General features: G+C 33.7%; 3 protein-coding genes across 8 annotated transcripts; 1 reads left to right on the forward strand and 2 right to left on the reverse strand.

The window, feature by feature from the left end:
- The first annotated feature begins 1,997 nt into the window (after window positions 1–1,997).
- LOC123708807 (cytochrome P450 9e2-like) lies at window positions 1,998–9,296 on the forward strand. 4 transcript variants are annotated; one of them, XM_045659706.1, is made up of 12 exons: window positions 1,998–2,116; window positions 2,567–2,667; window positions 2,853–3,072; window positions 3,222–3,385; window positions 3,512–3,649; window positions 5,010–5,212; window positions 5,287–5,422; window positions 6,295–6,387; window positions 7,041–7,262; window positions 7,470–7,570; window positions 8,203–8,371; window positions 8,824–9,296. In XM_045659706.1, exons 3-12 carry the CDS (start codon window positions 2,873–2,875, stop codon window positions 8,988–8,990), a joined length of 1,593 nt encoding a protein of 530 aa, XP_045515662.1. In that variant the 5' UTR covers window positions 1,998–2,116; window positions 2,567–2,667; window positions 2,853–2,872; the 3' UTR covers window positions 8,991–9,296. The 4 variants fall into 4 exon arrangements, with proteins under 4 accessions (XP_045515662.1, XP_045515659.1, XP_045515660.1 ...); XM_045659703.1 differs by having other exon boundaries at window positions 2,870–3,072; XM_045659704.1 differs by having other exon boundaries at window positions 2,018–2,116; window positions 2,543–2,667; window positions 2,870–3,072.
- Window positions 9,297–10,240: 944 nt separating this feature from the next.
- LOC123708029 (cytochrome P450 9e2-like) lies at window positions 10,241–21,127 on the reverse strand. 3 transcript variants are annotated; one of them, XM_045658474.1, is made up of 11 exons: window positions 20,974–20,992; window positions 19,961–20,160; window positions 19,204–19,367; window positions 18,217–18,354; window positions 15,805–16,007; window positions 13,480–13,615; window positions 13,062–13,154; window positions 12,360–12,578; window positions 11,782–11,882; window positions 11,173–11,341; window positions 10,241–10,553 (listed from the first exon to the last, which is right to left on the reverse strand). In XM_045658474.1, the coding sequence occupies exons 2-11, from the start codon at window positions 20,158–20,160 to the stop codon at window positions 10,387–10,389; spliced, it is 1,590 nt and encodes a 529-aa protein (XP_045514430.1). In that variant the 5' UTR covers window positions 20,974–20,992; the 3' UTR covers window positions 10,241–10,386. The 3 variants fall into 3 exon arrangements, with proteins under 3 accessions (XP_045514430.1, XP_045514428.1, XP_045514429.1); XM_045658472.1 differs by lacking the exon at window positions 20,974–20,992 and adding an exon at window positions 20,762–20,884; XM_045658473.1 differs by lacking the exon at window positions 20,974–20,992 and adding an exon at window positions 21,016–21,127 and having other exon boundaries at window positions 10,242–10,553.
- A 4,181-nt stretch (window positions 21,128–25,308) lies between these two features.
- On the reverse strand, window positions 25,309–44,799 carry LOC123708576 (ETS-related transcription factor Elf-3-like). Its single transcript, XM_045659352.1, has 2 exons — window positions 43,861–44,799; window positions 25,309–27,653 (listed from the first exon to the last, which is right to left on the reverse strand). Exons 1-2 carry the CDS (start codon window positions 44,748–44,750, stop codon window positions 27,407–27,409), a joined length of 1,137 nt encoding a protein of 378 aa, XP_045515308.1. The 5' UTR covers window positions 44,751–44,799; the 3' UTR covers window positions 25,309–27,406.
- Between the last annotated feature and the right edge of the window lie 22,933 nt (window positions 44,800–67,732).

Below are 67,732 nucleotides of genomic sequence, written 5' to 3' on the forward strand. Positions count from 1 at the left end.
TGTCAAGAGAAGGTTCTTATGAAAGAAATAATTAAGAAAACTTCGCGAAAAATTAGAATATTTAAGAATACTTAATGACCATAATTAAATAATCATGACTTTTGTTAGGATAACAATTTTTTTTGTTCATTTCATTCAAACTTTTTCGATGTAACCTTATGGCGTTTGACATATCATTGACAGAATGCGTGCTGTAAATATCGTCAAATAGGATGTAATAAAAATTAAAATCGTTAAAAACAAATGCTTCGATCGGAGTTATTAAATTGATAAAATACATATAAAATAATTATAGTCACTAATTGTTTGTAGCATTCATCTTAAAAATGCATATTTTGCACGTGGCCAGTTATATTTCGCCTATTCCCATGTCGGAATACCAACAAAACTATTTATTTACGCGCCAGAAAAACAATCAAAGAATGTTGTATACCATAAAGCATTTTTAGTTAATTATACCAATTCAAAATGAATATTCATAGTTAAGACAGGACAACGTATGTCGGGTCCGCTAGTAGAATGTAAATATTCGTACATTTCAACAATATCTCGATATTTGAATAGGGCAAAAACTTTATATTCAGAGAAGTCAAGGCTACTATTTAGCACGGCTTTTTACACACACGCACGCATACAACAGTACATATAACCTTGTATTTGCTTAATATAAGAAAGAGCTGGGAACTCTGGCACAAGAACAAATTACGCAAAACGTAGCAACGTGTAATAATAAATGTTTATATTTACTGAATTTTGTAATGTATTTGCAGACATATACTTAGTCTCGTCATAAATACTGATACAATTGAATATTAACAAAACAATACGTTTGAATTTAGAATCTGTCATTTTTATATCATTGGGTTTTCTCAGTTTGGCGCCAATACATTGTACACTATTTTGCGATATTAAAATGGAGTGTGGTGATAAAGAGAACCGAATCGTTCATTACACAAAGTAGGTATGGAGCCAGATGCAATTTTCAAAACTCTTTATACGCTTGGTAATAGTAAAACGTTTGTGTACCAGGCTATTAATAGGTTTGTGATATAAAAAGATCTGGCCATACACGTAGTGTTCATACGAAATAGGTGGTCAAAGCAGCAAGGCAATTCGAAGAAATCCTATCCGAAAGCAAAAGATTTTATCTTGGGAGAAGAAGATAACACCTAGAACCATATCGCATATTTTAAAAGATGACTTAGGAGTTGTAAGCTATGAGAGACGTACTAGTCATTTCTTAACTGTTTTTTTAATAAAGAATAGGTTGGTAAAACCGAAACAACTACTGAAGCGGTACGCAAAGTTCAGGAGGTCAGTTACAACACTTTGTCACGTTAATTATGAAGCAATAGACTTCCACCACTTAGCCTTTAACTTGAAAATGAAAACGAAGTCTTTTACGAAGTCAATAAATAGGACCGATATCCTGGCCTTTAATAGAGTGTTGTTTTGAACTTTGACCATATTTAATAGTAAAACCCCTTCGGTTTAAGCCTTAGACCTAGATTAAAAGTTATTGATGAGACTTAGAGACCTGTTCTGAAACATTTTTTTTTCAATTATAAACTAACTTATTTTATATACCCTAGTAACTAATATTATATTCAAATTACTGTTGTATTATGTATGTAATAACATAACTTCTTAATTTCTATATATAACTTAAGTTCTGCAGGCATTGGTATAATTAAAATTAACGATAAGTATAATGTAATAACTATAAATGATTAATTGATAATTATTGTACGCTGCGCCTTTAGCCATAACTTATGTCGTAGTATGATGCTGTATAGCCTATGTATATGGGTATCCTTGATTAATGGGACTATCCATCCCCAAATTAATTTTTAGTTCCAACCAGAAGCATCTGCTGCTAATATACCAACATATTAAAAATTGCAACAAAGAAAAACAAAAATCTTGACTTTTGTTTTTCTTTCAAATAGTATCGCTAGGGTAGATAAAGATGATATCAACTCGTCGATTATTAAACCTAGTGTCGTATACTCTGACTCATTTAAGGTGTTCTATTCAGTAGAGTCGGTTCTATATTTAGAGCTTTAAGAAGTAGAAAAATAATAAACTGTGAGTAATATTATTTGCGGTCCACGTTGTAAGTATACCGATTTTGATAAGTTTATTTGTGAGTAAAAATGGTATAATGTATATTTTTATATATTATACTATTTTATGTAATATTTTTTTAAACGTGCACATTTAGGTTTCTAAAAATTTTCCTATAACTGTCCTAAAGAATTCCTTTCACTACTGGCATTTCAAGTGTTGAGCTTCAATGTTTACTCAATTTATTTGATATGTTGATATTTACGACAGTTGATATATAGATATTTCCCAGGCGGCTACTTCTCTATAATGACTTTACACTAACTACGATTAAGTCTGTTTTAAGTGGGTGGGTTGATAAACTTTCAATATGGCAGATATTCAGCGTAACAATAACTACGTTGAATTGTTCAAAGCTCGCTTGTTTTTTTTCGTTCATAGAACATTATTAAATTATTATTTTAAACCCCACTAGTATAAAGGTTAATATGTTGCATAGCAAGCAAGCAGGCGCAGTAGACTCGGGCTGATCTTGTCAGTATAGCACTGACTTCCAGAGAGTCTAGGACGTGAATATACAAACAACATAGAAGTATCAAGGTAAAGGCATACGTAATTACACAAACTGCTTTAAATTCAATTTCGAATTCATATCCCTAACTTATTATAAATGTTTTAGGTAATTTTAGGTTTTATATTTCTTTTGTTTTGAACCGGCTTGGACCAATGGTTAAGGTCAAGGTCGATTTCATATCCGCGATGCGCATTTGTTAACTTTTTTGTAGTATGTGTTTTGTTTTAGATTATGCTTTTCCTTATATGGACCGGGGTGCTCATCGCAGTTATATATGTTTATCTTCGACGAATTTATTCGAGATTCACACCGTACGATGTTAAGCAATTTCCACCGTTGCTATTCATTGGCAACGTATTACCTCTAATCCTGCGCAAGATGCACTTTGTAGAGGATTTGTCACGTTATTATGATAGCTTTCCTGAAGAAAGGTATTCCACTAACTTAATATATATATTTTTCCAGATCTTAATTTAAACATAATTCCTATTCTTAAAGATCCGAAAAACGGTTAAAGGGAATTAATTTCACCTAACGTAAATTATCGTTTAAGTTAATAATAATTCATTGGTATTTTTAGATTTGTTGGTAAATATGAATTCACAAATCCCATTATAATTGTGCGTGACATGGAACTCATTAAAAAGATAACTATTAAAGATTTCGATTACTTTCTGGATCATCGAGGATTTACAGATGAGAAGGTAGAGCCTGTATTCGCAAGGAATCTTTTTTCATTGAGAGGTAAGTTATTTTCTAATCTCGTTTTACATATGCTTTTTAGGTATTTTTGCTAATTACTATTTTATTTAACTTATCTAGAAATATCTCGAGTTGCATAAAATAATTATAATATTGATGCTAATATAGGTGATGAATGGAAGGATATGAGATCAACTTTGAGTCCAGCTTTCACCAGCTCAAAGATACGAGTGATGGTGCCTTTTATGGAGGAAGTGGGAAACCAAATGATGGCCGTGTTGAAAAAGCAAATAAAAGCGAATGGAGGTAATATAAAAAACATTAAGAATATCATGAAAAATAAAGATTTATACGTGAGCATGATGATACATGCAAAGGCCAGATGTGATATAAAGGTGATAGTATCATTAAAATCTAAGATATAACATGTCAAAAGTACTTTAAAACAAGTGTTAAATTACAATTCTGTCTGTCCACATAAATTCAAATTTGTGATTAAATTGATTTGAACTTGAAATGATTGATACGACAAGTGTCTATATCTGGTCAAATGTATACAATCTACAATCGAAAATATTATATTGATAAGAATTCGTAATTATTCGACATAATGATGTACCTTTAATTACTAATGGTTTTCTTTTTGTCTTAATTTCAATTAATTGAATCGATTTATTAATGTGATTAAAATATCTAAAAAGGGGCTTTTGAGAACTTACGTTTTTTTAAATAAATCTAAGAATGTGTTTAAGAACATGTTCTTTATAAGTTTCAAAGCGATTTATTATAAAAAATTCAAGTAGAACTTATAAAGTTTATTTTTGACTAATGAATAACGTAAAGCCGCGACATACCGACTGTTTTGCAAGAGCTTATAATTTATCGTATATTAAATATTTGCTATTTAGTAGATATTTCAAAATATACTCGTATATCTCGTTTATTTTGAGAACTATACTACAAATACTGGCTATATTAATATTATGTTATGATAAAGTATCATAAACTATCAGTTTTTAAATGTACATCATTTCTTTATACAATTCAAAGGCGCTTATTTTTCGCTTAGTTCTTTTAAACTACGCAACTGATTTTAATGTAAAATAATTCATGTCTTCACATTAAAGACGTCGCTTTTCGCCGGTTTTGGTGTTTTTTCACTAAGCTTTGCAGACTCTAGGCACTGAATTATATATTTGAAGTGAAACTAAGAAAAACACTTTTGAATGAATTAAAACTATGTATTATTATTAAAAACTTATAATAAGAATTATGTAAATAATGTATAAATGTATATATAATAATGTATTTTTATATACATAGGTATATAAAAATACCGTCACATTTTCGTGTCCCTACCACGTTTGATTCGAAGTGATTCGAAGCCATTAATAACAAAAAAAAATAAAAACGATAACAATGATAGTAATAATTCTATTACAATTGATGAGTCAAAATAAATGTTATAATCTTAGTAGTAATGAGGTAAAATTAAATAATTGTATTATTTGTATTAATATCTATGGTAATAAAAGCCTTTAAGACTTTATTAAACCAATTTCTGTAAAGCTGCATACAGTAGATCATTTAAAAAAAAATAAGGTCATAAAGAAGTTTCACTTCTTACGTGTGTACACTAGTACACGCACACATTTTTTTGTTTTAGGCAAACCAGTTGAAATAGACTCTAGGGACTTGACTCGCCGCTATGCAAATGACGTCATTGCTACATGTGCTTTTGGCCTTAAAGTGGATTCGTACACCGAGGGTGATACTAAATTTTTCGAAATGGGAAAAAATGCTGCACAATTTAAAATGAGACAAATGATCATGTTCTTTGCGTATAGTGCGTTTCCCGCTCTTGTTAAGGTACTTAAATAAATTCACACGACGAAAACGCGATTATTCAATTATACAATATATTTTATTAATATTTATTTCAGTTTATGAAAATGACGCTATTTTCTAAAGAAACAACTTCATTCTTCAGAAATTTAGTAATCGATACAATGAGAAACAGGGAAGCACACAATATACTACGACCTGACATGATACATCTTCTGATGGAAGCCAAGAAAGGTTCTTAAACATTTCTTTAATAACATAGTAAAAACTACCTGACATGTACATGATCGTGTTTCGACAGAGAATGATGTAAATATTCGACTATGAATCGCAGGTTTGAAAAATCGTTTCTCACTAGCATAATTCCCTATTTCCCTCAATACTAAAAGTTATACTGTTGATATAGGCAGCTATACTGGTAGTTCATTAGCTTACTTAGTTTTTTTTATATTTAATCACTACAATTACTAAAAAAAACAAATAATACGGAAGAAGGCCTGGCAAATGTTGCCTACTACCCTTAACTTGTAAGTATAACAACCTGTAATTTAATGAACTAAACTATATATGTCATATTAAATAAAAATATATAAATTTAAACGAAAATATATCAAATTACTTTGGGTAAATAACAACGAACACGGTGGTAAATTCCTACGATGTAATTAAATATACATATCTCATTTTCATGACGTAATTGCGTAATATAACTAAGATCAGCTTTACTGATAGGCTTTAGAATATTCTGAAAATCGCGTCTACTTCTTACATACATACTAATCGGGCCACTAGCTTTTTAGGTCTGGGTCTCAGATTTCTGTATTCGTTCCGTGACATTTTCCAATAAGGAAGTAGTTGATCAAGCTTCTGTGCCTGACACACACCGTCTACTTGTTAGGTCTACATGCTGGTTTCCTCGCGATGTTTTCCTTCACCGTGCCGTCGTTAATGCGCAAATGTCTACTCTACTTACTGTCTAGTAAGTCCATTGGTGCACAGATCGATCGAAGCTACGACTGTAGGGATGAGAGTCGCACGTTGAAACTTCTAGGTCTACAATGCTGTACTGTTTACACGATTTATAAGTAACGATATTTTAATTTTAGGGCAACTGAACCACGATGAGAAGTCTAAAGAACGTGATGCTGGCTTCGCAACTGTAGAGGAATCTGCTGTTGGAAAGAGGCATATTAATCGAAGTAGGTATAGCTTCATCTTGATTTAATTTTATTCGTCCTATTTGTATGTTATATATTATACAATATAATTGACCTTGCACTTGCACCCATAAGAACTTTTTTAGGAGGAATAAAAATTAATTGATGTTCGTTTGTCTCGAGAATTACTGGACGTATTTGGCTAATCATGATTTTGAAATATTTCTGGACGTTCAGAAATGATTTGAACAGTGGCAAACATGAAATAATATGTAAATAAATATAATAATATAATAAAATTGAATTTTTCAATAAAAACCATTCCTAGCTGGGAAATATTTGATATCTTTTGTTAAGAAAAAAAAATTATCAGTTGGTTGTTATATATTACCTTCCGATTTATTTGGTAAGCTGTACTTTGAGGTCCAATCTCTTTGGTCTGTTGAAAATAATTTATTATGTTTTGACACAAATATAATATATGAAGGTAATACGAAGTTCACCAGGTCATCTAGTCATTTAATAAAACGATATATAATTTGCAATATAATAGACTTAATAAATAATAGAGCTCATTTGGAACCGGTTTCATACTAGTTTTTCTTATTAATTTTATACGAAGAAACGCCACGTTTTAAAAATATCATAGTAGATATCATGGTTTAATAATAATTAATCTAATTTGCTTGTTTAAGCCTGGTCGGACAATGATCTAATAGCTCAGGCTATGCTTTTCTTCATCGCCGGTTTTGAAGGTACATCTGCCGCTATGTCTTTTGCGTTACGAGAGTTGGCACTGCACAAAGATATCCAAGACCAGCTAGCTAAGGATATTCGAGAAGACTCCAAGAGAAACAATGGAAAAATTGACTATATGTCGATTCAGGATCTACCTTACTTAGATAAGGTTGTTTCGGGTAAGGGAATCCATGGTTCAATTACTAAAGTAACCTATTTATTTATTTTATGGAATATTACAATCTAAATGATGGTATATTACAATTCAAAACTACTGTGGTTTATATCAATGTAAAGATAGCAGTCTTGTCAGGACACATTCATATAAAAATAATTATTTATGTTGTTTTTCACTTACAATTTGTTTTTCATTTGTTTAATTTCAGAGGTGTTAAGATTATGGACTCCGGGCTTCCAATTAGACAGAATCTGTACCAAACCTTACAATTTAGGGAGGCCAAATAATAATACTGACAAGGAATATATTGTAAGTAGTTTATTTATGATAGTAACACTATAATTCATAAATCTTCTTTAAATAACAACACTCCTAAGGTCATAATTACGTTTAAAAATAGAAGCACTACTTTCAGTTGTTTGATTAGTTTGAAGTCATTCAAAGTACTTGGACTGAATGTAAGAAAGTTTGATTTGTACAGGGACCGTAATTGTTTTGAATAGCTCAACAGTTAAATGATATTTTATAATATTCAAGTTAGTCTTACATATTAACAATTGTATACTGAATACTGTAGGAATTGGTCACTAAAAATCCTAATTCCTATAATTATGACAATATCTTAAGATGTACCTACTGATTTGTTTGCTGCTGATGTCGCCAATTTGAAATTGCATAGTGCTAATACTAATACTCAAAAACGGAAATTACCATGTATTATGTGTAATACGACGAAATTATGATCATTTTTCAATCTAATAGGTAAGTAAATCAGCCTGCTGTGCCTGACGTACGCCCCCGACTTTTTGGGTTTAAGACATGTCGGTTTCCTCACGATGTTTTTCTTCACCGTTCGAGCGAATGTTAAATGAGCACATAGAAAGAAAGTCGCTCGCTGAAGCCACTAAGCCAACACTGCTCTATGTGTATTATATTTACAGCTACAAAAAGGTGAACAGATTATAATACCAGTATGGTGTCTCCATCGGAACCCTGAGTTCTTCCCAGACCCAGAGAAATTTGATCCAGAGCGATTCGCTGATGACAAGAAGGACCTCATTAAGCCTATGACATATATGCCATTTGGGGTTGGGCCCAGAAATTGTATCGGTTCGTAACTTACTATTTATTTCAATGGATCTTGGTTCCAGGTTCGAAAACATTAGCAGCCTAGCTAGCCTAGAAAATAAAAGTCGAGTTTTTACTACAGCCACTGTTATTACTTGAATTTTAATTTAATGTAATAGTAGTCCAATCATAGACATTACATATATTTTCGATACATAGCAAAAAAATATATACAACTCATAAGTAGACGTACTGTTATTCATATTGTTCTAAACTATAGAAACGATAGAAATTTCCAATAAAAGAATTGATTGGGTACATTATGAATCATTATTTGATTTTCAAGGAATCCTTACCGTTCTTTTTTTGTAAACGGATATAATACAGACATTTTTCCAAAACTTTTTTAACGCAAATACTAAATAGTCTTAGCCTTAACCAAAGCCTAATAATATAGTCGAGCTACGGAAGTACATTGTATAAACATTTTTCAGGATCACGATTCGCGCTATTGGAGATTAAGATGCTAATCTATCAGATTCTGCTGCATATGGAAGTTCTGCCATCAGAGAAAACTGTCTTGAACCCTGTTTTTTCAAAAGATACATTCAACCTCAACCTAGAGGGAGGGTTTTGGTTAAACTTTAAGATTCGAGAGTAAACGTACACAAGTGATATACCCTAGCATAAAATCATATATAAAGTGGGTTAATGGTAAGGGGAAAAATTATATAACAAGACATCATGTCATACATTAAATAAGAATACTATGTTTATAAAACTTGACGACGTGTCCGGTAAAGAAACTGGGCTAACCAGCTACTTTTACTCCTAACTACCGTATACCTAGGTACCAAGTACATCAGAGTGAGAGGACATGACGACAGTTTATTAATATAATAGCTAATATTCACATACCTATTTGATATGATATATTGGATTCCAATTAAATTCTATAATTATGTTATTTAGTTGTTTTTTTTTCACTGAACTGTATAATTAAGTATACTTCTTCTTGGAATTTACCCCAGTGAATAAACAGTTCAAATTTGAAAGTTTTGCGTATACCTTGAGCAGTGTTGGCCTAGTGGCTTTAACGTGCGACTCTCAGTTCTGAGGTCGTAGGTTCGATCCCCGGCTGTGCGCATTTAACATTCGCTCGAACGATGAAGGAAAACACCGTGAGGAAACCGGCTTGCCTTAGACCCAAAAAGTCGACGGCGTGCGTCAGGCACAGAAGGCTGATCACCTACTTGCCTATCAGATTAACAAATGATCATGAAACATATATATTTATCTGAGGCCCAGACCTAAAATGCATGTAGCGTGACTTATTTTTTTTAAATGTACATAATTATACATCGTAATATCCATTTTCAAGTATTATTAATTCCAAGTTGGCGAAATCAGCAGCAAAAAAGCAGTACATCTTAAGATGTCATAATTTTTAGGGATTTAGGATTAGGATTTAATTTTCCGGCAAATTATTCAGTCTATTATAAATTACTATACTGATGAGTATAGAATATGTAGAGCTCGAATTTCTGTATCTGTTTCGTGATCACTTGTTTTTTTTAATAGTCAACTAGGTGATTAGCCTTCTATGTCTGATACACGCCTTTTTGGGTCGAAAGGATGTAGGTTTCGATAAGATTCTCCTTCACCATAGGAGCGAGTGTTAGTAAAAAAAATATTATTTTCGTAATTAAGGCAAAATATCTATCTTCTATATCCAAGCTGTATTGTCTTACTTCTATCCTTGTTCCTAACTCTGTGATTGTAAGCTGATTATATTTTATTTATTTGAGACAATTATATTCATACAGTGTATGCAAATAGCGGTAAGCCTTGAGTTTATTTGCTTCTTTGAATAAGTATTCTTTTGCGGTACGGTAAACATGTATTAAAAAACAATTAATTGTTTTGTTTTATTTTCAAAAAAATTATATTACATAATTAATAATAAAAGTATATTTAAAACATAATAAATCATATATTTATTAAACACCATTATCAGTCACCCTTTAAAAAATGCAACGCTTATACAAACTAAAATACTATTCTCTAATATTAAAGTTAAGCCAGTGTCCACCTTCCAGACGAAGATTGAATGACTCCAGCGAGAGTTTTGCAGGAATACAGCTCTTTGGAGAAGGAGACACTTCCATGTGTTGAATTATTTGAAATATCAACATTTTTAGCTCGCACAGCGCAAATCGTGAACCTGGAAATGTAAAGAGAATATATAAACACTTTTCCTCTTTTTCTTCTAAACTTAATTTGACCAAATTTCACAGATGATATTACGACCACGTTAGCAGAAGCACGTAAATCTTTTAAAATATTTTATCATTATAAATAACGAATCAATTTACAACATTTACAAACATCCATTGGCACTTGGATTGGCACACACACACAACCCTTTAGGTCTGGAGATGAGATTTCTGTATATGTTTCGTGGTCACTTGTTTCATTTAATATCGTGATCAGCCTTCTATGCCTGACACAAGTATTTTTAGGTCTAAGGGATGTCAGTTTCGATGTTTTGCATGATGTTTTCCTTCACCATACGAGCGAATGTTTAATGCGCATATAGAAAGTCCATTAAGGGTCAGCCGGGGTTCAAACCTACGATCTCAGGGATGACAGTCGCACTCTGAAACCACTCTGCCATCACTGCTCTGTTCACACACATTCAGAATATATTTTCGACAAGCAAAACTTCTGTTAAGCATGCCATTTGTTAACAGTAGAATTTTACATTTTGTGCAGGTGCGTTCTTAGATTGAAGATTTTATATATGATATGTTGATTTAAAAGTAGAACTAATTTCAACTAACCAATACAATTCCTGGGACCAACACCAAATGGCAGATATGCAATTGGATTAATTTTGTCTTTGTTTTCATCGGAAAATCTTTCTGGATCAAACTTTTCTGGATTGGGGAAATAATTAGGATCCCGGTGAATTGACCAGATTGGTAAAAATAAGACTTCGCCTTTTCTTATCTGTAAATTCACATTAAATACAAATTTATACATTCATTAAAAAAAACTGCCTAACGGGAATTAAATTATTGAGTAATATTTTGCTTTATCCAGTTAAATATAAATTTTCACCGCGACATAAGATTTTGTTTGTGAACGCAGTTTATATGTCGAGTTGTATGTATATGGAAATTACCACATTTTCTAAATTTATGTTATCTTTTACAACACACTCGATTTTATTGATAGCTTCAAATACTGAATTGCATATGTACCTACCAGTACATACATAGTGGCGTCTTGAGGACCGGCTATTATATTGTGAAAAACATTAAAGTTTAGTATAACAACAGAACTAGTTTAAAGGCGTTCTTGGCTCAAAAGTAGGTGAGCACCGAACACAAGCTAAAATAGTACGTGCCAATACTAATATAAACCAATTTTAAGCCAGTTGTACTCACAATAAAGTCTTCAGTAGAATTTTTGTTTGGTTTTCCAAGATTATAATCCTTGTTGCATATTCTGTCTGTAGCTATAGCAGGTGGCCATAATCGCAGTACCTCTGGAAAGCATATTAACGTTAGAATATTTATTAACGTTAATATATTTTTATTGACTCAAGGCACTCTAAGACCTCCGCTACACAGCTTTATTATGGTAAATGATTTGTAATAAATAATGTGGATGTTTTATTATGCACGGCATCGAGCCTTCGCTACGACTAAAATGAAAATATATTATGTAAACAACTATAGATCGTACGCCTACAATATTCAAACTATTATACAATCAATAATGTTCCGTAATTAACCGATTTTTTTTTTAAAGTCACAGTCATATTATTTCGTAATCGTATTTCGTATCGTAACTCGTATAGTCCACAATGAATTTGTACGTAGCAAAAAATGCAGATGTGCTTGGACGATGCGGAATTTTTAGAATTAAATAATTCAAATTTTAGCGAAATGCTAATTAAGTTAAATAACTAAATTAGAATTTCGCTATAGTATAGTAAGTTTAAAGTTATGATTATACTAACCTGATACTACCATATCCATGTAACGCAAATTCTGAATAGAATTAAAGTCAATTTTTCCACCGTTCTTTATATGTTCTCTGATTTCTTTTGCCAATTTGCCTTGAACTTCAGGATGCAGAGCCAGTTCGTGTAACGTGAAACACATTGCAACAGATATTGTTTCGAAACCAGCGATAAAGAACAGAACAGCTTGGGCTATAAGGTCATTATCTGTCCATTCTGTAACAAAATGTTTTTTAAAACTTTATACCTTCCTGATATATTTTGTTACACATCACTCTGTGCAAATATTAGTTACCCGTTAGCCGAAATGGGAATTACCATAGAATGTATCATCATTTTCAGGCTAAAGACAAATCGTGCTACAAAAATGGTATCACAAAAATTGTGTGACCGCTATAATCGTGGTATCGCTCTCGAAGGCAATCAAATTCTATTAAAAAAAGGTATTTTTTATGTAAGTCTTTCAACTTACCAATTAGTTTGTGATCATCATATAAACTGTTCTAAGTCGATCTATAGGGTAGAAGCCAGAAAACGGATTGAATTTTTTAATCATGTTTTGAAATCATTTACAGAAAGAACTCAACTCATATCCACACGAATCATTAAAGTTCCTTTATTTTTGGTTTGAACAATTAACGATTATTGTATTTATATATGATAGTTATATATTTGTACTATACTAAGCTTGATAGTTACCTCTTTTAACAGTGGTCTTTCCAACATCCGATTCTTCAACAGTCGCAAAACCAGCGTCTCCAACAGAATCTTTCGTGTCATGATTTAAGCGACCTAAACAAAATAATATTACTTTATCCCTTTTCCTTTCTTATCATGTTATACCAATAAATGTATGATTCCATGGAGATATAATGATCTGAACTTATTTTAGGAGAAAATCAGACGTTCGTTATTTATTAACGTCTTCCTTTTAAGCATCAATATTTCTCCACCTCACAATAGTATATTTATTTCCTTAAATAGTACGAATAAGATATTTTTGTACACAGAACAAGTATCGATAAATGTATTATTAAGAAGCATCATAATGAGAGTTATCTCAGTCTTTGCAGATTTTAAATATACCTTTTATATATAAAAGAATTTTAAAATATACCTTTTTTAGCCTCCATTAACAAGTGAATCATGTCTGGACGTATTATATGATTGACTTCTCTAGAGTGCATCGTGTCTTTAACGAGCGTTATGAAAAAGTTTGTAGTTTCTTTCGTGAAAAGGGTTAATTTTAATTTCTGTAAATAATATATGAAAAACTTATAAAAAAACTTTCCAGTACATAGAGACGATTTTCTGCCCTTATATCATTGTTCACTTTATCCGGACCAGAGCATGGGTTAGCATGACTTAATACGTTTAATGCATTATTAATTATATAATCAACATACACTGTTTGGTTTATTATATATATTAATCAATTAATCAGCCGTCTAACTAGCACATCAAAGCTACAGCTGAATGAATTTCATGCAGTCCTATCAAAATGTTAAATAACTGTTATCTTAACATAAGTAACATCTATTATTTTCTTATTCCCACAAAGCGCCAAACTTAATTTAGCGGTGACGGCGCAATAAGCGACGATGACCTTAGGATTCTAGACTCAATTACTAACAATTGGACAATCTTTCTGACCTTGACAGCTATTTGACATTTGTTATATTGACAATTTATGTTTAATGTAGTGAAGTTCCGAGAGCCGTCGTGACTGTTTTTTTGATTATCCAAAATAATAATTAATAAGTTTTATTAAATTTTGTCTTTATAGAATACTTATATATTTCTTATCAAAGTATAATAGAAATTTGTCATAAGTGGAGGATTTATACTTATCGTTTAATAGATACAGATATCAACAACAAGTGGTGCTTAATACTGCATCTGTGACCATTTGTCAACAAAATGGCTGAGGCTAGGTACGATTTCCGATAAAATAATAATTGTACCGGATCAAACGAGAAAATAGAAATAATACAACAAAAAATAGTCGATCCCGCAGTACTACATTACATATTTGTAATTAAAAAATTACGCAAACGTTCTAAAAACTCATGTTTTTTTCATTTAATCTGTCTAACTCTTCCCCTTTTGTCTATATTTTTTTGGATATATTAGGTCCTTACATATGAAATTGGCGTTTTGTATGGGAGGAACAAAAAGTCGAATATTTTTAAATATAATATATTTAATTAATCAAAGTATGAACCATTGTTTTCTATGCACTTTTGCCATCTCATAGGTAGTTCATTGATCCCTTTACTAAAAAAACAGTCGGACGGGAATCAATAAAATCTGTGAAGGCGATTTGGACTGCCCCATCAGAGTTAATTTTTTTCCCTTGCAAGAAGGTGTCCAGATTTCGAAAAAAATGGTAATCTGTTGGAGCAAGGTCCGGGGAGTACGGAGGATGTCTTAGACATTCCAATTCAAGCTCTTCTAATTTGGGAGCCGTCTGTTGTGCAGTGTGTGGTCTAGCGTTGTCGTGAAGTAGCCGTGGCGTGGAGCGATTGACCAGCCTAGGTTGTTTAGCCGCTAGCTTTTCCATCATGGTTTGCAATTGCTGACAATAGACATCAGCCGTAATAGTCTGGCCAAATTTGAGAAAACTGCAATGAACAATACCGGCACTAGTCCACCAAACGCTTACAAGTAACTTTTTTGGGGTTAATTTTCGCTTGGGGCAGGATTTGGCTGGCTGGCCAGGATCCAACCATTGCGCTTAGCGCTTCCGATTATCGTAAAGAATCCATTTTTCATCACAGGTAATGATTCGGTTTAAAATACCTTCATTATTGTGTCGGTTCAGTAATGTAACGCAGCAGTCGACGCGCGTTTGCCAGTTTGCCTCAGTCAATTCGTGAGGTACTCGCCTTTCAAGCTTTTTAATCTTCCCGATTTGCTTCAAGTGAATTAAAACAGTTTTATCACTAACATCGCAGCCTGCAGCTAACTCGGACGTGGTTTGCGATGGATCCGCTTCCACAATAGCCTTCAACACTTCATTATCAACTTAACTTGGGTCTCAGGCCGTCCACGGGGCTTGTTCTGCAGGTCGAAATTTCCAGAACGATAACATTGGAACCAAAAACGAACTGTGTTTTCTTTTGCAACATGACCGCCATACACATCATTCACCCTTTGAGTCGTTTCCGCAGCACTAGTGCCACGGCGGAACTCGTACTCGTAAATAATACGATACTTTAAGTTTTCTATTTTGTAAAATGAGTGACGCAAACAGAAAAAAACAGAAGAAAAAAAACAAATGAATGACGGTCATCGAAGCACAAATACATGAGTAAATAGCTGTACAAATTTGAATTTGAAATTTCTAACCAAAGAGGAGGTATTTGAGGTCAAAGTACCAGTACGACAAAACGCCAATTTCATATGTAAGGACCTAATATAAACACCAACTACATCTTACCTTGACTAAAGCAGGAAAAGCGGAATATGCCATGAACATAAGCATCTGTCGTAATTTAAAAGATGCTGCAACCTTTCCCATTTCATAGAACTTGTTGTTCTCTTCGACGTAAGAGTCAACTTTCAGTCCAAACGCACATGTGGCAATCACATCATTAGAGTAACGTGTTGTTAGATCTTTAACGTCCACTTCTATAGCTTGTCCTATAACAAAAATTAGGCCTTAAACCACTTGTAAATTGCCGTAGTTTCTTCGGCATTATATAGTAAACGAAATAGACTTATATATATATAAAAGGATTAAGGCAACTATAGTCAAATATAGAATTTTGCTTCAAACCATACTTAATTTTTTTGTAAATGAATAAAGCTATCAATCATGTTATCCATGCCTTCAAAATTTATTTTATAAGGAAGCCCGTTTAATATTCACCGTAGCATATACATACAGAACTTGGTCGTTGCAATAACTACAAGTACATCTTATTATTGAAGTCAAACTTCTTCATCGGCGTTGGAAAAAAAAATACCGTCACATTTTTTGGTTTCACGTTACATTTTTCCGTTTCGCGCCATCTATTTTTTGTCTCTACCACGGTTGATTCGAAGAGATTCGAAGCCATAAATAACAAAAATATATGATAACGATAACAATGATAGTAATAATTCTATTACAATTAATGCAATTCTGTAATAATCTTAGTAGTAATAAGGTAAAATGAAATAATTGTATTATTTGAATTCATGTCTATGACTATGATAATAAAAGCCTTATGTTAAACTTTAAATAATATAACTTTATTTAACCAATTTCTGTAAAGTTGCAAATAGTAGATCATTTTTCGTAAATAAGGTCATAAAGAAGTTTCACTTCTTACGTGTGTACACTACGCACACATTTTTTTTATATTTTTACAGTCTAATGTATTAATGGTAAAAATGATACCGCTAGGAGACGGATGTCTGGCATTACCGGAGAACCCAGAGATCAGATACAGAAGACTTACGTACCTATGCATTGCACTCGGTGCTTCCTATTTTCGGCCTCAACCTGATTTTAACCTCAGGATCCTTACTGTACGTCTAATAGCGATACCTACAGCCCGTGTTTTTGAGTGAGTTTTTAGGATTGATTGAGGATTAAACGGCTATTTGTATACCACGCGATCCCAAAAACGTTAGCGCTGTGACCATGGACTGAAGTACATCGAAATTGCATACAAAAACATCGATATTGGTATCGCTGTCGATTTGGTATTATTAGTACGTGTGCTGATTTGCACTCGAACGTGCTAAACAAAAGATCACTTTCTAATTATAATTTACGCAAAAATGGCAAGCACTATCAATGTATGTATCATGACAATAAGTAGATTATATGATTTGTATCGCATTTATTTTCCTTAAAGTTTTATAATAGATCAATGTCCTTGAAGGTCAACCGACAACGATTAATAAATCGTTCACAATGAGTAATCCATGCCAAATAATTATTCAATATATGTAGAAATGTTTAAGTTTAGTCTTGGTATTCAATGTCTTGGGTTCGCTTTTTAGCAATACTACATGAACACTTGTTAATCATAAAATAACAAGAATAGTGGAATCAACAGAAAAAATGTTCCCATTCTTTTTCACATTTTTAACGTACTACTCCTATTAAACGGAAGTTATTATTACGGTTTTATTGGTAAACGCAGCCTATTGTTAAAATTTTATATCTAAACTGCGCCCTCTAATATAACCATAAAGGTCAGAGCATAAAAGCAGTTATAATGTCATTACCTGGAGCGAAAACTCCACTAATGACGAAATATTCAAGGAACTCATGGAACATCTTTTTATACATTCCTGAGAGTCAAAAGTACTCGTTGAAAGTCTTTTTATTTAAGAACCAAGCATCTAAATGAACTGTTAAGCACTCGGAAATGTAGGCCACTTCGTAATTATTTTCAAAAATTAAAGTAGCGATAGAATTTTATAATGCTCTCCATGATGAGTTAGATAAGTTTTTTTATGTCAAGTACGGTTTATAGTTCACTGAGTGTACTCGCTTCAATATAAATGTATAGTTTTTTACATTGATTATTTTCTACCTTCAAGTTAGACATCTTATTAAAGCGAATAAATAATATGTCTGGAAAAACAGACACGTTATTCAACTCAACATTTGCATAGGAAAATTGCACAAAACCCCACAATAAATACTGCTGCCAAACTTGCCATTTGTTCATATAGGACTAAACTAATGTAAAATGTTGTAGCATTGTCTCAAAATAATATAAATTATTGATTGATGTAAGGAAAAATTCATTGCTTTTTTGCTTCTTAAACATATACGTAAGTGTCACAAAACATACAAGCTTCGAATTCTATGGAATTAAAATTATTTATTACTATTTAGTATTCTTACCACCATTGGCTTCTATCTTCTTCTTCAATACAGCCATCATCTGGTTTCCAACCTCCTCCATAAAGGGCACCATTACTCGGATCTTTGAGCTGGTGAAAGCCGGACTCAAAGTTGATCTCATATCTTTCCATTCATCACCTATAATTGTCATCGGTATTTTAAAGAAATCATACTAGCGTTTGTATGATTAGCCATTATGTTCACCCATTCCATAGCTAAATAAACTTTATCATAGATCTTATGTTTTATCCTTACTGTGATTTTTAAAACTATTTCATAATACAATCAAAAACCAAACTAATCAAGATTTTTTTTAAAGTTGCAATGCTGATTTATTTATTTTATATTGATATAATGATCTCATTGTTTTTAAAACTCGGAAAAAGAATATCGTAGATTAAAGATATAGCGCGACGACACTTCGTTGTTCATGGAATGCTTGTTTGAATTGTTTTTTTATTATAATGCGTCTATACATCATCCCGGAATCGTTGATACATTCGTAAGTCAAATACGAGATAAGATTTTAAGAAAATTTAATATATAAAAAATCGCGAATATCCAGTACCTGGTGGGTACACATTAGTTAAGGTTCACTCATATTACATCTTACAAGAGATTACATTAAAATATATCACAGATTTGGTTATGAGAAATTGAAGTTTTTTAACATCTCACTAAATTAGTGTACGATTGTGCCAAAGACACGGTTTAGAATAACCCTGACATCTTTTTTTTATAATTTTCCGATTCCGACGTGAACTAACGTTAATCTATGAAAAACTTTGAGGCATAATCTAACAATCTTTTACTATACAATAACAGGAGCGTCAATAAACAAGTCTATCTAAGGTGCCAATTGACAGAATCTACTTGGTGTCATACAAAGTCGTCCATATTCTTATTTTACTCACATTTGTCTAAATAAATATTCTTATATCTTTAAGAACATGATTCTGAACTTTAAAAATAAAACTGTTTGCTCACCTTTTAAGGTAAATAAATTTCTTGCAAAGATTGGTTCCACTGCTTCATCGGCAAAACCTCTGTGATCCATGAAGTACTCAAAATCCTTTATAGTCACTTTTTTCATAAGATCCAAATCCCTAACTAACACTGTCGGTACCATGAATTCAAATCTACCCACAAATCTAAAAATTTAATAACACATGGCTTTTAATATTTTGTTTGAACCTCTACCTATTCATTTTAAAAAAAGGGGGCAAACGGGCAGGATCATTAAATATGAAGTGAGATGGCCGGCCGGCCTTTTAAGAAATAGCGTACTCTTTTCTAGAAGGAATCCAAGTCGAATCTATGTCTAACTATTTCTAGAAGAAAATAATCTTCAGTATACAAAAACAAAATAGTAACGCTACAATGCTTAGTCATAGCAAAAAAATATTTTCTTCATCTTTTCCAATAGGCAAGTAGGAGATCAGCCTATTGCCTGACGCCGTTGACGTTTTGGGTATAAGGCAAACCGGTTTCCTCGCGTTGTTTTCCTTCATAACACCCACGCTCTATGCGAACACAATAAACATCCGTTGATACCTGGGGTTCCAAGATACAACCTTAATCAAGACTGCTAAAAACTGTAGTATACAAGTATCAACGATAATTATGGTAATATGATCAAATGTCCAAGGCAAACATGGCGCTTGCTTAACTGATTACGAGGTCATTTTTTTTGCTTTTAAATAATTTAATTTTGAATTTTGTTGGGTGATTAATAATTCCATACCTTTCTTCTGGGAATTTTTGATAGTTATTTTCCAGGTCCTCAACAAAATGGCATTTTCTCAAAAGTGTCGGTGCCATATTACCAATAATTGGTAAAGGTTTCATATATTTCACTCCATGCTTGCTAAATCGTGAATATACTTGACGTAAATAAATGTAGAGGATGCCACAGAGCACCGCTGTCCATATTAAAAATAACATCTGTAAAAATACCAATAATTACATCAAAAACAAATATAGTTAACATGATTCTATTTATAGTATAAAATATCATAGGATCACATATTTTGAATTGTTAGTTAAATGTATTGATAAGAATGTTTGTTCGGATTTATTTATATTACACCTAAAGAAATTAAAATTTCGAGTTATTCTACATTCCATAAAATCAATAAAGGATCTGCAGAAAGTGGATTTGGTGGGATTACAAAAGATAAACGTCTCTAAAGAAAGCCGCGATCAAAAGCTTATTATTACTAAAGTAAAACAAGTTAAAAGGAGACTCTGTTGGTGTGGTAATCCCGGCACATAAATCAGTAGATGCGCAGACGTTTTTTAAGACTTTCATAAGTGTACGCAAACATTCTACTCAAAATCTTGCCAAAATGGTTACTAATAGTACTGTGTGATATTATAATCTATTAATAATTTTAATTGTACGTACATAACGTAGTAAACATACAACTTTATCATGTAAAACACATACTCTAATTAATATAAATACATAAAAAAATTCGTAGTACACAATAACGTTATCATGTAAAACACACACATACACACATAAAAACTTTTTGTATCATACCATATTAGATAAATATTTAATTAAATAGATTTATTGTCGATAGTCATAATAAATATTTTGCTGTGAACTCGAAGTGAACCTTCACATTTAAAAACATATTAAGTATGAAAAAATATTTAAATTTTCAAATAAATTCAAAGATTATTTAAATATCTGATTACAAAGTACTTGTCATGAACTAATAAATAAATAGCAAATTATTTATTAAACACCTGAATTCAATATAATTATATTTTTGTGTAAAAACAACTTACTGCGTCGTATTTTACACAACACAAGCTACTTCATTGACGCACTATACAATTCTAAATAAATTACAAGTTGTGACACAGGTAGACTTGATTTAATAATTATCTACTTTGTTTATCTGCGCTTTTCAACGAATATAATATATACATATAGTTAAATTGAATTTGCATTTGGTACTTATATACGAGTACCAGAACAAGATTATTTTATCATTTTATATTAAAGTGACATCTTTGCTTCTAGTATAAGCTAAAGTTTTTTCAATACATAGAAAACTAAATCAATGTTTTACTGCACGTATTAAAAAATGCTATTTTAAAATGCTTAGTTTATGAAGTATGTGTCTCAAAGGCGGATAACGCGCTTGCAAGCCTGGCCTTGATTTGTCTATAGCGTTTTGTTCCGTTGCTCTGTGGCTCTTGTCCCTTAAAATATGTAGAGTAATAAATGACTTAAAGTAATATGAATAAAATCCTAAAGAGTATTTTATAGAGCTTACACTTCTTTTCATTACAGGAAAATAATTAAAACTAAACTAATAACTATTTATATTCCATCATTTTCACCGTGATAAACAATCTCAGTAAGAAATGCCTATCAATGAACTATTGCATAATGTTTGTCTTTGGAAAGTAAGTATTTCTTTATCTCTTATGGCTTCTTATGGTTTCGGACAGGGATCAGTTAGTCCAATGGCCGTACGATTCTCTACCATGAGCTCGTGCGTTCAAACCCCTTGTTATCGCATCATTAAACAAATCGTTACGAAACCAGCATATGTTAGGGTAAGATGTAGACTAGAGCCAGGACTTAGCGTATACTATGACTAATATATTATATCACACCAATAAATTGTATCTGACATACGGCAAATATTTTTTAATGAACACCAAATTGCCAGATAGCTGCGGCCAAAACGAAAAACATCTAACGCCATTAGATTATAAGGTTTTAAAAATGTTTCACATGTTATATATGTTTATAACTCTATGAAATAAATATAGAAACCAGTGGAAAAGCTTATAAGTTATTTTTTTTTCAGTTCATAATTCGCTGTTTGTAATAGGCAAGTAGATAATTAGGAGATCCATCGGGGTTCGAACCGACCGAGAGTTGCACGCTGTCGCCACTATAAAAACACTGCACTTTCATATTTTGTAAATAATTAAATTTCGTATCGCCAGATAATAATAATCAATGGCGCTACAACCTTTTTAGGTCTGGGCCTCAGATTTATGTATCTGTTTCATGATCATTTGTTAATCGAATAGGCAAGTAGGTGATCAGCCTCTGTGCCTGGCGCACGCCGTCGACTTTTTGGGTCTAAGGCAAGCCGGTTTCCTCACGATGTTTTCCTTTACCTGTGTGCGTTAAATGCGCACATAGAAAGAAGTCTATTGGTGCACAGTCAGGGATCGAAACTACGACCTCAGGAATGAGAGTCGTACGCTGGAGCCACAAGGCCAACACTGCTCTATCGTCAGATATAAAATATTTTTTTATTGAACATGAGTGAGGCAGGAGACTCGGTTGATGTTAAGTGATACCGCCACCCATACTTCCAACGCTAGAAGGCTCGTGAGTGCGTTGCTGGCCATTTAAGAATTGGAAAACAAACTTTTCTTGAAGGACACTAAGTCGAGTTGGTTTGGAAAACTCATTTGTGAAACGACCGACGTCGAGACGATACGGGTGAAATATTGTATTCTTAACGTCGCAACGTCAAGGGATCAAGCCGCTTGGAAAGTGATCGGACTAAGCCGTCAAGTGGAAGGAGCTGGTACTATGGAGCACAGGACTCCATGTGCGGTGCAAATTTGCGCTTTACACAGTTGCAAGCGTTGGTTCCGAGTGAAGTAGCCTCTCGCCTTGTTGAGCAGGCCAAGCGAAATATAGGTTTTTGTCCTAAGTCCGGGGAAATTTTTCGAGGAGTTCATAGCTTTGAAAGCAGCGTCCGATGCACACCCGATCGAAGGGTTTTGATTTCGCTATGTTCAAACTGATAGCGCCTCCCCCATGGCTTAATTACTTCTTCCCATGTATGAGTAAGGTTTTCGGTTTTTCATAATACTTTAATAGATAAAAAATTAAAATGAAAACAAAATCATTTATCGCAAACATATACCAAAATAAATTATTCATTGTTTGTATCTAATGATTATCTTATCAATAATTGCTTTGCTTTACATCCCGGATAAGTGGTTTAGCTAAAGTCCGGGTTACTTCTTTATCAAAGTACTAAAAAACAATTCTTAATCGTGACCTACTATTAAATTATTATGATTACTGACTAAAAAAAATAAAAAATCAATGGCGCTACAACTTTTTTAGGTCTGAGCCTCAGATTTCCGTATCTGTTTCATAATCATTTGTTAATCGAATAGGCAAGCAGGTGATCAACCTTCTGTGCCCGACACACGCCGTCGACTTTTTTGGGTCTAAAGGCAAGCCGGTTTCCTCACGATGTTTTCCTTCACCGTTCAGCTATTGTTAAATTCGCCCATAGTAAGAAAATCCATTGGTGCACAGCCGGGGATTGAACCTACGACCTCAGGGATGAGAGTCGCACGCTGTAGCCAGTAGGCCAACACTGCTCAACCGACTGATTACGGACTACATATTGCACAAAAAGTAAATAATAATATTTATTATTCGTATTCGACTTGAAGTTATTAAATGATTATGTCCCTCCAAGAGACAATTTTTCGATAATTCTGGTTCTATTAGTATTAGGCCAATTTTTGGATACAAAAAATTACGAAATGTGTGTGTAAACCGCATATTTTTAATTTGTTTAAACGTGGTGTGTAGTAGTTTTTTTTATTTTGTAATGGGTACTGAAACTTACGGCCATGGAAATGAATTACTTAGGTTTATTTTGTGAACAAAGATCACTTGGTCATGTATTGTAATTTTAGCTGCATTCATCGTCTCGGTCGCATAGGCTCTCGAATTTCAATACGCTCTAGACCTTAGTATCTCAATGGTACTTATTTTGGAATCGAGTATCTATTCATAGATACAGCTTAAAATATTTAGAAAATATACGGATTTCATAAACGCACTAGAATACTGTTAAGTTTCCGAAACATCGTCCTAAAAGACAATGTATTTATAACATGGATTTACATTGTGAAAGGACAAATATTAACCATTAAAAAATAATTAAAGCTAATTCTAAAATTATAGCGTAATCGGTGATTATTTTAATAGATTGGTGAAATGCTAAAAACATTAAGCGCCATCTTGTATATTATTATGCCATGGTATATATCCAAAAAAGGTTGCTCCTACTTAGTTCACAATACTTGCTACAGATAACGCTTAACGGAAATCAACTGTACTGATGTTTTTATATTAGTTTCGAAATTTACCAATAGATACCGCTTACCAAATTTAATAAAACTAATACCGTATTTTGTATTAGCGCCATCTACCGTATTCCTGTAAAACTAGTTACGCTGTAAAGTTGTGGTAGAATAAACTAAAGATGGCGACAATATGTTTATAGTATAAAATTAAATATGGCTTGAAAAAGTAAGTATACAATTAATCATTTTTGTACACTGTAGCTCGATTTCTACGTCTAGAGTATTAAAACCTAACTGATTTAAGGTACAAATGAAACGGATTGTGACTCTGTATATATATAAAATAGATAATGGGTGTGTTTGCAATTATTTTAAGACTAACCACATTCTGATCAAAGCTTATACTATATACTATAACTACTCTATATTATTTATCTTCACAATAAATTTACTTATAAAATAAAACCACCTTCAAAATGCAACAACAGTTTTATCATTGTTTATTTGATTTAGTTTTCATAATATTAATGATTCTGGTGCAAACTTTTGCATATCTGTGTTATGTTTTGACGCCTTATCCTCAATACAGGCGGAGGAACTCTGTCATGTCCAAAACACATAATATATGCGTCAAAATACCCCACCTACTTCGGGTTTATTGAAGAAACTAAAGACTACTCTGACTCATTTCATTACACGGTGGCTTGCTGTGACAGAAAAAAAGAAAGAGATAATTTAATTAAAACAATTTAGTTTGATTAAAATAATATATTGAATATATATAAGTATGTAAACTTCAGTGTTTCTATTAAATTATAAAATGTGGAGGGTATAAATGTGATTAAAATTAAATATCTGAGTATAGGATATATAAAATGTTAATAAATAATAATAATAATAATTGTTAATGTTAATGATAATAAAAATGAATAAATAAAAAACTTTGTTCACATTCATGTATTTCTTTAATTTTCATATCATATCGCACGTTCAACAATATTTCTAGCGTACATTAAAACAATTTAGATAAAACTTATAATAATTTATAACAATCTAGTACGTATCTAAAAATGTATTGAAAACTCATATTTTAATTGAAAATGTTGTATTATACTTTCACATTTATGAAGAATTTAGATAATATCAAGATAATTAACTTAGGCGAAAGTTACGTGAATTATACATAAAACGTATTTACTATTAAAATTTAAACGTGTAACGATCCTTAAGACGAAATGTGCAGAGCCGTACTCAAAGTCGTTAACTTATCTCTAATGCTATAAGTAATAATATATCTAACGCACCATACAACTTTATAATGTATGCTTCGTAGACGACTGACTAAAGAATGCTTATATAAAGGAATATTTATAGGGGGATGCTACCCATCCCTTACGATCCCTTAAGAAAATTTATTAATGCAATTCAACAAAATAAGATTCATTAAACTTGAAAGTATAGATAGATCTGGAATTTTCGATAACTTTACTCTGAGTACGGCGGTTATACTAAAATCGTCTTTTAAAATAATTGACTATAAAAATCACATCACATGCATTTCCGTTTTGGATGTTATCTTTACGTATATATATTTAATTTGAACTAACAAAAACAGGTTATAACTGGCTATATGTTTGTATTAAAAAACAGTGATGTTGGTTTGAAGTTTTATGTCCGGTAAAATCCTAGAAAAATCATAGTGTAAGACACAAATTTTGTACTCGAGTGACAATAATAGTACTAAATAAACCTAAGTTACAGCTAAATTGAACAAAAGTTTGGCTTTAGTATGAAAATAAGAAATAATTGTAGTTTAAAACTGGAGTAAAGAAAAAACACCTAACTATTTACATAAATAAATTTTAATTTTTACTCTACAATCACAGCAAATGCCTGAGAGTCATAAACTTAAATGCTATTAAAAAACTCTTGAAATTCATTTTATTCTCTAGGTTTCTTTAAGGCGGAGGTGAGATCGATCGATTAATAAAATAATTTAATCTTCTACAAATAAATTTGTACAAATATTCTTCAAAGTAAAATAATATTATTCTGTGGTGGAAATATCTAATATAAGTTACTGAAAAATACATTGGCCAGAGGTGATGATGCGCAAAAATTAGTGTAAAAGTAAAAGTACATGCGCAAACTTACCATCTTTAAAAACTTTGCCAATCTACGTACAGATAATGATTTAAAATTATTTTGTTTAGTCAAAGAAATTAGCTCTCGCCTCTACCTTAATTAAAAACCATAAACCGAGCACAATTTGTTCACTACGACATAATCTTTGGCCTACAGATCTTTTAATTTGTCATTTTTTTATTGCACATTCGCGCCATTTCTTATTATCTATTTAAAATTAAAACCTAAACTAACACTGAGAGACATGTCTTAAATATAAAAAATAAGATTAAAAAATTTTAAGTACATTCAACAACATTCACGATATGGCAACACAAATTACGAAAATTCTTAATATAAACAATTTTGAATTAAGATCTATAAATAAAAATGGAATGTCTTTATTTAAAACGAGTATATACACCTTTACGTGCCGTAGTCCATTACTTTATCTTAATATTACATTAACAACGGTAATTATTGAAACCTTAAAAATTCTTTATCAAAAATCCGTAGCTCTGAAAAATCGCTATGACAAAAATGTGTACATCATCAGAAAAATACACTTAACCACTTAAAAAAATAATATGGACTTCAACAATTGGTTTTACAACCTTTAATTGACGGACCTAACATTTAACAATCTCTGTTCGAAATACAACCATTGAAACTGTACCAAACCTTACATTGAGCTTATATGAGCCTTTCAAACATGCTTCATACTTAATTATCACCTCCTCTTATCCTAATACTTTAGTCTATCATTATTCCATTAAAAACAACAAAGCTCTTGAACAATCCTTATTTCATAACCAAACCCATCTCTACTCATTTCTTCATCCAGAACTTAAAATAATTTCTTGTCGAAGAATTGTACAAGAGCGTACATAACATCAAAACAATCTCTTCTTTCTCTGAGCATGAGTTTCTTAACCGAAATATTAATTTCACTTCGACCTAACTAAGAATTTGAGTAATTCATATCATGAACATCCAATTCTGACTTCACTTTAATAAAATTTGGATTATCAGTCCTGAAGTCTGGACCCTTGTGGCCGAATTGGTAGACGAGGCGTGCAGTAGGGACGGAAACCAGAACCGATTGACGATAGTGGTATCTCATTGCCCTACTGAACTTCTCGAAGGTCATGTTCTCGTTCTGTTTCATCTGTCCCCAAAGTTTCGCGACTTCGTCTGGTTTCACGAATCTGCAAAGAAGAAAATACAACGTTAGGTTAGCAAAGGCAAAGGCTTAAATTATATTCTTCCGTTTATTTTCTTATCAGTAATTACTGTGATTCTAACTAGACAGCAATTATAATAATCAAAGTTGGTATAATTTTGCTTTCCGATACCTTTTTAATTCAAGGTTTTTAACTTGGCAAGGTCATAATGATGAGACGCACGCGACAATTGATTGGTTATCAGAAATTAGAATACAATAAGACATAATGCTTTCAACATTGAAAAATGAAGGAAGCATGTTGCAAAATAACTATTAAAGACACTATGAGAAATCTAGTATTATTTTTTATATCACGATCTTTATTTCGATATCATTATTAAGCCAAAGACATAAAACGGATTTTCCGTAAGTCTATTATTTAAATGAAATTATTACATAGCCTTTGAATTCAGAACGCACATAAAATTAATAAAACCAATATTATAGACGCTAGCTTTAAAATAGCAATAAGTAACCTATTTACAAAGATAAAATCATAAGCAAGTCAAGTTCGACTAGCATCCAATACGGCCTTGCATATAATTTGCAGCTCATTAAATGGATTCTCAGTCTGCATAAGGTATCTGATATATAATGGGTGTAGGTATAGAAACGAGTAATGATGCAAAATGTCCAGCTAATTGTGATCGGAGTCAAGGTCAACTTGTTGCAGTCATTATCAGCTTTGCTGGCAACGTGACGAAGCGCGAACGTGCAACTCAACATATAGATTCTACATTACCTAAGACAACTTTAATTGTTTAACAACATATACAACATAGTATTGTTATACTCGATAATAACACTGTTTTAGTTTAAAATGAGAAGGCAAATGGATGAATGTTCTAATAATATTTAACATTAAACTAAATATAGTTCGATTTAAATTAACGCCTGGTAGACAGTACCAGTGATCCCAGAGTGCTTTAGATATACTGCCAGGTACACTGACAGAGGTACCAAACTTATAGATGTATTTTAGTGTTTAATTTATTTATCTTATAGTGAAGATTATATTAAATATCAAAAAAATATAGTAATAAAGGTTTAATATCATATTGACCTATTATTGTATATTTATTTTGTGCAAATAGGTTATTGTTATACGAGAAACATTGTTTATCCACACTTCAACGCAAGCATGAACATCAGTTTAATTTACGCGCCAGTAAAGTGTTGACCTTGTCTCGGAGCAAATAAAAACCTCAGACAAGGATGAATTCAACTCAAATAAATACGATGTAACGATAAAGATATCACGATACAGAATTTAATAATAACAATAAAATTATCGAATTTATTTAAAAGGATGTATTTAATGTAACAGGTTTAACCAAAACAAATATAAACCGTACAAGGGCAAATATGAAAATCAATAAATTTTATAGCTAAACTAGATAACATTGATAAACTCGTATCAAAAATGTCGAAGCTAGAAGCACTTAATGCAATTGAAGTTATTGATGAGAAAATAACGATTTAACATTGAAAAGGTGTGTCTAAGGCGTATAGTGGTAGGTTTATGGATCATAAAATCTGTTGCTCACCGCCACTTTTGACATTGGATTCTTCTTGTTTGCTTTATAATTACATTAATGAGGTTAGAAATTGTTGACTGTTGGTACTTGTTTTTATGGAAATACTAAATTTTTAATCAATGGTAATCGAAATTATTAAGCAATATTATCTATTGCTTTATTCTAAATCATTTTAAACACGATATCATATTATTTAAGTTTTAATTTTCAATCGCTTCCGAGCCGCGTAATTAAGTCGAATTAGATTGTTATAAAGGTATCTTAATTAGTTCTGTGTTAGTTTGAGACTCTATAGTCTATTGTTAGTCGTCATGGACATATACGGATTATTATTACTGTCATCGCTATTGACACTTTAGCTTATTTACTATTCAATGAGTGTATTTAATCTAGATTTCTTGGTAAGCCGGTGTTAGTGTCGATGAGTAATTTTAAATTATATTTTTGGTTCGTATTTGTTTTGTTGTATATTGTCACAACAAATACGATTCAATCGAGTACCTCTCAAGAATCCGTCAACCAAACTTTTGTGGCGTTTGAGAATAAAGTAAAAAGGTGAAAGATATGTTAAGAGTTGGAATCTTTTTAACCCAAATCTTGGTTTAACGGTTTGGATATCTGCCACATGGACAGTCTACAACAGGATGCCGGTCACGTTTCGTTCCTTGGCCCAGCTGATGGTACGATACATTGCAAGGCCGGACCCCGACCTCGCACGAGCGCGGTCAGCATCCAAATTTGTATGAGTCACAATTATGTGACAGTCCTTACTATCTTAATATACTGTAATAATAAAAGTATCGTGTGTGTATTTATTGGATAGTCTACCGATAAATAGACTATCCAACAAAATATATTTTTTTTCAATTCGAACCAGTAGTTCCTAAGATCGACACGGTCAATCATACAAACAGACTCTTCATTCAGATCCAAATATATTTCTGTAAGTAAAGCTTTTTTGCAGATACACTATTAACACAGTTAATGTAATATGTTCTATGGCAGATCATTGTATTAAAGAAGGTGGAAGTATTCTGGAAGTCCTGTTTGTTTCGTATTGGCCTTACCTACAGTTGAACTTTAAACCTGAGTTGGATGGTTTATGGACTCAATTGCCATATGCTCATAAACGGTGCCATTAGCGTCTACCTGTTTATTATACAATCCTAAATAGTTGCACTAGTATTCTGACAATAAATAGTCGTAGTATAGAAATATGTTACCATAAATTATTATTATTTAGCCTTTATTGCTGAGACCCAGTATAGTTACACTTATTTAAGTTACATAACTTTAATTAATCTAATAGATCATATGACCCATTTTTGGTAATCAGCGTGTCCTGTTACACATAGGCCTCTTCCAGTTCCTTCCATTATTTTCTGATGTTAGCCCTTCTTGTCCAAGTTGTGCATCCTATTTATATCGTCTGCCCATCTCTTGCTCTGTTTTCCTCTTTTCCTTTTTCCATCGCGTGGTTGCCATTAAATTTTTGTCCATTTCAACCTGCTATCTCTCGTTATGTCCCCGGTCCAGCGCCATTTCAATTGCCTTATTTTCTTTAGAATGTCCCCTAGTTTGGTCGTTGATCTTATTTCTTCTGCCCTTTTTCGATGTCTCAGAATTACACTGAGAATTCTTTCCATTCCTCTTTATTCTGCATTATATTTTACCATAAATAGTTGCATGCAAATAACGTCTTTGAGTTTAATTTATGCTTGAACTTGAAAACGTAATAAAATCTTCATAAGCAAAGAATTTTCTTTTATGATATCTCGATGTTTAAGCTGTAACCTTGGCTAACTATTCTTCGTATTGAATTATTTACTTGTAGCGGATTACCTTTAAACTGCTGCACGTGAGTATGCTCGGACATAGATCACTAGACTTAGTGGTTTACTTGTGTTCGACTATGGAACCAAATATTAAATTGCTATTGCCAAATTAAAGAAAATTATCGTATTTCATCAGTGTCAATAGATATTAGCCGGCATGGACAACATTAAACACACACACATACACAGTCTTAAGAATATTCACAGATAATATAAATTTTTAGCATAAGCTTTTAAAAATACAGGGAAATATTTTAGCCCTTATCTACCGGGGTGTCGGCCTAGGACAATACGTGTAGGGCAAAGTCTCACCTCAGCCAAGCGTGAGTGACCTTATGATATCGCTCTTTATCGTAAACACAAATGATTGGGTTTTTTAGGGTTTTACTGGGTTTTTCAGACCGCCTTTCTATTTTAAAAACGGTTTACTGTATAATACTAAGTTGTATACGGTTTGCTTTGTCGCCCCATGAATCGGTAATGTACATAATACATACCTTATTGCTCTTCACACGTATGAATACACTCGCTCATTTGTATTCCCGTCCTGTGCTTACGTGACAACATTGGTATAAACATGTTTTGCAATTTTTAGGGTTTTTTTCGTATACGATTTCTCATATCATTTTAACTCGGAATGGTTTTGTCGTTAATAAAACAGGTCCAGGGAAGCATGTAGAACGATAGCCGAAACAATGGCGCCTTTCGTTCGATTGCTATTGGTCAATAGCCATTACTAAAACTACTCCAATAAGCGCTGACAGAGGACACGACGTTGAACGCAACATTTCTACTTGCATCTATTGTTTTCTCACTCACTGGGCCGTGTAAACTCTTTCGGGGCCCAAGGCTTCTTACAAATATATTTTTGAAGAAAGGTTTTCTCAAAGAAGAACCTTCTTTCAAACATACTTAATTCGCAATCCGTACCCCTCCATATAACTAGCGAGTACCTGAGAATTGTGCGTAAAGTAAAATTTAACCCACGATTTTGATAAGGGTCTCAAGGAAAGCATATTGGCATTAACGGTTTAATATTCAAGTAGGATATTTGTCAAGTAAAACTGTGTTCAAATCTTTCCGATTCATTTTCTCGGTCAAGGGATCGTAGCTGATGCGTAATGAAAATACAAATTATTGACTTCTTTAAGTGACATTACTACAATGTAGTTGACAATTCTTGGCCTGAAGGTTAACGACACAAATTTATTTCGCAAAATTCTTAGTCACCTTTACGTCAATGAGATATATTTGAGGTTATATGCAAAGAGTTTTATTTTGACATTGTATTTGTTTTACCGTCCTACACAGCTCCCTAAATGGACAAGTTTCTTGCTTCATAATTTAATATTACGTAATGTGGTACGGTCCTTTTTTCGGATGTTTATAGTGTAAAAATAAAAGTAATAAGACTTATTGGGATAGCTTCCAAACTCTCAATTATTGTTTTTTTGATGGACAGCAGCATTTTATTTCTCATAGTCCATTGAAGAAGTGTCGGTATAAATCGCTGAATTTATATATGTATATGTATATTTAAAATATTATACATTTTTTTTATATAACAGGGGGCAAACGGGCAGGAGGCTCAAATTATGTTAAGTGATACCCGCCGCCCATGGACACTCAATGCCTGAGGGCTCGCGAGTGCGTTGCCGGCCTTTTAAGAATTGGTACGCTCTTTTCTTCAGGGACCCTAAGTCGAATTGGTTCAGAAATACTTTAGCGGGCAGCTGGTTCCACATATTGCGCGGCAAAAACTGCCTCCTAAATCGCTCAGTTGAGGAACGGCAGACCTTGAGATGATACAGGTGGAATTTCGCATTCTGCCTCGACGTCCGATGATGAAACTCAGCTTCAGGTATTAATTCGAACAACTCCTCTGAACACTCAGTAAATGCGGTAGAAGATGCAGCCGCTCGGATTGGATGGGATCGGATCGATCGGATCGACGACGATACGAACCGCTCTTCGTTCGAACTGGTACTGGGGAGCCCCCGCCCAGAGTTGAGAACAGTACTCCATGTGGGGCCGAATTTGCGCTTTATACAGTTGCAAGCGGTGGTGAAGTACCGCCTTGTCTTGCTGAGCACACCAAGCGTTTTGGAGGCTAATTTAGCCTATCCCTCCAAATGACTGAATCTGAACGTCGTTCAATATATCAACGCAAAGTATTCTGATGCTGGCTGTAGGTGTAAGCTATATCTTCGAAAAGAGCAGTAGCCACAGATGTGTTTTAGTGGAAAACGTTTAGTGGAACTTCTGTCTTCTTGGGGTTAAATTGGACTAGGTTTAGACTACCCCAGTAGTAGTAGTAGTAGTAGTTTCGACTTCAGACACAGCTTTGTTCCGGTACTCATCGACAACAGCCCGATAAATACGTGCCCGGCCAGTATATAGAGTATCCCCAGTCCTGTCGTCCGCATGATTTATTAAATCAAGTTATAAGAGGCAAATGTTCATTAAACATTCTTGGTTTCCTGTCAACTTTCCTCGGCCTTTTACGAATCTGTAATGCCTTACTTTACTAATTTAGCGATCGCTAAATCTTTTAGATTGAACCGTTTCGTAATATTCGCTAGTCGGGTCCTATCAGCCGATTCTAACCGCATAATGTCAAAGACAAACGTTATCTTTCATCTTATGTAAGAATTTATTATCCATGATACGTTACTCTCTTGGTCTTGGCTAAGTAATTTCTTTTCTGCTGAATTCATTAACCATTATGTCGCTACATTTATATATGAAATTCGACTTTTTGCCTTTTATAATTACACTAAATTGATTTCCCGAGAATTCAGTATACAAACCATTAGAGGTGTGCGCAGTCCTTATAAAGTACGAAATAAGTAAATTTATGTATATTTGCTTTTTCACTACATTAAAACTGATATAAACGTCCTTAAATTACATAATTTATAATCATAGTTAAAAGATAATAAAAAATATTTTCCAGTACAATTTATACTATCATAATAAGTAAAAGTTACATAAATCATCTCCAAATGTGTATAATTTTGACTTGTCCTCGAAATTAATATGGTTTTATTATTTAAACCAAGTGCTTTGCGAAGTCAGAAACAGGTCTTGCATACCAACTTATTAACATATATGAGTAACATACCTGCGGGGGAGTACCGGTTATTTTAAATATGCAAATTGTGATCTTAATATTGTTAGGGTTCATAGTGGATCCCCGTATTCTGGTTTAATACTATGATAAGTTCGCACTCAGGGTCACCAAATTAATTATATAGCTCTAAGAGACTGATTTATGTTATTTATGCACGATTCATTATTATAGATTAAGAGACGTGTTCGACGATTGTTTAATAGCGAACTTTTTTAATACATTTTGGTTACTGTTCAGTTTAGGAGCAGTATTTGTGTTAATGAGGTCGTAAGTCCGCACCCCGGCTATGGACCAATGAACTTTCTGTCTCTGTATAGCACTTGTCACGGAACAAAGCATCGTGACGAAACCAGCATGTCTTCGAACAGGTCAACGGCGTATGTCCATGAACAAAACAGATACAGAAATCTCAGACCAAGACCTGAAAGGTTGTAGCGCCACTGGTATTTTTGTATGTTTTAAAACCCGGCGAAACCAACTTTAGTATGGATCGGTCGTTTTGTTGATATTATGCTGTTTTCTTATACTTTGCCGCTACTCTAAATCGTGGACGTTAATTTAAAATGACATTTAGTTCCACTAAGGATTTAATTCATCTTTATCAGCTACGTATCTTCTAGTTATTGATAAGTAATCTGAGCCATTTGGATTGATAATGTTTAATATTTCATCAATTTAATTCATGTAACAAATTGTCTTCATTTGTTAATGTTAGTTAATATTACACGCATATTAATTAAATTAACTAAAAAAATATTTTCTAAGGTATTTTACGAAAAATCTTGAGGATCCGGGATCTTTTGTAGAAATATTTAAAGTCAGTCAATAATTAGTCTAGAATTAGTTTATGCTCTTAACGTGGCAGGCCGTGTCAAACATAGAGAATAATCTGATTGTGTCAAGTAATCGAATGTCAATATCTGATCGATTGCGCGCGAATAAATCACGCTACGTTTTTTTCACGTTTTCCTCATACCGTCCCGCTCGCACAGTATGACTGGTAACTAAAACGATTCGCGTAATTGCAACGCTATTTTTATTCTAAAGGTCGCGACTCGTTATATGATAAAGCGATAGGTCAGCTGCTAAGGTAATTAAGAGTAGTGAATAGTATATGGATACGTGGTGTTCAAGCGCTTCAAGCGACTTAGGAATACATTTGGCTTATCTGATATTTCTAGAGTTAAGTTCAATTCTAAATTGCACCTTACAGACTCATAAATGAACGCCATAGACCGGTTTTCAACATATAATTTTCATTATCTCAACTTTACAATGCGCCAGCGTCGGTGATTCTGCGCGCCGCGTGTGTCGAACAACTTGCTATTTTTGGCCATTGTTAGTTCAGTAAATTAACACTTTACATTTAAGCAAGGCAATACAAATATTCAAATTAATACCAAATAGAAATTTGTATAATATTTTAAGTAGAACATTTTTTTTAAAATCAGTTACATATTTCCCACTTTTATTAAATTAGTATTCATCTGTTAAAAATGGTATAAAAAAATTATTAAACTCTTTTTTATAATCTGTGGAAACAAATTTCCTTCAAGAATTATTTACGTCTATGTCTATGGTTCATGTACTTACGTGAAAATGTTAACCTATATAATCACAATATATTCGTGGTACATTACAAGGATCTTTGGACCGCTTTAAAGCATTCGAAACGTCGTTAAATGTAATAAATTCAGCTTTAAATAAGTTACATTTTATTAGAAAATATGAATAAAATTACATTTTGGACAGTTATTATACTAATTTGAAAACCAAATGCGACAATGTCGCCATTTAAAAAAATTATATAATTCTGTTAGTCATTCCAATTGGTCCGATTTCTACAAACATCGCGCGTCATTGCCTCGTTTATATGCGAATGTGTGTGGGAAATTGTACATGTGTGCGAATCGGCCGAGGGAAATCCCGCGTTGCAAATTGTTTTATCACTCTATTGTCAGTTCTTTGAAGCGGTATGGTCTGAATAATTTCGCCACTTATTCTGTCTTATCTCAGCTATACAATCAACACAATACAATCATAATTCCTAGGTAATTCAAGTATAAACTTATTAAGTGTTTAGAAATATGATATTAAAGAAAAAGGGATGACTATTACTATATTTTATTGACAAACTTTATTGATATAAATCGTTAGTGTAGGATGTGACATGTTTACATATATAGATCCAGTTTATCAGTCGTTCATTGGGATATAACGTTCGCGAAATTTACGCAACGAAAAGTCAGAAGAAAGCAGGTGATATGCGATGTTGAATTAATTTTTTTCAATGTTACTATCACTTTAATTGTTTCATGTTGAACATTGCATGCAACTTAAAGCTGACTTGGGCTTATTTCTCGTTAAAATGATCGAGTTTTGTTTGTCTGTTGCTTAATTTTCTTCTTGTCATTGCCACAGAGCTATTGATCTCCTAATGTACGAAATACAGCCATCGTAATCTATTAGAATAAAGAAATATTTATTACCGGCAAAAAAATATTTTATGTAGAAAATCTTTTGGCATGTAACATAAAAATATTCAAATTATCTTATTAAATATTTTTATGACTTGTCTCGCAGATTGCTAAATCATGGTATGATTGATAGTTTGTATCATAGATTATAAACTGATATGACACACGAGATGTAGCAATTAATTTAACATATAGATGAAACAAAAAAATATAATTATTATACGAGAAACTATAATACGCTATACAATTAAAGTATTGTTGGATACAAAAAAAACATTTATTTGAAGTATTTGCGTGAGTATTTATACTTGACTAATTTATTTTTTTATATTAGCCTGGAAGATTTCTCTTGAGGCGATAAGGCGTTACCCTATCGTTTAAGTGTTATCATTTTACTAGTTTTGTATTGTAATTAAATAATGAATTATATATTTAATAAATAACATGTCTAAGGTCTAAATTAACGACTTCTGCTTTTTTTAATAATTAGGTCCAAACTGCGAAAAAATAACAGGTATCGATGTCCGCCGCGTTATGAGTTCATGCCAAAACCGGCTTTATAATACCAACTCTAAATTTTTAAGTCTCATTCGGTCTACTACGTCACATACACGTGTCGTGTTTTTTTCTAGTATGAAACATTCGAATTTATTTCTTGTGTATATTTTTTTATTTACGTTTATTATTATTTACATGCGTTTATTGAAATCATCAAGTTCTTAGGCATAAGAGCATAATAATTAAAACTAACTAAAATTTAACTATATATTTTTATAATAATACATTTTTAGTTTATGTAGCACAACAGTAAGAATCTTCGCTCACCGTTACTAAAGTTTGCAACACTTTCTAAAATTTACATTAAACATTTCTATTCAACACAATTGATCCGACTCGCAAAAAAATTATCAGAAACATAAATCTTTCTTGTTAAACCTGCTAAATTAATATTAATTTACGTTCGCGTAAAAAGATTACTAAAATATTATATATAAAAATCATGGAATTAGCTGATACGCAACTAACACCTTTTATATACATACGCCTTTGACCTAACATTGAAAATTCACTTTGATATGATTGACCATTCAGACATAATACTGGAAGTGGCGGTACCACTGGAGTGGTATAAAAGCTTTATGTAAAATAAAATTGAATAATATTTTTTGCAATATTATTTTTTGTAATATTACTCTCCACATGTGAAATAAATTAAGTAGAAATGAAAAGCTGATTAAACTTACGTTATTTAGTATGCATAAGATTTGACATTTCAGTGTGACCTTTTTATCAAATATTATGATAACGAAATGACATGCTGATAAATTGTATAATAGTACAGTATTGAGAAAATGAATGAATGTAAAACTTACTGAGATTATTAGAAAAACGCATTCACAACCTGCTTAAATTGCTAAAATAATAACGAACTATGACTACGAAGTTATTAAATAATAAGCATACTTAGACAGTTGTATACTTTCAATAATATTGTTACTAGTATAAAGAAAGCAACAAAATGTCTATCAAATTTATCTGTACACAATATATCCAGCCCTATAATTCGAAATACGATTGGTATACTACAAGTATTACAAACGTATAGATTCTTAAAATGTTCTCGTATAAAAACAAAGAAAACGCCAAGGCGATTCAAGCAAGCCTCTACCCGGAAGGGGGTTCTACTAATCAATATAATAGAGCCACTATGAGAAAAAAAATTTGCTACACATATATACAAAATGTATATTTACGCATCCATTAACTTCGAATGATTAAGGACTGTATATCTATGGGGGTATGGCACAAAATTGAATGACACGAGCGGCACAAGGCTGCCCTAGTTATAAATAGATTTTCACGAAAAAGAAATGTTACAGGGACTTTGGTGCAAGCTCCTTTATAGAGTAGGTTTGACTAGAGACGAATATAATTTAATTATTTATTTTAATAACTCACGATCAAAGTAATTCTACGTATTCTATGAATTTACTCAGTTTAAGGTGTAAAATTTTTAAAAAAATTTCAAAAACGCATTTTCGCCGACATCACCATGCAAAAAATATATATAGTAACAATTAAACTAATGATCAATTATTATTTTTATTAATATGTGGTGCTTTTTTTTAACGGTTAAATAACATTTAACTTTTAAATATTGGACGTCAAAATTATTATTAACATTGTGGTTTTATAACTATAAATTCCTTTATAGTTTACGTCATGGATAATGAGACTAATTGGTATTATTCGGTCACGTAAACAAGGACAAAATTATTAATATTATAATATAACGCTTCAACAGGAATATTAAACAAATAGAAGAAAAACAGAGGTATCAAACCGCGAATTCGCTTCAAATTATCGATGCAAATAACACAAAAGTGTAGCTTATAGAATAGTCTAAGCGTCAATTCATAAAATATTATGGCACTCTTACAAAGTAAATCTCTTTCTGTCAAATTGCGTTTACCCTGTCATGAAAAGAGACAGATGAGTAACTGTACTGCAAATGTATTTTCGGTCTTTTAATCGATATGAATAAGTTTTATTTATGGTATCTTTTAATCTAAGTATTAATAACAGAAAATATTTTGTCTAATCATTTATCGATATAAATAAATATTGATTAAATTATCAATAGGATTATATCAGTTAATTCTATGACACTTTTGATTTGCTTATTTCCAATAGTCATTATTAAATAGATCGAAGTAAAATATTTGTACACAGCAAAATTATTTATTCAATTTGTTTAAAACTTGTAGCAATAGGAATATTTACTCACGTGATCCACCATTTTGACGATTTACATTGAGTACAGTATTTAAAAAGTCTCTATGAACAAATTAGTCTTTATCTAATTTCTCTGGACCACACTCTCACAGACGCAATTAAGGCTCGCGTACACGAGCTGTCGGGGTGCCTCACCCCCTACCGCCCCCCGGGGGAGAAAAATGCGAAAGAAAAACGCGAAAAGCGGAAGCGGCGACACGTGACTGGATGCTGCCCGGGGTTTCCATGGCAACGGCTCCCTAATTTTATTTTTATCCATACTTTTGTTATATTGAAGTGGATCTTAGTAAAATTAACAATATTCATCTTAATACAATTTATATAAGTTTCAGTTATATACAGGAATCATTATTGAGTTTTTAAGTTTTACGCAAAGAAATTTAAATGGGTATGGAAAACCTAGATAGGACCAAAAAATAGGAAACTCGGCTAGTTCATTAACATACTGTTCTACACTGAAAAGTCACGTATAAAATAAACGATAATTTAATTCAAATTATACATTCTTGTAACTAAAACAATGAATGCACGCTTCTTAAGGAAAATAAACTTTTTATCTCGAACAACATTTTTCATTCATCATTCTATATAGATACGAATGTACATTACAGTACAGTACAATTTTTATTTAGGAAAGTAAAAATTCACAACAAGATATTTTTGCCTTATATTTTTTAACTGGTAAGTAAACGTAAGTAAATAATTATAGCTTGTATTACATTAAAATAAGATAAGCTGATTATAGGACAAATTATTCCAGTGGTCCTTGATATTAAATACCGTAACCAAAGGGCCATGAGGACAATTTAATTTGAATACATCCTATTATTCTATATTTATTTGCCTTTCATGGCAGTCGTTTTCTACTGCTCGTGCTTCTCACATTTTCCTTTAACGAATAATTGTTATTATGGAAATATAACATTTATTTCCTTCTTTTACTCGCTATATATAAAACATGTAAAACTATTCTTTAGAAATATATCCCAATGAAACAATAATAAGAGTTTATCGACATTAAGTAATCTGTAAATGACCTTGTGAATGGTTTTATGTGCATTAATGAACAACATAAGTAATACAAAATTGTAGATGAATAAAAATGCCACGCAAATGATTAACACGTGTAACTAAGAGGTATATATCTGAGACCCCACGTGTATAGAACCGCGCCGGAAGTGGAAATCGTCCTTGAGGCTGCGTGGCAACGAGAAAAAAAATCTATACTAACACGGGGTGGCCTAGTTGAGCGATACTAGTCCGGGAAAATGATTTCACCGCTCTATTCAGATTGTTTAATTTCTAATTTGACATTTCTTTTGCTATTTGTAAATACAAAAGTTAATCCTAGGACTTTACTCTCTCCTTGTCTCGCGACTAGTCATACACACAATATTAGCGACTAACTGTAAGCATCTAATAAAACCTAACCACTAACGTTGCTACACATTGTTCCTGCATTCATTAATAAATAATAAATAAGTGGTTCATACAGATTTGTTAATTATATAAAAATCCGCACAATCAGCCATATAATAGGTATACAAATGTCATAATAATAATAATAAGTTAAAATATTGATAATTGTTGTCAAAACTTATGGTCTAAATATTGGGACAGTATTTACATTACAATATAAATGTACCTTCCATTTAAAAAATTAATTACCTACCTTCAATTGAATATAAAATTTTAAAAAATACCATAGGTATTACAATTTTAAGATATTATCATTTAATCATTAAATTGAGTTAATAAACTTATTATCATTTAAAAAAATATCATATAATGTTAACAAGCCACGTTTCGAGATTCGAACTTCGGTGGTTCGCCAATGGATTTCTATATGCGCAACTAACATTTGCTCACGCAGAGAATGAAAACATCGTTAGGAAACGTATACATCGTATACCAAAATCTACGACGTTATTGATTGATAGGTGATCAACAATTACAAACGGGGACTGCTAAGATCTACCTAAATCTAAAATAAATCATAAAACTGTTTCGTCGTGGTGATTTTTTGAAATTATACTTGTATAATTTAAGTTGACGCTTGGAGGATAGAACCGGTGATCCCAGAGCTGGTGGTTTCCTGGTTCAACGAATAAGCGTCGCATGACTTTTTAATTTTTTTTTAAATTTACTATTTATCATTTTTTTATTATTGTTAATACAATGTAACCTACATTGTTTTGTAAATACTGATTGTAAATACTTGTGAAAATATTTGTGTGCTGGAAATAAATATAAATTTTAAGTATTACATGCGTAGCAAGGTTTAAATAAATTTATTCTCATGAAAAACAAAAAACGCAAAATATATCACACCATCGTCGCGACGGTACGACGCGCCGTACGCAGTTACTGCGTTAGAGTCCATCTACCAAAAAACTTCGCAGGCCGATTCGAAACTGGTCCACTGCTACAATTTCCCGTATCTCAGGAGGCTAACTCAGCAGAAGGTTGTAAAGACTCGCCCCGAAAAAGGTTATATTTTTGGTATTCGGGTCTGATTTTAGGTAGATGTACTATATATTATTAGTGATATGCCGGTTACGTGTGGGATTAAACTTCAATTTCATGCTCCGGATGTGTATTTGATTATGTAATATTTTTATCTAAAATGCTTTGTGTTATACAGCTACTTAATGTTTATTAATTGCGTGTCAAACTATAGTTTGTTAGTGGGAGTTGAGTAGCATAAAAAAGATTTTAATAGATCTATTTTGTAGAATCTGAAGTTGTTTAAGTTGACTAGTTATAGCGCTACACCATACTTCTATCACATATAATAAATGATTTTACTAAGAATTTATATATTGTTATTTCAACTGTTGGAAAGCATCTAGAAACATTTTGAAGATGATTTTCACTTGACGAGGTCCTTGACATTGAGATGTACACCAAGCTATTTCTCGTTGTCTTTCTGCTTCAATAGAACACCGTTTCTATTTAGGTTTCAGGCTAAGTTCCGACAGGATTTTTATAGGCATGCCTATTAAAGCATTGACTGCCTCACACCATTTATTGAGAAGAGGCGGCTATGGATAATAATATTCTGTAATTACACGACATAACACACTTTCATATTCTATTTATCATTTTATTAGCCATAGATGACTAAATTAAGGTAATAATTAAAATGCATGATAAAATTCTCAGAATAATTTATATGAACCGGTTTTTGCACGTCTAGTGTGTATAGAATAAAAAACTTCACTCTAATTTATTTCTAATTCCATTTGAATAGTTTGGTACATAAACGAACCCATCCGATTTGGGGCGTGTCTTATGTATTCAATATATATATATATATAATATTTTTATAACCTGTTGTCATCGCTTTAATTTAGTGTCTATCGTAAATAACGACTCGCAATTAGAACAAAAATAAAACAGCTGAAGATTTATACAAAGTATGAAAAATAAGTAAGGGTAAATATAAATATTTTTGCGTATTCAGCAATAAAAGGTTCATCTTAAATATTTATGTATTTTGAGTTTGCCCGAAACGTATTCACTTACATTAAAAAAGGTGGTCCCAGCTAAAGGTCAAAATTGTTAATCCCAAAAATCATATAATAATTGTTATTAAAGCTTGACCAGCAATTTTAGCCTCTATTATGTGAATATCTAAAATATGTATACGAGTTTCGCAGGACAAGGTTAAGTTTATTAAAAACGTGGGTATGGGAATTGTAATCGTGCAAAAAACTACATCGAAATAATATTAGACTTTTTATAATTAAGCTTCAAAGCATCTCGCTAAAAAAGCTTTAGAAATACATATTTTATGTATGATGGTTTAATGGACGTTGTTATGGTGTATACGTTTGGTATAATCGGTTCATTAAGTGATGGCATTTATGCACATTTTATTACCGAATAACTAATGGAACTCCACGTTCTTTAGTAACAAGTCTGTAAAAACAAAAGACAATCGTACCAGAATTACACAGGATTATATTTTTTATCTATAGTAATAATATAAATATTCCATTATATGTAGGAATTTTCAATAGCACGCGCATTCTTGAATAACCTATATATTAATTATCTCGTATAACTTGTGGTTTCTCATAACTCATCATCATTTAAAGCAATTAAATATGTTTACCTAATACCTATAACAATGTTTATGTTTACTCTTTGATAAGACAATTCTAAAATAACGCTGAGACTATACCAATATGACACAGTAATAATTGCATTGTTTGACTCAAATTAGCAATAGGGTATGCTAAACCACGTGCGTTAGGAGACAATGGATACTTAGCTTAATAGTTTACAATAATTACCAATTGTTTTAAGATATTAGACAAGATATTAGAAGCACATTAATGAAACAAAGAAAATATAACGATAAAAAATAACAAAAACGTTACAGTAAAATAATGATACGACTTACCTGAACTTTCCTTGCGAGTAATCCTCCCACTTTATAATAGACGGGCAGTATCTCTCATCGAACAACAAATTTCTGAGGAACTCCGGGACGGAAACGCTTCTTGGTCTCTTCACGCCCTTTTTGCCGCTACCTTTTGGCCTACCGGGAGGCCGCTTTACTAATTTCGCCCGCCTCTCATCTTCATCACCTGATTTACTGCCATCACTACCATATGCACCTTCGGGCGAGGCGGCGGCTGAAGAACCAAACAAATCTTCCGCATCGTCGCTAGAATCCGCCGGTTGTAATAAACTGCTATCATTAGGTTTGTAATCTGAATACAGTTTATTTTTGTGATAATCCAAATCTAACATTGTCTGTTCCTGACTTTGATACGGGTCAGCGTATTTAAACACCGTAGACTGCCGTAAAATTTCATCATTCAGACGACTTTGCAGCTTTTCATATACAACATCAGCTATTCTGCTCGAGAGGTTTGGATCTATGCTGGAATGCAACATTCTGCTAAGAATATCTTCCCTTCCCATACTCCTGATTTCGATTCCGGGAATTCTGAGGTTATAGAACGGGACATCGTATTCACTAAAACCACTAGCAATCACGCAATCAAAGATCCAAGACACGGTGTCGTCTGCTGTCCAGTCGAAGACGCTTTTGTATCTCCAATCTTCTGGGCGATATGAATCTCTGAGGTTGACGAGGTTATGGTAGACGTTAGTCGCAGTATCGACCTCAGGTTCGGCGAGGACGTCGTAAGTGTTGTAATAGTTCCCGTAGGTACAGGTTCCTTTTTTGAAGACTTGAAAGTCATCTAGGCGCGCGGGCGCCGGTGAAGGGGGCATATAATACTCGCACATGTTTTGATCGTAGGGGCGCGCGTAATCAATCATGGCAACAACCGTCGTTGCCGGAGTTTCGCGACAGAATGGCGAGCGGGAGTGCGGATCGCGTTATTCATACAACGACTGCTCCTCAGTTTTGTTTACATGCGCTACTCGCGGCCTGCGCCGTGCGTACGCTAGGACGCGAGATTTCCTTGTAGTAGACTTGTTTTTGTTTACGAATCGAAACTAGACAATTTCGGTGTAGTATCAATGAATAATGATTAGAACATGGCTGATATAATGTCTCGAGGTAATAGAATATATTGTAAACAAATACGCCTAACAACGATAATAGTTTATACAGAATTAGCAGCATTTCTCAAAATAAATTGAACATTTTAATTTTGGGTTAATAATAAGAATCGGTCATTAATGTTTTATTCAAATTCTAACTAGTATTTATTGCATCGAAAGGTCAATTTTGTAATACATTATGCACCTACTACTTACTACTATGTAAGGTTAAATATTATAAAACATTCCAATTTAAGATTTCTCAAAGACAACAAAACTGAAATAAATTTATCAATTGTTTATATTTGTTGTTAAACCTGTTTTATACAATGTCATATGTCCTAAATTGATCATTTTTTATTTGTTTAATAGACATAGAAATGTTTAATGGAAAAATACTTAATCATGGCTAAATTACTGGACAAATATTATTAATATAGAAGTTATTTAATTCCAGAGCCATAATTACTACTTATACTTGTCACTCCAGCTATATTACAGGTATCAGTGAAACGAATAATCTCTCGAAATCACTACGCTAATTAATAGGCGCCAGACTTCTAGAAAGTCATTTAATTATACAGTAATTTATTTATATTACTAGTTTCTGCAGTTTATAAGCTATAAAAGGCAACACACCTAAACCAACCGATGAGGGTCTTAAAATAAAATGACATGTTCTATTTTATCTGCTATTTACCTACCAATAGCTATTCAAATTCCGGTGGAGGCTTTCACCCAAAAGGTTTCTATGTACAATGGTACATGTACAATGGTACATGTACATTTGGGTAATGACACAAAGAAACAATAACTTATCTAAATTTGTCTATCTAAGAGCTTTTAAAATGTTAAAGTAATTTACTGTAACTTTCCTTTAAAATTTTGTTCATAATCAAACTGGATTGGGGTTATCCCATCACAAGCTTTGCATAAAGGGAGATCCCAACAACTGACATTTTGTGTTCAACTCATACATGCAAATCCATCTACCACTTGTATCACAATATATGATGGTAAATATATTCTTCTTCTGGACTCAAGGTACGAAATACTATTGTTTTACGCGATTTAATAAGAAACCAAAAGAAAATATTTTTTTTTCCTAAAATTTTGGCTCACCAGATGTAATTGTAATATGTTCAATAATTAATTTACATTATTATATTTAATTATACATTAAGTAACTTTTGTATCAGACATAATTTTTATTAAATTATTATTTATGTTGTAAATAAATTGCAATACTCAATTAATGAGCATACAAGATGGATCGATTTAAATCGATGACCTTGTAAATCAGGATATGTATAAAATCGAAGATATATTAATTTATAATCTTTGAATATATCTTGATGAATAAAATATTTTCGTTTTCTCTAGTAAATTACCCATATACATACATATAAATTTATCAAATACCAATTCCATTATCTTGATAAGTTTGACATAAGAAGATAGGTAATAAGATTATCAAAATTATTCTTGATGAGTCTGATATAAGAAAGGAAGATTTCACATTTATTCCATTAACAAAAAGTTTGCCCCAGCTATTTAAGTTAACGTGCTAAACTATAGTCGGCAAACAGGAACAAAGTACTAGCAATTAAATGAACATATTAATCAAAAACACTATAAATCCAGACCAAATATATATCAGTTGACTATTTCTTCTAGAACTTGGGAAAAAGGATCAAAGGTTCGATGCACAGGTGACGTGTTATATTCGTAAACATTTATGGCGCGAGATAAATTAGAATTTGTTGTGTCAAAAATATTGTTTTCTACGTAGTCTATGTATGTATGTATGTGTGGACTCTGTTTCCGCACTTAGACGCTCAATAGGTCCATTGTGCGTAAAGTCCTGGCTAACTAAGCCAGCCTAACTCCTTCCAGAAGCACAGAAGTCTCCTGGGCACCTCGCAGGCTTCACGGAGCGACCTCACTGTTCCGAGGATTTCTACACGTTGCTTAGTCACAGCCTCGCATTCCAGGACTACGTGGGTGACTGATTCCTCTGCGCTGAAACAGCCTCTGCACAGGGGGCTGTCTGTCGCGCCTAGGACATAAAGATGTTTATTAAGGAGACAATACCCGTAATTGTCCCTATCATTGTTTTCAGATTTATTCTATTCGAGTTTAGAAGTTGTTTGGTAAGCTGTCGGTTGACTGCTGGCAGAGCCATTTTGGGTTGTCTGCAGCCCGCACCTTGTGACCAACGTTGATGTTGGAGCTCTGTGGATCTCTGGCATACCCAGGCTCGCACCTGCGAGAAGGATAAGGGAAGGAGCGGATACGGACCTGCAGGCCTCATCTCCGAACCTCTTCTCGCAAGCTCATCGGCAGCATCGTTGCCAAGTGATCCACTATGTCCCTTGATCCACTGCAGGGTAACTCTGTTTGTCAGGGTTATTGCCTCCAGTGCATCGTGACACTCCAGTATCAGTCTACTGTTGGCCTTTTTGCTTACCAACGCCATCAGCACAGACGCACTGTCGGATACGAACTTAATACAAAAGTTATTAATTCCTAACCGCTGCACGGCTCTGGCTGCTTCAGTTATAGCGACACATTCGCACTGAAAGATCGAGCTGTATGTGCCCAAGGGTAGGTGCATGTTGATATTGAGATCAAGAGAGAATATGCCAGCTCCAGAGCCACAGCCTGTTTTTGAGCCATCGGTGTCTATGCGCAGCTCATTCAGGGGTGATCTATCACATTCCTCTTCTCTCATTTGCACATGGTATCTTCTGTTAAGTATGTTCTGATTTGCGATCCTATCACATGGAGCGGCTAATAGAGGTTGGTACTCTATCACCCTGTTAAGAATCGCTGTGTGTGTGCTGTAGTGATTTTTGCCCCATAGATCCAGCACCTTCAGCCTGATGGCAGCCAGTGCCGCCTCCTGCTGTATGTGTAGGTCCAGAGGCAAAACTTGTAGGGCTATCTCCAAAGCTGCAGTAGGCGTTGTTTTCATGCAGCCGCTTGCAGCGGACAACGCAAGCCTTTGGAAGCGTCCAAGTTTGATTACTGCCGTTTGGAGCTCTGTTCTCGGCCACCAAACCAGGGCTCCGTAAGCTAGCATTGGCCTGATTACGGCAGTGTATAGCCATAAAGTAATCTTAGGCGATAGACCCCATTTCACGCCAAGCATCTTTTTGCATTGGTAAAGCGCAATCGTTGCCTTGCTTAGCTTGTATTCCAGGTGTTTATTCCAGAGCAGTTTACTGTCTAGAATTACACCTAAGTACTTCGTGTTTTCTTTTAGTTTTAATTCTGTGTCGAAGAGTTTTGCGGTCCAAGGACTCTTCGGTTAGTAAAAAGGATCAGTTCTGTTTTTGATGGGTTGACAGATAGCTCATGTTGACTGCACCATCTCTCAATCAATCTGAAAGCCTTCCTCAGGAGGTCACATAAGGTACTTTCAAAGTTCCCCGATACAAGGATTGCTATGTCATCCGCATACCCCACAGTGTAGAGATTGATAGCGTTGAGTTTTATGATGAGCTCATTTACCACTAGATTCCACAGGAGCGGTGAGAGGACACCACCCTGTGGGCATCCTCTACTGACAATACCGCGTGTGGTGGTATTCACGGTAAACTGTATAGCTCGTTGTCTTAACATGTTGTTGATCCATTCTGTAAGGGTCGATGGTACTCCACATGTCTCGAGTGCTCTGGTAATGCTTGTGAAATTCGTTTTGTCAAAAGCACCCTCTATGTCAATAAATGCGCCTAGGGTTGACTGCTTTAGTTTCAGGGAGTTGCCAATGCGAGATACAACGCTGTGTAGTGATGATTCAGTTGATTTGCCGGAACTATAGGCATGTTGATTTGGATGAAGGAATTCTGATAAGGTTACCCGACTGCGTATCTCCAGGTCCCCCAACCTCTCTAGCGTTTTAAGAAGGAATGAGGTGAGACTAATGGGTCTGAAGAATTTTGCCTGGGTATAGTCATCTCTTCCTGGTTTCGGGATAAATATTATTTTTACTTCCCTCCATTTCAGAGGTATATAGCGATGTGCTATGCAGGCTCGGAAGACTGAGACAAGATAGTCTACTATTAAGTTCCCACTCCATCTCAGTAGACCAGGGAAAATGCCGTCCAAGCCGGCCGCTTTAAATGGTAGAAACGAGTTGATTGCCCATGCTACCTTTTCATACGTGATCATTTTGTCTGCTACTTGCCAGTCCGAGCTGACCGTGGCTCTTTCCGAGTAAGGTTGCCATGACTGCTCATTAGCAATTATACAGCCTGGAAAGTGGGTTGCCAGAAGTAGTTCACAAGTTTCTTCATCTGTTTTTGTAAATGTATTGTCAGGTTTTTTGATGCAGCCGATCGAGTGGTTTGTCACTTTAGACAGACATGATTTCACTCTGTTAGCCTGGTTGTTATTTTCGATACTAGTGCAGAAGTGTCTCCAGCACTCCTGCTTTCTAATACGTAGTAGTTTTTTGAATCGCCTTCTCGCGATTGTATATTTTTCCCAGTCGGTTGGCAGCCGTGTGTTCCCTGCTCTGTTGAACAGCCTTCTGTTTGCCACCCTGTCTTGGTATGGTAAGCGGACACGACTGCTCATAGCTTGTCACGAGTAGGGACGTAAGTTTGTTAACATGTGTGTCTATGTCCTGTACATCTATGGTTGTTGGTATTGTTAGTTTGGCTACTTCTGAGCTGAACAGTCTGGAAAATTTTACTGAGTCAGTTCTCCGAGGTATTCTTCTTGGTTGTGGTTTTGGTAGATCTCCTTTGATTGCAAAGCGGATCCACCTATGATCTGAGCAAGATAACTCGTTGGACACGTGCCAGTCATGTATGTGATCTGATATACCTGCTGATACCATTGTTAGATCTATTATGGTTTGTGCGCGCGCGTTAACAAATGTTGGTTCTGAACCGCTGTTGGCTAGGATAAGGTTATTGCTGAGTATAAAATTAAGCATTTCCTCACCTCGTGCGTTAGTTTTGGCATTACCCCATAGCAAGTGATGTGCATTGGTGTCTGCCGCGATGATGAGCTCCAGTTTTTCCCTCTCACAGTATTCGGCCAGGAGGCTTAGTTCTGGAGGGGGCACGTCCTCGTCGCCCGGTAAGTAGGCCGACGCCAGGACGATGTCTGGATACTCGTTCCTGGGTAACCTAACAGCTGTAAGGTCCCTTGAACATAGTTCGCTTAGTATTATTAGTATTGCTGGTACATGTTTGGGTATTATAATGCAGCATCTTGGGTTACTTACGGAGGTGTCCAGTAAGGTTTTACCGCCGGTGTTACCCAGTCCACATATGTTGCCATTCCTGATCCACGGCTCTTGGATCGCAGCAATGGTCTTGGGGTTGGTCTCCAGCAGTCTGCGCAGGGAAGCCGACGCTGTTTGGCTGTGCTGGAGGTTTGCTTGGACAAAGTCAGTCCGGCGTAGGGGAGGAGCGCAGACAGCTGTCGCTGAGTTCACTCCCCCCTGTCTCCTGAAATAGCTCATCATCCGAGGTTAGTTGTGCCGTCTCCATGGGGGTCTCGACTACTCGGTTGTCCGCGGTCTTCCCCGTCTCAGACGTGGGAGGCACCGGCCCCGATGTCGCCGTCCCCAATGTACAGGCTGTTGTTTGAGGTTGGGCGGGAGTTACCACTGAGGACTCATCTTTATCTAGAAGTCGGATATATATGTTCCCCAGTAGGTAGTATATGCGCCTTTCCTGGGCTTTTATCGTTATTATCTCAGACTCCGGCACACGAAAGAAGAGGGACACGCCAGTTGGGTCCTGTGTTCTGCGTGCATGTGTCAGGGTCCATGATCTTACGTTAAGGTGGCGGTTCTGCCTCGTGATCAGTCTCATCAGATTCTCCGTAGTGCCAGTGTACTCTGGTACATGTAGGAGACAGGGAACCTTTTTCGGGATTGCCGATTGAGGCCGAACCACCAGCTTGGTGTCTGGTATGGGGTTAGTGATGACATCACAGACTCCGGTCAGCCAGCTCAGTGAGAAAGCGTCCTCGCACCAAATTTTGAGGACACCATCTGAGTGGTGCGCTTTACCCCGGAACCTGATGTCGTTGGGTTCTTTTGTTAGGGAAGCTTCAAAGTCCGCCATGAGCTCATCGTGAAGCTTACCCTGTATTTGTAGGCGGATATTTTCCACCTGTTCGTGCGTCATGTCTAGGAAGGGCTCAGCCATCACAGCAACACAGAATTCATTATTCCTGTACGATGCTGCGGCCTCCGCATAACTGGCCGAGGTCCCTCCCACCGTTCGGGGTCAATTAAGTTTAATCCTTTTTCGTTGCCCCGTTGGTGTCACGAAATCCTCTGGCCGTTCGCGTTTTTGGCCCTTCGTTTCCTGGTTGACTCTAGTTTTCTTGGGATTGTTGTTGCTGTTAGGGTTTTTGTCGTGCTTAGAGCCGTCTGGCTTTAGCGCGGCATTAGACCCTAGTGGCCTCGGTGCCCCTTTCCTTCCCCCAGATGCCTTTAAGGCTCCAGGGGTAGATTTTGGGGCCTCAAGTAGCCTCTGAGCATCGGTTGCCAGCTTCTGCTGATCCGCCGCTCTTCTGGCTTTCTTGAGCCGTCGCCTCTTTGATGCACTCATAACTGTGGTCATGGTTGGCTCCTGAATTGCGGATTTCAGGGCTGTCATGTCCATAGATGAGGATGGTGCACTGAACGAATCCTCCGTTGAAGCCTCGGTCCTCCGCATCGGTCTTACCGCAGATGCCTCACCTTCGGACGCAGACAGTTCTGTTGCATCGTACGGAGTGGCCTTCTTTGGTTCAGCCGGCGCAGTTGACCCGGCCGCAACATTGGTCGCGTCCCTGTGCGGTGGTGTTATTGATCCAGTCGGAGAGGGTACGGTCCTGGGCGCAGCCCGGCTTGGCGTAACCCTAGTCGCTTCCCTCTCCTTTGGAAGCTTAGACGCTGCCCGAATAGGTGCATCTGTGCGAGTTGCAGGGGCATCACAGTGTCGTGCCACTGGTGACTTGCACCGTGGCTCGTCCTGAGACGCAACCCTTAGGTTTTTGTTAGTTGGCGCATTTTTAGGTGCAGCCTTGTGTTCGTTATTTTGTTGAGCCTCTTTATCCATGAGGTAAAAGGAGATATTTCACCGTCAGAGCTCTACACCCGCCACGGAGTCCTCAGTCGGGGACGTCACCTACTCAGCAGGTAGACGCCAGAGCTACTCTTTCGGTATAGAGCCAGGGCGTGGGCAGACAGACGCGTCCGCACGCTGCAAGGAAGTACGGAGCTGTTCGCATCCCGAGACGATGGAGCAAACTCACCCCGAGTCCCGTGCTGCGCCGACGCCCCCCCCCCCACACCCCGACTCTCGCTTGGTAGCCCTCTTACGGGATACCGCAGCTGGTTGACCAAGGGTAGCTAACCCATGGCCTCCCGTGTGAGGAGAAATCCGAACCAAAGAGGTGTGTTGTGTGCAGCGCACAACTGTTAACCGGCGCACTGCTACACTCAACCACCAGGACTCCTTCATCCCCCCGTACGGGTCCCCGCGCACCCCCCTCTACGTAGTCTATTTATTCTAATCAAAGATTTTGTATGTAAACTTTTATTCGTGAGGATAATTTTAATTTTAAATTTTTGGCCAAAAACCAATGCGTATTATGTAACGATTATAGTTTTCTACTAATCTATAAAATAAAATGTGGCTAGATAACCATAAATAAAGCACAATGATGGTCTAACGCAATCGATAAATACTAACAATCAGGCACCGATTTCCTATTTCGAAAGATGAGCCTATTTAAAGAGAAAAAAAGAAAGAAAACACTATGCTTAGTGGGTATACTACCTTGAAGTACTACTACCATACTACCTTGAAGCTATAGACGCTTTAAAAATAAAATTATTTATAAATAAATAAGTAAGAAAAAGAAGAGAACTTACAAAATGCATCGGGTTTCCCATCCCAGCCGGTTGACAATTGACATTCTAAAAGATAAATTTTGCATTTTATCTTAAAAGACGTAATACCGTGATGGTCGAGAATTGAAAGTGGCACGTTATTCCAGCCTTTACTGTAATGAATCGTATAGCGACAATACAATGCTCTACTCTATGCCAGATTATTAATTCCTATTGTATGATACGTTTGACTTGTGTCGCCTGTCCATTTAAGCGTACTATATAAGTTTACGGTGTCGTTTAACACCAAAAACAGTGACGAAAGAAGTAACTGTCGACTAGCATTCATATTTAGTTATTAAATGTCACGACCGGATACTGTATTGATATTTTTGTAAGTATGTGTAATTTTGCTTAAATTTTGAATTTAAATGAAACGCGTTTTCGAAAGACTTTTGCGATTTTTTCTTGATCATTGTTCTTTTTCCTGATAGCAGAATCAGTATCATCAGGAATGAAATGTAAAGTTGGATGTTATCTGTATACTTATGATACTGTAAGTGTCACACTATATTATGAAACCACTTGATTGGAAGCTAAGCTCAGAATTTAACACTTGACAGTCTTACCTTATTACTTTAACCATCTCACTACGTTCTTTAAAAAAAATAGCAAACCATTTCACCGCTTCCTCAGAAATTTGAAGTAGGATAGTTAAACCAAGAGCAACGCACAACGTAAGAGCATCAAAATTACGTGTATAATCCAACGATACCAGTATTGTTACCTTGCTAGTGTCCTTTGCCCTTAGAATATTATCCATTATGTCCATGTCCATCATCCATGTTTCATAGCGATTGGAATTATACCGGCAAAATATTTGGTAGAACGAATGGCGCCGAAAAACGCATGGCTAGATCAATGCGAGTTGGCATTGATTTTGTGATTTTGTCTGCCGGTTCGCTTGAATTTAAGACCACACCACTTGTCACGGGTTTAAATTGAAACGCAGCAGTATACTACTACTACATTTCTTTCTTACTATTGTCTATCTTCATATAAAATGAATTTGTATTCAAAGATTTAATTTTTACCAGGTGCATTTAGAAAGTGATTGTTTATAGCTTTGGAACTCTGAACTGGATACTAACACGTGTTTTTGTATGTTTCAATATTGTATACGATTCCTTTATTCAAGAGTTTTAGAAATTCGTTTAAATGGACAGATTTTTCTGTATTTAATGCCATATTTATTGACTTAATGAAAAATTTACGGACATCCTCCTTACTTCATACTGTCAAGTGTCTTCATCATTTCCTTATTTATTTATGTATACTTTGTTACCATAATATATAAATAAAAAAACAAAAAGTAAGTAGGTTACATAAGTTATTAGGCTACAGGCGGCCTTATCGCTAACAAGCGATTTCTACAAGGCAACCCTAATATGAGGCAATAAAAAAGACACACCTACAGAGGGTAAAGAACAAGAAGTGAATAATCAATTAACAAAAAAAAAATCTCAAAATAACATGCAACTATTACTAAAAAAAAAACAACGAAAAAATATAAATAATAATATGAATACACAGTATATAAAAGCTCTGCCAAAGGTTAATAGACTCACAATTAATATATATATAAGTAGTAGCTAATTACGAGTCATCATTTGTTTTTTATTGATTATTACCCATGTATAACTATTCACTTTGACCTATCTAGATCGCAGAGGGGCAAACAAATCGAAGCATCCATTATATCACTTAGTCGTTAGTTAACGTTTAGTTCTAGTTAGTTTTTAAAGTTAATTTCCTCAACGCCTTCATGAATCATTTGAAAATCAATGTCTTAAATGGAACTGTAAATGTTCAATTTAGGTACTCACTTTTTCATCCATATACAGATATTACACCCGGCAATCACTCACTTCGCTGGCTCTGCGATCTAAAAGGTGTCTTGGCGTCCAAAATAAGGCTACTAAGAACTTTCATCGCTCCCTGTCCTGTACCACCTTCCGACAATTTCTGACTTTCAGCAGCAGCGGGTCCTCCTCCACTCTATCGATCCAGAGAGAACCTAGCCCGATCTACTGATGAAAGGTTACTCAAGTCCTTCGCATAATCAACAAATACTCCGCAGACTGACACATTTTACAATATTTAAAAATGAATGAAACAATATTCTTTTTAAAGGAATTTATTCTATACTATTCTTTCAATAGTTTATTTTAATTCGTTTTTATCTAAGTAAATCTAAATCATAATGCAACGGAATTTATTTAAAATTTATAGATTTCATTAAAAAACCAAAAATTTGAACCAGTTTATATAGAAAACTGTTTTCATCACTATAAAGAATGGAGTTGATGTTATTTAGTTTATATAATTCACATAACATTACTTTATAAGACTAATCTTTTAAGGAGTAGGCATAATGGAAGTGTTAAGGAAACTATTATACTGGAAGTATTATACATTATTTGAGACCCAAAAACAAAACATGATTTTTTTCATCCATGCCTGTGCCGGTACTGTACTATCAGTAGCGATAGCCAATCCCGACATTTCTGTATCCAAGTCCGTAGCAATGGCGTCGCAACTTTGGGTTCGCGCCTTACAAAAAGTTAAAACATAATAATGTGATCTAGTCAATGTTGTATGTTTCAATACTTTTAGTCATAAAAATGCATCTTGTTTATACAAAATCTCATGACAAAATAAACTTAACAATAATTACATCAAATAAAATAAATATTTCGTAAACTTTGATTTTCTTTAAAATAGCTTCTAAAAGTACTTAATAGTACAGTATGATTCCTGAAAATGTAAAGGTTACCTATATTGAACACCACAAAAAACAGACAAACGCATTACCAGGCATAACATATACCAAGAGGTTCCAACTAACAAATATGTAAAATCATTATATGATTGACGTCAAACTCTATGATCATACCACTATAACATTTGATCAGGCAAAAATCCATCAACGTCATTAAATGAATCAGGCCTCTAAGCAGTCAGGCAGGCCTTATGATGCAATTCGAATTATAATTATGAGAAAATTAGGGCAGAATAGCTGCCCTAATCTAGTAGATTCAGCGTGCTACTCTCATCCCTGAAGTCGTAGGTTCGCGCATGTCTTAGACTCCAAAAGCCGGGTGTGTCAGGTACATATGGCTAATCAGCTACTGAGATATTACAAAAAACATAAATGATCACGAAAGAGCTAGAGAAAACGGGGACCCAGACCTAAAAGGTAATAGTTACTTTTTCTAATACGAATATTTAAAATATACTCAGTTTGAAGTGATTTCGTAAAGTAATAGAAATTCCTATTAGATTTCTGTTTTAAGTATTTCGTAAAAGCTTTCGTAGTATTTAAAATGCTTTTGTTTTAGTCGATATTTGTGTTTTAAATTGTTAAAATTTTTAGCACATAAAAACGGGAGTCCTCGTTTGGAAGTGTGTGAAAGATATCATACTAAAACATCGGAACATTTCTATTGCAAAGACTTATCCATTGGTACTACAGCTCTTGATTCGGTTCGGCGCACATCCTAACTTTGAAAGCACAACCTTAGGGGTGAGATTTCCCGCTTAAGCAATAAGATCTAAAATCTTTAGAATCATGGAAATCGCCACCAGTATTAGAAGGAGGAGTATAAATTTCTTGGCAATTTGTCAGCATAACACGCAATTATACAAGACGAGGATAAAAACAATTCCATAAGAGGGTCAATCAGTTAAGTTTTTCATTGCATATTTACGCGATATACCAATTGATTTATTATTTATTTATACCATTATTGATTAAGTAAATAAAATAAACAAGCAGGCCTAGTGGCTTCAGCGTGCGACTCTCATCCCAGAAGTCGTAGGTTGGATCCACGGCTGTGCGCCAATGGACTTTCTTTCTCTGTGTGCATTTAAAATTACCTCGAACGGCGAAGGAAAACATCATGGATTAGACCCAAAAAGTTGACGGCGTGTATCAGGCACAGGAGGCTCATCACCTACTTGTCTCTCAGATTGAAAAATGATGAAACAGATGCAGAAATCTGAGGTCCAGACCTAAAGAGGTTGTAGCGCCACTGATTTATTCATTTAATCAAGATAAATTCAGAATTAACGAATAGAATATAATATAGAACCTAGAATTTTTGCTTTGATATTGGAGTTAAAAGCCAAATTGACAACTTCAGGATCGATCTTATAAACGAAACATAATCAACGTGACATGGGCTCGAAATAAAAGTAAAGTTTTAGGTATTTCATGAGAAACCTTATAAAATGTATTGAGTTTGGTTTTTTATAACCAAGAGCTTTATGGCCGCCTGGGGAAAGGCTAATTTTAAATGGAACCTCGTTATAATCAAGTGATATTTGGTAATTATTTCCTGCTTTTATCAATTTTAAAATATATTTGCCATAACATGGGTTTTCCTTGTGGTTATAAACTATTTTATGGTATTTACAATGTAATTAAATTCGATAACTTCTTTAATTATGACTTATCGAATATATGATTATTTTAATAAGGGGAATTTTTTTATTGTAATAAATTGACTAATGTGTGATATTAGTCTTAGCCTAGCGATTAAGGTTTCGAGTCTCATCCCTAATGTCGGGACTTCGGTTCCTAGCTATGTAAGTTATCTCATCGTCTTAATAATAAAAAACAAACAACCATTCGTTTGTTATCCGTGTGTGAGATCTATAGAACCACACGTTACTGACATGTAATTTTGACGACTATGAAATACCCGCTTAATGGAGTACATGAATCTTTATAATTACAAGTACTTTAGATACATAACTTATGGTAACTGAATTCCCCATCTTAAAGAAGCGCTATACGCATTGGTGTGTAACTGTACAAGAGTAGCCTTTAGCAGGAAAAGTAATTAATTTGTTTTGACCCCGCGTCAATTGTCATTTAGAAACACCATCTTAAAACATTGAATTATTATCTCTTACTATTACTACTCTTACTTTATATTTTCACAAAATCGTTCTGTGTATTACAAACATTATAAGGAAATAATTAATATTATACGTCATTCTAATAAATTTAGTTGAGCGCTCTCTTTCAGACTGAACAGGAAACATCCTCAATATTAGAAACATGTCTACGAATATTCGTGATTTGACACAGCGTAGCGGGAAAAATATGTACTAAAATGTGCTAAGATAGGTTGCTTTTGTAGTTCTCGTCAAGTACTTGTTTCAACATAGGTTTTACAGGTTTGATTCGATTTTCAAAAACACTGACGTGAATGACTCATCTTGTTCAAGCACCAATGAGTTTTTACTGTGCGTATTTGTCTATTGGTATTTTAACATTTGTCGTGATGTAACTCATATGATTTTGAATACCTCTAGTGATATACAATTTACAGGATAAATACAAAATTAATATAATGAACTATACAAATAGATTGTTCGATTTCCTAGTGGCTTAGGCATGCGACTCATGGTATCACAACCTGTGGTCGTGCGTTAAAATTCCAACTGCGCACAATTGGATTTTTCTTTTACTTTCAATTAACACCTGTTACGTTAAAGGTAAGTAATCGGCATGTCTTAGACCTAAATATCTTTGTCGTTTCCTACCTAAACCCTGTCCCCTACTTGTCTTTAATACAAACTGTGTTTACAGTATAGAAAATCTATTGCGACCTGTTTTGCAAACTTCGCGGATCTATTGGTATTTTATAAAACATCAATATGTTTTATAAAATACCTCACTATATAACAATTATTTATATATTTTGAAGAAATAAGTTACCCCATTACTTTTCGTTTTTATATTATATCGAGAAGGATATTAAAACAAACTAAACTTATTATTTATTAAATTTAAAACAATTACTTTCTTAGCTCTTTTGATTTTATTTACAATGTAAGTTTTAATGAACTCGTTTAAACTAAGTTATTATTTAATCGAGAATAAATCGCATAATTACAATATCAACTCCATTTACCGTCCCTCGATTTAACGACGAACTCCCTAACGGGTCAAGTAAGTAATAAAGTACTTCTTAAGTTGCTCAGTAAAAACAGTGCAGCTCTGTACATTCTTTTCTCGCTTTAATATCCTAGCCCTCAGTAAGCTTGACTGTCGGCATCATGTATACGAACTTTCTAAGAAATTCGTTGGTTTCCTTACAAATTGGTATTGCTTGCACGTGTAGACTGGTGTTGATCATGACTAATAGGTTGAAGTCATGGATTATCTATACGTTATCGTATTCTTAGTTGCTCACCAACTTTCAAACTTTAAACACACTAGGATGAAATAAACTTTTTCTATTTCTAATTTAGATTGTTCTTCTATCCATTAACGACCAATCTCTATAACGCCATAAAATACACAGTCCTTCCAACCTTACAACTCTTTATAACGACATTTCGTTATAATGAGTTTACGCTGTATTTTATTTATACCGTTTCAATAACAATATTATTGTAACTTTTAACTTAACTGTTTTAATTTATCCAATAAAACAATAGTATATTCAATTCAATTAATTGAGTACTTCGTAATGTGTACGATTCATATAAATCTATTTAAAATCTTGTGCTGTGACAAAAACGTTTAGTTTTCAACACATGTATCTTTTAACCTTCAGTGTTGTAGCTTTATACAAGGTTTTGACCCCGTAATGTATGTAAGTCCTCTAAGTTTTGCAAACACGTTGACTAAAAAGAAAACGACGTAAGCGTTTTAAAAACACGTCGGAACACCAGTTTCTGACAAAAATATCCACATCTACCTGCAATGATAGTCTTTTATAAAACTTACGTTCCATCACTAATAAGCATAATAATAATACAGCCATTTTTTTCAGATCGACTAACACACATAAACACTTTATATAATGAACTATGTATTACAAGGTTGAAAACCTATTCTAATATTTGGATCTTGCTTGATTTCTGCCGATCTGTTTGCCAGTCGACAAAGGCCGAAAAATAAAAGTAAATATATGTCTATTTATTTAAACATATTTATATATATATTAGTTATCTTTCTGTTTGTACGTTCACGTATCCTCTATGGCCTCACTAAAAATCAGTGCTGTGATCTCAAAGGTGTTCGTGTCCTCTTCGACTACTGAGGGAGGCCAGATTATCACGGCGCACTTTACACACTGTTACTATTATGACTTAGAGCGTGTTAGCCGATTGTTAGGTTCATAACTAATATGTTTATATGGCTTATAGTCGCTACCTAAATATCAATGCAATTATTAAGAGCTAGCATAATTAGACAAGCCACAAATTATACTTGGCTCACGTGCTAGAACGTTTTCCTTGTACAGCACGTGAGGCTATAGAATATTTATGGTGTACGCCCATTATACAATTACCTAGTAAGTACGGTTGATAATCTAAAATTCAAGAATAAAAAATTGTTTGAAACAAACAGGATATCTCAAGATATGAGCCCAGATTGATATCACATTTAAATATTTGGAAACGCTTGTCAATGTTTGAGGAGTTTATCTTATTTTTCGTGAATGACGCGATTTTTTGTTAAAGAATGGTTAGTTTCCTACACCGTACACACAGCGTGTAAATGCACACATACAAAAGATCTAGAAGACCAATAGAAATCTATTCCGATACCCACGACCTCGTGACTTCAGACTTCCTGGCTGCTGGACCCGTCTGGATTACTCTCTCAAATTAAGGCTGCACAATAACGACACTTGTACTGCTTACTTTAGGACAAGACGTTCTTTTCTTTATTCGTTAACTTATTTCTGATACATCATTTTTTTCCTACTTCATTTAAATAGAAACAGAAAAGTGTTTTTTTTTTAATCTTTAAATGATTTAGCTTATTTTATGTAGAGATTTTTTCAAATAATATATTCAGGCATCACTTGGCCTAATGTCTATGATAACCGAGCCATAATGTGTTGCGAAGATAAGTAAATAGATCGTGAACCGCGGAAAAGTGGACTTAATTAATTTATTAAGCTTAATGAAGAAATTCAAATGGCAGTAATTTAACTGTCACACATCAGCCCTCACTACCGATTTTCTAGCCATATTTTTTTAATTATTATTATTATTTAGTGTATACATTTTAAAACTATGTTTTAAAATTCAGTAAATAGGACAGGACCACATTCTCAGTGAGTTCAATCCATGTTTGGGAAGTACAATAAGGCATAACCATTACTTTGTACGTTGTTTGGTTTTAGTGCATGACCTCAAAGATGTTGTTCTCGTTTAAAGGAAGTATATTCTTATTGTATTAAACTTTATAATAGCCAGAAATAATTTTATTCGATTCTATTAGTATTCCTCTTTGCCATCTGTCTTTAAGAAGTGTGAGGTTAATGTTTGTTACGCGTCCATCATGTGCTTTGTTCTTGCCATTCTTACCATTTTTGTTGACCTCTTGTGTACATTTTCATTTGGTGTGAAATTCTTAAAATTAAGATCCCGGATGACGTAAGCATATTCCATTTGTATATAACTTGTAGAGGGTTAGGAGCCACATTACCTATGAATTACGAAAAAAGTCAGATTCTCTAAGCAAAGACGGGAATTCCACAACAGTAATACCTGTGAAATATTACTGTTGTGGAACTGCTTTCGAAAACTTTCCGCTCTTAGCGAAATCCTTGTGTCGAGGTTGAGTGGTATGCCGGACTGGGCCGCATGCGGGCCACGAGGTGATGGTCGGGCAGGCCACATTACCTGTGAATTAGGGTAAAATGTCACATACCCTAAAGGAAGGAAAGAATTGTGCAACAGAAATACCTGTTAGTTATATAAACAAATAACTTATGTAGATAATGCCACACGTAGGTTGATACCCAATAACCTAAGACTTAATTATATCATATTTCTTACAAAATATTGAATTCCATAATTGCAGTAATTGTGAAAGGTTAAAATCTTTTCAAATTCCTAGTCGAAAGTGCTCTGCTCTCGGCATTTTTTATGTCGGGGATTAAGGTGCGCTGGGCTGCACGAGGATTTGTGTTGTAGATCTGTGTTCCTCATAGACGAATCAGAGTTATCACTACACATCTCATACTACAAACTCCACATACGTCCAATACGAACTTCAGTTTTGTCAAGTATTTAACGATATTATAATGTTAGTTTTGGTCTAAACGCAATGTTTTTCACACAATTTTACTAAAACATATTCCCTTATGCGTTTCTTTTATTAACAAATATGCATTCAGAAAGTTGCTGTAATTCAGTTTTGGTAAGATTTCAATTTACATATTTATTAATATACCGGTTACAAAACTAGATGAATGAACCAATCATAATCGAGGGAATTCCACCTTTGGTAGTTTATGCAAACCAGTTCGAAGACACGGTCTGTTAGAGTTCTCTGGCCATCGTAGCGTGAGTGATAACGTTCCTTATAAAATGTCTTCATACAAATGATACATACGTGAATTTGTTCGTGTTGTAGTATTAACCGCGAAATAACAAAACAGGGTATTACAAATTACGTCATTTTGAATTTGTAGCGTCATTCGCCCTCATATTTGAGGATAATTCAGTCTTTGTTATGAAGTTTGACTTGAAACTAAAACATTTAATTTCGTATAGTAAAGTAATAGCAAGTTAATGATTACTAGGCCCAAGTAGTTTCTTAGTAGAATAACCGAAGATCATTCAATGTAACAAATACAAAAATGTGTCTCTTAGTCAAAATTATTAAAAGTTAAATTAAAATATTATTTACTGTATAAGGTGGGTTTGTCTGAAGTGTCTGAGGTTCAGAAGACAGCTGTTGTTCCTGGGTTTAGATCTGGACAAATTTGGCAATAAACTGCTTTATAAAATGGTCTATAAAGTTATGTGTTTCCCTATTGAGCTTACATAATAAAATTTATAATTTCGTGCCTATTTATTTAAACTCGTTTATAACTTGATAACGGTACACTTGCACGTGCCGCTTTTTATCGTCTGTTGCTATTCGCCTAATTCACCACAGTTAATATCAAATGACCTCCGCCGATACAATATTTTAAAATTAAATGTTTTATTACACAAAGATATTTTATATAAATTAACATGTGTTAAAGTATTACTTGCGACGAGACAATTGATTTAATTACTTACAATATCATTTTAATAACGTTTTTACAAAAAAATAAACAAAATTTAAGAATCTTAAATAAAATGTAATAATTGAGCTTTGTAAGTCGTAACACCGTAAGAAACTGTTTAATTTGCTTACATTTACAAAATAATCTTCAAAAAGGATAATTTGAATTATTTATATTGTATACAAAATAGGCTCAAAATGTATACAATAAAATTGTGTGGGTGTACACACGTAAGAAGTGAAACTTCTTTATGACCTTATTTTCGAAAAAATCTACTATATGAATATTTACAGAAATTGGTTAAATAAATTTAAATTAGATAAAGTTAAAAAAAAGGCTTTTATTATCATAGACATGAAAACAAATACAATTATTTAATTTTACCTTATTACTACTAAGATTATTACAGAATTTCATTAATTCTAATAGAATTAATACTATCATTGTTATCGATATTATTAATTATTATTATTGTTATTAATGGATTTGAATCTCTTCGAATTAACCGTGCTAGGGACATGAAAAATATGGCGCGTAACGGAAAAATGTAACGCGTAATCGAAAAATGTGATTTTTTCCAACGCCGATAAAGAAGTTTCACTTCACGCTTGTTTATAATTATCGAGTATATGTTTTATTATTTATCTCCACTAAAACGTTATAAAAACTAAATAGTTTTTTTCTCATACTCTAGTCTCAGGACTTGATGATACAGTAGTAACCTGCCTCCCACAAGTGTGAAAACGATATTTGCCGTTAGGTCGCCAATTTCTCATTATTCTACGTTTCTATTCTTTCCAAGGTCTTCAAAGTTCTACGAAAACGAGAAAATGTCTTTAGTAATTATTCGTAAAATTTTAGTCAAAGGAAATCCATTCTCGTTGGAGTTCGGGAATTATTTCTCTTCCTAATTAGAAAATCTAATTTATAACATATAGATTTCCTTTTGGACATTGGACATTAACTTAATTCCTTACATCAATTTCACGTTTTCTTTGATATCTTTGGGAACAAAGACCGATTTTATCTTGAAAAGAAAGGTAGATTCCTGATTAATTTGGAAGAAAAAACATTATATTTATAATTAATATATGGTTTAACCTCTTATCACGGCAAATATACATAGACAGTAAATTGATCGTCATATAGCCAGGAATCTGTAATTATTATAATTGATACTTCAATTACTTTGAAGTGCAACCATGACTGTACACATAATTGTTGCGCACACGACCACACCACCACCTTTGTAAATAATAAAATATAAACAAATTGAATGTACGTAGTATTTACAATAATTAACATAATGTTGGCCTAGTGTCTCCAGCGCACGACTGTCATCCATTTGGTTATAGTTTCCAACCTCGGCTGTGCACTAATGAACTTACTGTATATTTACCATTCGTACGGTAAAGGAAAAAAACATCGTGAGGAATCCGGCACTAATAACTCGACGGCTTGTGTCAAGAATAGAAGGTTGATCACCTACTTTACATTTGATGATGAAATAAAAAAAAACACGAGATACAAAAATCTGAGGCCTAGATTTAAACGGTTCCAGCCCCACTGGTTTACTATGCAAATGTATGCACTGCGTTGAGGGCAACGAAACTTTATTTATAATAATATATGGTTGATAGTACATATATTTCACGCCTAAATGAATTCGTGACATACAGAGAAGCGTCTGTACATTTCTGTGGAAACAGGATTTGCGTTATTTACTTAAAGTTAAATAATAACCATAAACAGATAGTAAGTGTTCTAAGTACCTTTACATTTAAATGTAAAAAAGGGCATATCATCATTAATACTGCCAATGTCAATAAAGTTACAAAACTTAAGCTAGTTTTAGTAATATGTATAACCAATCTATGAAAACAGTGCACATATTACGTTACAAGAAAATTTATCCCGGCTCAGTTCCTCAAGTTATCCGAGACAGGAACGCGATCTTCCACATACCCGTGTAAGATTTCATGTGACTATTTAAATTAATTTAACATAATAAATAAGTACTATGAACGATAAGTGGCTAGGTATTCTGTGATACTGAATCCCTGTGGTTTTAATGATAATGTTCTCTAAGCCAATTCGACACTCTACTGCTTTTGAGGTTAGACGTGAACGTATATTGTTGTGGACAATTGTGTGCACGAGATATAAGTGAAATCTCTATAACACCTCACATCGAAAATCTATCACAGAGTCAGTTAAAAATTATTTTACGGTTCGTTGGATGTGGAACTTAAACAGTGAATAAAGGAGTTAAGAATACAGAGTATTATAGTGTCTTATTACAAGCTGACGAAGTCGCAAACATTTTGATTTTGTTTTGTATACGTATCAGGGACTTGGATTTTAATTTTATAGTTATTTGCACCATTTTACATCCACTTACTTTAAATACATATAGTATTTAATGCACTTATCTAACTTACACTTACACACATATACCTATTGAATAAAATTACATCTAATAATTATACTTATATACAACTACTAAAAAATTATATTACTGTATGTATGTATATATCATAATAAAATTATCTTACATTCATCTCTCATACGACCAAAAGCTGTCGGCAAGAGCGATACGATTTATAATTCACCTTTTTAACTGCTTAGAATTAGTACATAAAATAGTCTCCATACAATCATTTGCTCATTAATATTTAATTACATGCATTAATATTTATATTAGCGACTTGACATGAATGTGTTAAGAACAGACATCTCGTTTAAACTCAATAAATATGTCAGGTTTTTTACGCGTTTTCTAAGCGTAGATACGCTATACAGTACAGTACATCTATATTGTACTGTATCTGTTAATAGTACGATATACTAACATACGGTTTATACAAGTGTCTAGAATGTGACCGTCAGCTCCATACCCACGTTGTGCAAGGATTATTGAAATCCTATTTCTTTTAACAACCCGATTGTAATTTGATAATGAACATGAAAAAATATGTGAAATGCCGCAAAATCGTAAGAAGTTTTTAAAATAAAAATATATAACTATATAATAATAATTCCAAATTCAATACTTATATAACATTAAAAAATATAAGTTTTTAAGTCACAGTATTAGTATTTATAGTTGCATAAATGCTTAAAAAGGTCATTTGGTTTGTGCAATCTTGAATGGTATAAAAAAACCCGTATTGCTACCTCTGTCTTTTTATCACAATATTTAATTTTAGGTGAATTGAAACGATATTTCGTATCAATGTCGAAAGTTTATCGTATCTTCTACATGATATAACGCAAATTTGCTGGCGAAGTTTAAAAATTTGCCTACTTTTTTAAAATAAAAATACTCAGATTCAGAGGACTTAGCGCGAAAAATACTCGTGTAAATTTTCTTCGTAGAAAGCAAACTTTACGCCTCGACTCTGATCCTATAATTTAGGCTTCCCTCAATTCCGCAGCAAAGCGATATTATACTTGATATTATCTATCAATATTTTTTTTTATTAATAATACATTTCTACATTATTAAAAAAGTACAAAGTAAAATAAAATAATTGATTGATTTGCGGGCATCCAAGCAGATCAAGGAATGTAAGAGGCTTCTGAAGTTGAATATGTAATGACTAAAAGAATATTGAACGAAGTAAACTTTTGTAATCTAAAAAAAATGAACACCATCAAAGACGCCGTCAAAGCATAGAAAACCTGTCTATAATGCCATTGCTATGCTAAATAATTTGACACCTTAATCATCCAGATCTACAGACAAGAAGGTTATGATTGAACATAACAAAAAATTACGCTTCGAATTGAAACCTTACCACGGGTTTTCTAAATATTACAAACGATGCTAATAATGAAATTAGTTTTACTGACCTTGTTCTTATTCTAGGCCAAGTTCTTAAAGATATATTGTTAAAATAAAATCAATTAAAAATTACGTAGTCTTAAGAATTTATGAATATGAATTTATATTATATTATATTTATTCATTGTCAATTTTCCGTGAAATGTTGTATTCAATTTTTTTTAATAACTTAGATTTTAGATTACTGACAGACATCAAAATGGTATTATTATAAAACTAACCATTCTTGCATGCACTTAAAGACACCCAAACAATTTCCTCCAAAACCGGTCCAGTTTAAGAGGAGTTTAATCACGCACAGCAGATTAATATGAAGAATTATTTAATTACCTTAATTAGAATATTTTATAAATTTTACTCGATACTAAAGTTTAGTTCTATTGCTTAGATTATATTTCACATACAAGAAATAATTGTCAAATAGTTTAACTTTTTACAATAATTATTTTAATTAAACTATGTTTGAATTATTTACATTGAAACAATTTTTAATTAAGACATAATTGTGCAATTATTAAGTATATTATTAACCAAGTAATAACTAAAATAATATTTTGTTTAATGTTAAAAAATACCAATAGAATTATGTAATTAGTAGTTTTTATCGATCATGAAGGTTTAAATATGTCTGATTAGGTTCTGGTCGCAAAAAATAAGACAGAAGGCACGATAAGCATGTAGACAATATAGGGGTCATGTTAGTCACGGTATCTTGGTCCAAATTTTACTGCAGATTTCAAGGTCCCACGAGGATTGGCGTACACGTGTAAAAGACAATCGCTTTGACTGGACGCGAATATACAGGGTGCGACGTATTGACAAAAGTTATCTAGTACAAGTAGAAAAATAGTTCAAAAATTAAAACAGCTTTAGATTACAAAAAGTACTTAACAAATACTAAATATGTACATATATACAAATCCTGTACGTTTATTTGTTATAATCTCCACGATTC

This window comes from Pieris brassicae, chromosome 4 (genome assembly GCF_905147105.1).
Source record: "Pieris brassicae chromosome 4, ilPieBrab1.1, whole genome shotgun sequence".
NCBI lineage: Eukaryota > Metazoa > Arthropoda > Insecta > Lepidoptera > Pieridae > Pieris > Pieris brassicae.

What these genes read in the sequence shown, in the direction of transcription:
- LOC123708807 (XM_045659706.1), top strand. Translation starts at nt 2,873, where the DNA reads ATGCTTTTCCTTATATGGACCGGGGTGCTCATCGCAGTTATATATGTT. An exon ending in AAAGAGGCATATTAATCGAA is followed by an intron (nt 6,388 to 7,040) that starts GTAGGTATAGCT and finishes TGCTTGTTTAAG; the next exon opens with CCTGGTCGGACAATGATCTA. An exon ending in TGGGCCCAGAAATTGTATCG is followed by an intron (nt 8,372 to 8,823) that starts GTTCGTAACTTA and finishes AACATTTTTCAG; the next exon opens with GATCACGATTCGCGCTATTG.
- LOC123708029 (XM_045658472.1), bottom strand. An exon ending in GAAGATAGAAGCCAATGGTG is followed by an intron (nt 16,008 to 18,216) that starts GTAAGAATACTA and finishes TTTTTGTTATAG; the next exon opens with GACAAGCTATAGAAGTGGAC. An exon ending in TGGTCCCAGGAATTGTATTG is followed by an intron (nt 10,554 to 11,172) that starts GTTAGTTGAAAT and finishes TTACATTTCCAG; the next exon opens with GTTCACGATTTGCGCTGTGC.
- LOC123708576 (XM_045659352.1), bottom strand. Translation starts at nt 44,750, where the DNA reads ATGATTGATTACGCGCGCCCCTACGATCAAAACATGTGCGAGTATTAT. An exon ending in TACTCGCAAGGAAAGTTCAG is followed by an intron (nt 27,654 to 43,860) that starts GTAAGTCGTATC and finishes TCTTCTTTGCAG; the next exon opens with ATTCGTGAAACCAGACGAAG.